This window comes from Rhamphochromis sp. 'chilingali' (genome assembly GCF_963969265.1).
Source record: "Rhamphochromis sp. 'chilingali' genome assembly, chromosome: 15".
Classification (NCBI taxonomy): Eukaryota; Metazoa; Chordata; class Actinopteri; order Cichliformes; family Cichlidae; genus Rhamphochromis; species Rhamphochromis sp. 'chilingali'.
In genome coordinates this window covers 9,268,582-9,339,450 of record NC_137942.1, presented here as the reverse complement: position 1 = coordinate 9,339,450, position 70,869 = coordinate 9,268,582, and the positions used below count along the sequence as shown (strand labels likewise).

At 39.0% G+C, this 70,869-nt stretch overlaps 4 protein-coding genes across 8 annotated transcripts; 2 read left to right on the top strand and 2 right to left on the bottom strand.

Annotated features, from left to right (window-relative positions):
• Positions 1–16,904: 16,904 nt before the first annotated feature.
• Positions 16,905–19,079, bottom strand: mrm2 (mitochondrial rRNA methyltransferase 2). 2 transcript variants are annotated; one of them, XM_080904644.1, is made up of 2 exons: positions 18,723–19,079; positions 16,905–18,004 (listed from the first exon to the last, which is right to left on the bottom strand). In XM_080904644.1, exons 1-2 carry the CDS (start codon positions 19,021–19,023, stop codon positions 17,574–17,576), a joined length of 732 nt encoding a protein of 243 aa, XP_080760770.1. In that variant the 5' UTR covers positions 19,024–19,079; the 3' UTR covers positions 16,905–17,573. The 2 variants fall into 2 exon arrangements, with proteins under 2 accessions (XP_080760770.1, XP_080760771.1); XM_080904645.1 differs by having other exon boundaries at positions 18,735–19,078.
• A 1,217-nt stretch (positions 19,080–20,296) lies between these two features.
• On the top strand, positions 20,297–26,436 carry nudt1 (nudix (nucleoside diphosphate linked moiety X)-type motif 1). Of its 2 annotated transcripts, XM_080904207.1 has the most exons (4): positions 20,299–20,502; positions 20,613–20,769; positions 23,541–23,686; positions 26,197–26,436. In XM_080904207.1, the coding sequence occupies exons 2-4, from the start codon at positions 20,618–20,620 to the stop codon at positions 26,367–26,369; spliced, it is 471 nt and encodes a 156-aa protein (XP_080760333.1). In that variant the 5' UTR covers positions 20,299–20,502; positions 20,613–20,617; the 3' UTR covers positions 26,370–26,436. The 2 variants fall into 2 exon arrangements, with proteins under 2 accessions (XP_080760334.1, XP_080760333.1); XM_080904208.1 differs by having other exon boundaries at positions 20,297–20,769.
• A 162-nt stretch (positions 26,437–26,598) lies between these two features.
• Positions 26,599–35,011, bottom strand: snx8a (sorting nexin 8a). 3 transcript variants are annotated; one of them, XM_080904204.1, is made up of 14 exons: positions 34,921–35,011; positions 34,739–34,805; positions 33,905–34,032; positions 32,987–33,116; positions 32,034–32,224; positions 31,804–31,924; positions 31,138–31,274; positions 30,918–30,998; positions 30,653–30,813; positions 30,335–30,464; positions 30,171–30,239; positions 29,613–29,762; positions 28,213–28,362; positions 26,599–27,902 (listed from the first exon to the last, which is right to left on the bottom strand). In XM_080904204.1, exons 2-14 carry the CDS (start codon positions 34,758–34,760, stop codon positions 27,822–27,824), a joined length of 1,551 nt encoding a protein of 516 aa, XP_080760330.1. In that variant the 5' UTR covers positions 34,761–34,805; positions 34,921–35,011; the 3' UTR covers positions 26,599–27,821. The 3 variants fall into 3 exon arrangements, with proteins under 3 accessions (XP_080760330.1, XP_080760332.1, XP_080760331.1); XM_080904206.1 differs by lacking the exons at positions 33,905–34,032; positions 34,921–35,011 and having other exon boundaries at positions 34,739–34,744; XM_080904205.1 differs by lacking the exons at positions 34,739–34,805; positions 34,921–35,011 and having other exon boundaries at positions 33,867–34,010.
• Positions 35,012–36,207: 1,196 nt separating this feature from the next.
• On the top strand, positions 36,208–60,522 carry ttyh3a (tweety family member 3a). The gene is made up of 15 exons (XM_080906210.1): positions 36,208–36,545; positions 36,917–37,139; positions 39,741–39,910; positions 42,487–42,598; positions 42,752–42,972; positions 45,388–45,483; positions 46,091–46,163; positions 47,002–47,077; positions 51,111–51,166; positions 51,792–51,884; positions 52,631–52,723; positions 53,431–53,567; positions 54,819–54,992; positions 55,420–55,495; positions 59,326–60,522. The coding sequence occupies exons 2-15, from the start codon at positions 37,014–37,016 to the stop codon at positions 59,395–59,397; spliced, it is 1,575 nt and encodes a 524-aa protein (XP_080762336.1). The 5' UTR covers positions 36,208–36,545; positions 36,917–37,013; the 3' UTR covers positions 59,398–60,522.
• Positions 60,523–70,869: the final 10,347 nt, after the last annotated feature.

Below are 70,869 nucleotides of genomic sequence, written 5' to 3'. Positions count from 1 at the left end.
GAAAAACACCATTGTCAAGCATTTCATTTTAGTCAGTCAATGAACAATTTATTGCAAAAGGAAGAATTAATGCAGAGCTATTTTAGTCATCTCTCTTCATTAAAAAGAAAGTCCACTACAATTCAGTATTGAAACATGCTATTCCCTTGACTTTCAGAGTGACCTAACTTCATAATGATCCAGTTCTTATGAGTGAGTTTGGATTACTCTTCTGTCTTACAGCTCAAGCAGCAGAGCCACGAATCTCATGAGGACTGTTAAGCTGCTGCATTGGTAGTGATTGTCAGTTAATGACTGTATCCTGAGAGGCTGATATGAAGCCTAGTGGTCAGAAACATTTTGTCATTTTCATACAACTAAAATATAAAAAAATATATATATATGTAATTTCCATGCATTGTATTGCTGCATCTAAAAGCATGCAAAGATTTAAAGATGAATTAGTATGCACACTTATTATAAGACTTATTTACCAGCAGAGCAAATGCATTAGACTTTTCAGCAATATTACAAGCTTAAATATCAGTGCTGAGGTCTCCAGCAGTGTGCCATCAAGTCTTTTGGAGCAAACTGACAATAAACCTGCACTGATCATTTATCCAGCCAGACAGACACAGGGGCTTTCTCAGCAGAGGTTAAAATTTTGCTTCATTAGTCATTCTTTTTTCATTAATTCACATTCAAATTGCATCTCCTGTTGAGAAAAACATCCAATTGTTCAACATCAACAAAATGCACCAATTTTTTTTGTCTTTTTGTATGACATAGTCGATTTAACACGAACATGTTTTAAAAGAAAAGCAACCAAAAATACTGCCTTGGTTTTCAACTAAGCTGCTGCATTTTGTATGGATTTTACTCAAACAACAGTGCCCAACAATACTGGTGGTGTTAGTATCTGAATATATTTTACTGCCTGATTCATAAGCTCTGAGTTGCTGATGTGCTGTAATGGATGAAAATTGATGCTTCATCCGGGATGCCTCCAGAAGAAAGACTAGCATGCTAGAATTGTATTGAGTCTTCTACCATGGTTCCCTCAGGTAAGGTCAGGAAGGGGTCGCCATCGATCATGTTTGCAGACTACATCTTTAGCGAAAGTAGAGAACATGTGGAAGATAGTCTGGAGTGGCGGGTGTGTGCACTGGAAACAATAGGAAGCAACACAGAATACACCGATCAGGTATAACATTTTGACCGACAAAAAGGAGTAAATAACATTGATTATCTTTTCATCATGGCACCTGTTAGAGGACAGTATAGAAAATTTTGCCCTCAAATGTTATGTGCTAGAAGCGAAAAATGGGACTGCATAGCCTCAGACCAGTCAGGGTGCCCACGCTGACCTCTGTCCAGTGCCAAAAGCACCAACAATTGATGCATCTGAACTTGACCAAGAAGCCATGGAAGAAAGTGGCCTGTCTGATGAGTCATATTTTCTTTTAGTCACATGTACACGTACCTTGCTAGTCACAAGCAAGGTACGTGTGTGTCAGTTACCTTAGGGACACCTCACATAAGAATCAAAATGTCAAGATGGAGATGGCAAACAACTTGAGGTTTTATAATGACTAATAACTAATAAGCTGACTAATTAACAGGTGATGCAATGGTGATTAGGTTTGTCATTTAGAATCTCTTGATTTGAAATAAACACCATGAGACTTTGGACACCCATGTTGCACACAGGAAAAAATTGCCTTCTATTGTATGATTAAAGTTGTGAAAGAGTGCAACTCTGGCCACTGTAATTTATGGCATTGCCAGCCCTCCATTATTATCTCCAACCAGAAAGTGACGGTGGCAAATAGTTGGTTTTCATATTTCATCTGGCAAAAAAGCAACAGCTTGTATTGATGCTAAAGGGGCAAAACAGTGCTGAGAAAATAAACTGTGGGTAATAACACAAAAGGTTCATTTATTTATTTATTTTTAGGTATTTTCTGATTAATAATAAGTCTAAAAAATACACTTAAAAGAGATTGTGGTGCATTCTTTTTATTGCAGCTTGCTGTGGAAACTTTCCAGTCAGCAATGCAACGAGGTTGATCGACTGACAAACTCATTTTGCCATCTCTAGAGCTTTGACAATTGGGTGGGAAAATATTTTCATCCAGCAGCAACAGTGTTTTCTTCAACTTATACAGGCTGTGTTTAATATTCAAAGATATGGCTGAGCACCTCATCCGAAAAAATATAAACTGATTATGAATATAATGCAGATATTCTGATGCAACACATGTAATGGCCACAGTATCACGGCAGGCCACTGATATGAATAATTAATCAGATCCCTCTCTTAAAAAGCAGTACATAAACTAAAACTCAAGAAAAGGCGGTGAGAGCAGAGCTCTACACCGACTGCACAGACCAGCCAAATAAAAGAACAGGAAATTGTATCAGAGAGAGTTTGTTGTTCATCATGCTTTCAGTCCAACTGAGAACATTTTCTGCAAGAGATAGGATACCTTCATCCAACCAAGGTTATTTATGAGATGGAAATCTACTTTGAAGGAAGTCCTGGCCAAACTGCAGCACAATTACATTATATAAAGCTAAGGAATCAGCACAATCATAAAGAATAATCACAACAAAAGCAACAAAATAACAAAAAACTATATATTAAGTCTCCATTTACAAATTGCTAAGACAGACAGACAGACAGACAGACAGACAGACAGACAGACAGATAGGCATGTATGTATATATGTGTGTGTACACACACGTAAATCCTATAAATGAATCACAATTGATAACACAAAAGGTTCTTGCATGTTTTGCTGCTGTGCGTCTGAGAGCCTCTGTTTATTTGGGAGGCAAAAGGATGGCAAAAAAGAGACAAGGACAAAGTGACCTGTGTGGTTATTATGTTGATGAGAGATCATATTATTTTGGCTGCTTTGACAATGGTGATTTTTCACTATTAGGTTCCATTAGTTTTAGTTTAAGACTTTATCAAGGAAATTACCCAGGATAATTTTCCATCACAGCACATGAGATATTGTAGTTTGGCAGTTACACAGCCTCCCCAACAAGAGTTGTTACAGATTTATGCAGTGGAAGAGCAAAAAAAAAGTCACATTAAGGGTGAAACACCTTTTATATTTCTGAGATAGAGGCTTGAGGTCAAATTTAACAATAAGCTTGGTAATAAATATGACAAAAAGACACCTATATTCATTTAAGAAGAAAACTCACATTTGTTTCGAATAGAAATATTTCTTTCAACATACAGGAACGGCTACTTAATGCTATTTTCCCAAATCTATAGCACTATTGTGAGGAAACAGAGGAGAGAGGACTAAAAAGCAGGATGCAGGCAACAGACTGAAAAAGTAAGATGAAATTATTTTATTCAGACTAAGAAGGTTGACAAACAAGTCCAAAAAATAGGTATCACCAAAAAAAGGAAAAAACAGGAGGAATCATAGAAAGCAGAAAATTGAGGAGCTCAACAGAAACGTTGACAATGCACAACACGAAGACTTCTACTACTTATACACAAAGGGCTGCTTAAACAACAGGAGACATGTGGGGAATGACAACAGCTGAACACAATTAACACAGGTGAGAACAATCAGGGAGTCAGGGGAGATAGAGACAGGAAGCAAAGCCAACAGGGGGCATGAAAGAAAACTAACCTTCAAAGTAAAATAGGAAGCGTCCCAAAAGACACATTTTAGATAATAAGACAAAAGTGAGAACAGATGAAGGCAACACTGGAGGAACAGATGGGGGAAAAGTAACAAACAAAGTAAAAAAAGTACAGAACGCAAAACCAAAGCTCATCACTGGAATAACCATAAACTAAAAAGCCGATTTGCCAGAAGAGAAGGCAATGGAATGTTTTGTGGGGTTTTTGTTCATGAAGACATCGGTGAAGAGTCCCAGATATTTAAACCTTAGTGGGGTTTTCCCCACAAAGGATCTGTGAAGGTGAAATGTCTTCACATGTGTGACTGGGTGAATAAAACAAGCCATTTGATTGCTCATGTTATGCTAAGTGATTAAGATGCAGACATAACTCAATATGTCTCTTAATGTTAACATGATTAACATGATTACCTTTTAAGAGTCATAAATATGTAGTTATAATAACTCTATTGTGGTGATGGAGGGCAGGCGATGTATCTTCCCTTGTTTTCTCCAGAGTTCAGAATTATACCTTACAAACCTCCAGTTCAGACAAATTAACATCATCTATCTTGTGCTGTACTAGTTCTTGGCAAACAACAGAAATATAGACAAAAAATACAAGCACAAAATTTGATTGAGTCACCCAATCAAATTTTGTTTTGAAAATGGGAAATAGGAGTTTATTGAAATATGTGCAAACGTGAATGGAAATAAAGTAATATAAGGCAAGAATGCAGTATGTACAATTATGATGAGCTTTGAAGATCCTAAGAAAGACTGGAGATCCACTGCTCAAGACCATTAAGAAAAAAAAGGAACACCTGGCTCCTTGGAAGCAAAATATAAAGACATTAGGAGTGATCTGAGACTTTCACACACTAAATATCTTTAAAACGATGAAGTTCGTAATGATAACATCTGATACATATTGCTTTAACTGTGTAGGAAGATTGAACAAATGACTCAGACTCCAGGTGTGCAATAAAGTATAACACAGGCAATGATGCATAAGGTTGTGCCCCAAAAATCCATACTGCATAATGACACTGAATCCCTACCACAGAAATAACAAAATAAAGAATATTCAAAAGAGACATCATGCCTACTAAATACAGTAGATTTGAGTGCAGTCGATACAGAATATTCTCCCACACAAAGCGAATGGAAGAGCTCCAACTGAAGAAGACATAAAACACTGTGGGTGGTGGTGAAACACCTCAAAAAGAAGTCGTGCAAAAACAAAAACAAAAAAGTAACTGAAGTTTTGTAGACAGTATTTTGATGTTTAATTCTCAGTTGCTTTGCAAAGTTGGCGTTTGAGTCACATTCAACATAGTTTGACAGTAAAAATGCTGAGAAGCACTGATATTTTGTTAAAGTGTGCAAAATCAGTCTCTACAATAACAGTGTCTACACTGTGAGGGAGCATAAAGTACAGGGAATAGAATTAGTATGAACTTGAAACTAAGCATCAGTCTTCTTAAACTCATGTGCACAGAAGCTAAAAAAAAAAAAAAAAAAAGTCACTCAGCTGCCCTTTCCCCATACTCTTCTTTTCCAGTTTAATCTTATTCCATTCCAACTCAACTCAGCAACCTAAGCCAAACCTAGTAAAACTACTATGATGCCCCCAGGAAAAGAGGCGCACAGCAACAAGCCCAAAACACCAGAGGGAGGTTTTTCTTTCTTTTTCCTGAACTCTTGCTCTTTCTTTCCTCTTTCATTTCTCCCAACCAAAGGACATAGCAAGAGAGGTTCATTCATTTACCAGCGAGCTGAGGAAAATGGATGATAGAGCAATTCTGAAACAAAATCAGAACAATAAAATGGGAAACAAAAGGATTGCTCATCCCGCAGGGGCAGGCGAGTCTTGTCACAATTGGAGAAGTTTTCGAAACGTCTCCTGCTGAGCCTCTCCTGCACCTGAAAAGAAATGAAAAGAGGAGGACGGCAGCAAAAGATTATTTTCATGAAATAAAGCCCATACAGCAAAAGATGAAGCCACCATATGGCGAAGCAGTGGGAATAGGTTGTAACTGTGCTGAAGGACGGGGACAGATATGGAGAGTTAATGGGACTCAGCTGCTGCTCGTTGCCTCATCAGGCCACCCCTCACCTCTCTCCGCCTCCTGACCAACAACCTGACGCGACCTTGGTTGCCACATGCATCCATCTTTTAGGGAACTTATTTCTTTGGTAGTTTTCATACCGATTGAATCAATGTAGTATTCTTGAATATTCATTTTTTCAAACATGTCAAATAGAGAAATAAGCTAACGTGAGACATCTTTCCCTTGTTGTTTCTCAAAGCACTCACATGGAGATGAGGGTTTCATTAGCAGCTTCCTATACAGTTCACTTCAAAGCCTTTTTTGCAAGTTCCTGTGGCATTAAGGCAAAACAAGAAACATCCCACAACATCCACTGTAAACACACAAAATTCCCTCTTAAATCCCAGCTGATTATTTTGGAGACAAACACTGGATTAAAATCTGTGGGATACTGCAGAAAAACATATGCACCAAATAATTAAAAAGAAAAGTGAGTAAAACATAAATAATAGCCTGGATTTTAGCTTCTGTATCCGTGTATCAGTGATGCAATGTTTATTCTCATAGCTTATTGTATCTCAACACTGATACTGATGCACTGTCCTGAAATTGGATAGTGCTTCAAGTTAACACAAGATCATTGCAAATTATATGAATATTTAAATTCACAGCTTGAATCAACCAAATGCAGTATCTATAACAACTATAATTCAGTCTTCTTGCATAACAATGAGGACATGTTTTTCCTCTACATTCATCAACCTCCTGCTGCTCTCCTCTCTGAGAGAATGTTAGATGCCTTGCCAAAAGTGTTATCTTCCTCTCCTGCTGATAGAATGACAACTCCCCCAATAGGTGAAGTTTTGCACCTTCCAGAAATGAGACAAGTCGACCATAACAACCAGTAGAGCACTGCTGGAGCTGGCAGACACCTCATCGGACCTGTTTTTCATTCTGCATGAGAAAAACAAAACCCAACACAGCGCCTCTGGTTGTACAACCAGCTCTCAGTACAGCGCTGACATGAACCCAAGGGGCGCTCACTGTACAACCACGTGAAGTCCTGCCTTCAGCATCTCTAGAAAAATTAATGAGCATGCCCACTCCAGAAGATCCCCTTGCTTCATCTCTCACTTACTAAGTAATCCAGTGGGCTTATAGTCATTACCTGAGTTGCTAAATGGATGAACTTTACTTCAAAGGCTCAGATTTGATAAACATTCTTCATTTATATAACTACCGCTAAGCAGACTTACATAAGCTTTAACACAATGGGAATGTTGCCCGATCTACTGAAACATTTTTCAGCATTAAATGAAACAATATTCACCAGCTGCGAGAAAATGTGTATCTGCAAGCAACAAAGCGTGGTGTAATAAATCTGTTCAAAGCAGCTCCTCTTATATTTCATAAGCTGGAATTAAAATAAATTAAGTGCCTCTGTCTGGTCACAGTTACATGAAGTAAGATGTCATACAATTTGCCATTGCACCATCTGTCTTTAACCCAGTCTTCAATCCCAGTTGTATTTTCTCATTTGTCTGCTCACCAGCAAGCAGACTGGCTACAAGATCCCCAGAAGATAGATCCGCACCTGTCCCATGGTAAGTTAATTAAATGGAAAAGAAAACAACATTTAAACTTGGATTTCATAATTCTGTTGTTTATGGAGAGTTGCTACTTACAATCTTAATTCCAAAAAGCTGTTATGCTGCCTGAGACATAGATTAAATGTGTTAATAATATGTTAAAATATGTTAATAAAATACGAATAAATTAACTAGCAACACAAGGGTGGAAAAGTAAGTGGCACTAAAAAGAAACAGCTCGAAGAACATTTTGCAACTAATTAGGTTAACTGGCAATTGGTTGGTAACATGACTGGGTATAAAAATAGCATCATAGAGAGGCAGAGGTTCACCGATCAGCAAAAAAAAACAAAACTGCGTCTATAGCTTGGAAAACAATTTCAGAACACAAAACAAGACTTTGAATATCTCATCATATATAGTAAACAATATCATAAAAAGATTCTGAGAATCCGGAGAAATCTCTGAGTGCAAGGGACAAGGCCAAAAATAAATATTAGATGCCTTCAGGTGGGACTGCATTAAAAACAGGCAAGGGCTGAGGAACATTTTAGGGAGAAAATATAAGTGCCACATTCTTCTGACAAAAGAGAAGAGGGACCATCTAGACTGTTATCGGTGCTGCATCTCTGTTGGTATAGGGGTGCATTAGTGCCTATTGGCAACCCCCGCATCTTGAAAGGCACTATCAGTATGTACTGGTCTTAGGGTAACGGATGCTTTCATCCAGATGAGATTTTTTCATCAAAGGCCTTGGGTATTTCACCAAGACAATGCTAAAATGCATACTGCATATATTACAACAGTGTAGCTTCATAGTAGAAGAGTCCAGGTTCTAAACTGGCCTGCGTGTAGGCTGGAAGCATTTGATACAGCATGAAATGAAAAATACAACAAAGAAGATCTAGGACTCTTTAGCTGCTAGACTCCTATATGAGATGAGAATGAGACAACGTTCTCCTCCCAAAAGCCCAGAAACAGATCTTTTCGGTTCTCGGGCATTTGTGGAGTGTTGTTAAAAGAAAAGAGGATGGTACTCTGTGGTAAAGATGGCACTGACCCAACTTTTTAAAGACATGTTCTTGCCATCAAATTCAAAATTAACTTATTGTTCTTTAAATGGTTCATTTTTTCAGTGTAAGCATTTGCATTTCATATGTTCAATGCTCAGTGCTCTATGTTCAATCAGATTTTGTTTACATTTTCACAGCAGCTTTTCTTTCTTTTGTTGCATATTCTAAAACAATGTTGATGCAGCATAAGGATTCTGCAGCAAAAATTATTTGTTTCTAAAATATCAAATTGGGGAATATGGAAAATTATGACATAAAAACAACATGTTAGTTAAAATAAAGTATATTTGTGTAGCCTGTGGTCCAATAATCATCGGTCCAACAACACTCAGAGTAGTAGACTGAGGATTTTATGACTATGTCCCCACATCAGATCTGGCCATATATATTTCCTGTGACATTTCTTCCAATTGAAAAAAAAAAAAAAACTAAAGTTGATATTTCTGTATAAATAATTACCCAAAACTACCTGAGTTTAACACATCCAATGAAATTAAAATAAAAGAACTCAACTGAACCAAAGAAAATATTGCACTTAGCCATATATTTGTTTAAGACATTAACTGTTTTTACACAGGGGAGAAGGAAAAAAAATATGTGGTTCCTGAGGATATGCAGTAAAACTGCAAGAGAAATAAGAATCCGGTGGTCTCAGTCAGTAGAATAACAATCAGTCATGAGTGTGTGCACTGGTTTTATGCAAAGAACCAGGATCTATGAAAGTCTTATCCTCACAATACATATTTGAAGTGAATTATTATCATGAACAAAAGAAGATTTATGAGTTCTTCAGGGGAAACAAACCACAATGTGCTGATCATGACTCAAATTCACAGTCAGACACACTGTGTGCAAATGATTGAGATTCAAAAACAGTATCAACCTCTACAGAACCAACAAAGATTGCTCCAAGAGCAAGACGTGTGATAGCCCTGAAAGTCAAAAAGGTAATTTCTAATAAATCCTATCTAACACTGGCCACTGTCCATGCTCACAAGTCCACCATCAGGAGAACACTGAACAACAATGGTGTCCTTGGCATGGCTGCAAGGAGAAATCGAGCACTCCTCAAAAAGAACACTGCTGCCTATCTACAGTTTGCTAATCACGAGGACAAGCCAGAAGGCTGCTGAAACAATGTTTGTGGGTGGATGAAGCCAAAATTAAAGTTTTATTTTTAAAATGAAAAGCACTGTGTTTGGATAAAGGAAAACACTGCATACCAGTGGTATTACTGTGTCGCAGCAATGAAACACGGTGGTGTGAGTATCATGGTTTCAGTGGTATTTTTGCATCTTATAACAGAAATAAGCTTAATTTTAAGTGAAAATGGATTATGCAGCATGACAAAAAGCACACATTGTACCAAATACTTGCCAAAGAAGAATGAAGTCGTTTTGGATTTTTCTCCAACATTGGTCTGGAAATCCACCAACATTCCCAATATCATAATAAATTTACTCCTGAAAAAATCATATTCGCTTGACTACATTTCAAGGATCTGGGCAGAATGCTGATTTAAAACTGATTTAAGACTAGGATCATTCAGGAAAAGACATTTGTTCAATATTAAATAAATCACAATTACTATTTAAAAGAGCAATGATTGATATTGTTTTTCAGTTAAATTAATATTAACACTGCCAAGAGATGTGAGATATTTCTTGGGTTTGAGTATACCAGAGATGTTCTACAGTGGGATTTGGAGATCAGGGAAGAAAGAGAGGATTTACAGTCTAATGCAACATTCTGAGTCATATTTCAACTGTGTGACCTTTAGTCAACAGATATTCCAGCGATGTACCTGATCGAACTAGTCTGGTCTTTGATGTTTGTTATTTTGACTTTTCATGCCAGAGTTAAAAGTCCTATTTTTTTTTTTTTATAATTTAATATGTGTTAAATATATATTGTATATGTTATTTTTAGAACCATTATTAACCTCCTATTTTAGCAAAGCTGAAAGGTTTTAAATGATACAAAGCGATTAGACACGGAGGAGGGCTTCACAAAGAAAAACCGAAGGAAATCAAATCACGTGTACTCTTTAGCTGATTCATGGGGAACTTGGTGTTAAGATCTAACCATTTCAAATGCTTGAAGTGTTTGCAAAGACTGATAAGTGGTGTTCAGTCTTCAAAAGATAGCTGACGGTAATAATGAAGCATTATTATTCCAGAGCTCCAGTGGGTTTAAATCTAAACGTCAAAGGGCGTATTTTTTTAAGAGCAGCCATTTTTTAACATAATGTTTCATCAGCTCAGACCTCTTAGAGTAAATGTTGCAGTTATCAGTTTACAGAGTGCTGCCTATAAAAAGCAGTAAGTGCAACAGTAGTGCAGACATTATGTTACTGGAAGATGTGGACATTATGTAATATTCAAAGCATAAACACAATTGGCATATTGTAGTAATAATGTTGATCAAGCACAGACAAACAACCAAGACAGAATAGTAGGTACGAAAAGGCACTTTGATAACTATTAGGGGGGGGGGGGGAATAAACGCATAAAAGGTACAAAGCATATAAAGAGCCAAATGAAGACATGAAAGCTGAAAGTGAGAATCCTAACAAGGAAGCTGACAACAGAACAGACACAGACTAATGAAGAAAAGGTAATCAGACACAACAAGGGTGGAAAAAAGTTGGGAAGTAAAAACAAAGAAGCCAAATGAGGGACTAATCTTCAAAGTAAAACAAGAAGTAAACTGAAAGGGAGACCAAGGGTGCAGTCAGATGATTAAATTTGCAGAGGGACACTACTAACCGAGTGAAGTGACCTGGAAAAATCTCTCTGACAGCCATAATTGTTTGATTTCTCTAAATAATAAGGAAGGATCCCTCATTGGAACAGATTAAAGGTTAACTACAAACAATACAGTGCTGTGAAGAAATCTGCTTCTTATCAAGAAATGATCTTGCATTATAGAAGCTCTCTAAATCAATATTATGAGCTACATTAACTGATCAAAGTGGTTTTGCATTTTGCTATAGTTCAGTTGGCATTAGTCATGTCCATTCCTGTATTTTCAGTCTCTAGGATTATCATAAAGTGAACTTTGGGTCATCTTGGATAGGCGGTGAAGGGGAGCAGGGAATTTTATTTTGTGGACAGAAATCTTCAACAAAAAGGTGGAAAGGGGTTACCCTGGATCAGTCTCCAGCACAAAATATTTCATTTCAAAAATGAATATATTTTATTTTTTTAGGCAATACTTTACTTTTTCTGCAATTTGCAATTTCATTTTTTGTAAGTTCATCTTCTGGACATTCTAGTTTCAAAAGGACAGACATTCATCATCACATTGTTAAGAAGTCTAGTGCAAGTGCAGTCAGATTGTCCACATACTTCACATTTCCTAAGCTCTTATAAATTCAGTTTCCCACCTTTTCATGACATTTTCCACTGAGGTCAAGGAAAAGTGATTAGGAGAAGGATTTAGGAGGTCAGTTTTCTGGACCATATGTCTGTACTCCATCATTAAATTCACCTACAAAACCAGAAAGACAAAGACAGTGGGAACATAAAAATGGCAAACACCCTCAAATACACAAGGAAATAAGAAGAAAAAAGATAAGAATTGAAAACACAAACAACAGCTTATTAATAGGACCGTGACAACAATATTTGATCACCATCTTCTTCTTCTCTGCACTCTTTTATCACACATTAGTTTACTAACCCAGTGTGACAAATCACCAGAAAACATCCACACTTGCAAAAATCTTAACACAAAGTTAGTTCAAAGTTTTTATCTCTCGGTTTCCCTTTTCCGCTCTGCCCCGTAAATGTCAGTAGATATGGGGTTACAAATGTACACCGTGCTTTGTTTATCCTCAGTGTCTTTAACCCTCGTACCACATCCAACCTTCACCCCGTTTGCAATAATGTTCCTGACATTTTTCTGCAGGGCTGCTGCAGCCCCCGATGAGCAAAGATCAAGATTGTTCACTGATATGTGTCCTTTTGTATAACAATGCCAGGGAAAAAGACACAAAATACCTGTAAGTTTTTGTGTTTTGTTTTGTTTTTTTACAGTTGTCTGAGAGGCAATGAGGCACTATAAAAATGATGTCTGAAGAGAATATTTTCCCTCCCACGTATTCTTAGAAACACGCTTGTTTACCAGAAAATTTCCATTATATTAAATGGCTTGCCATCATGAACTAAAAGAGTTTCCAGTAAAAAAAAAAAAAAGAGTTGCGGTCTTCATACAGCCCTAAGATTTCAGATTCTTTTTTTCCCCCTGTGAAGATGGTATGAAATTATCATCATAATAGTATTCATTACTTTACGTCAGTGAATGCCTGCTTGGCTCAGTCTGCTAACATTCAGGGACAGGCACTGGGAATGATGAATGTTGTCAGACGAGCAATTCATTTTGGCAACTCAGGTCAGCCAAGGGAATGAAAGGCACGATGGTTAGAAAAGATATTTCCATTTCTTTAATTTCCTGCCAATTTGAGAGTTCCACTGTGTTAATATTAGAGGCAATGTTTGTTTTTATTAGTGGGACAGAGAAAAATTCAAAAAGGAGGTCTTTTTTCCAGAAAGATTCAGAGTTTTTTTTTTTTAAACCGTTTTTCCAAAAAAATCTGTTTGGTAAGAGATCAATTCTCTTTTCAAATCATTTGAGGGCTTTTCTAATTGGCGGTCCTCTGCATTCTTTTGCCACCAGAGTGAATAACATCAGATTACATAGGCTTAAATGTATTTATTATTCATGTGAACACATTTTTATTTATAATGTAAGAAAGGTAAGAAATTTCAAATTAATTCCTGATTAGGATGACACTGAATAGCTGTTAATTATATTCTTCTGCCTTTTCAACAAAATCTCAGCAACTTGTCAGTAGTACTTTTACTTCTTGTCTTACAGTCAAGGTAAAAAGCATAAATTATAAGGTTTACATATCAAGACATAATAAAAGAAATATCTGGTCTTTAGTAGGTCTTAAATACAACCTGAGATTAAAAATAAAACATGTATTATACAGATTCATTATTTAATAAAAACTAAACCAAAACACAGAAGAAGTATGTAAAAAAAAAACTTAGTAGACCCTTATTGCTTCCGTGGGAATTAACAGGGTTAGTAGCAGCCAGGTGGTAATTATAAAATGAAGTTGATTAATTGATCATGAGCAAGTGTCTGTAAATCAGACGTTTTGCCAGTTTGCTGGTCTGGACTATTCAGGTGTGTATTATTACAATACCAAGGAGGAAATACATCAGCGCTGATCTGAAAGAAGCGCTTGTTGCATCCTGTCAATCTGGGAAGGGTTATAAGGCCATTTCCAAACAATTTGAAGCCTATTGCTTCTACAGTGAGAAAGATTATTCACAGGTGCAAAACATTCCAGACAGATGCTAATCTTTCCAGGAGTGGACACCCAAGCAAATTCACCCCAAGGTCAGAACGTGCAATTCTTAAAGAAATTACAAAAAACCTTGAGCTACATCTAAGACTCTACAAGCCTCAGATAGCATGCTAAATGTTAGAGTCCATGACAGTACAATTAGAAAGACTTGGCAAGTGTTTCTTGTTTGCCAGGAGAAACCCACTTCTATCTAAAAAGAACATGGCAACATGACAAAGGTTTGCAAAGTTGCATCTAAACAAACCACAAGACTACTTGAACAATGTCCTTTGGACAGATGAGACCAACATGAAGATATATGGACCTAATGCACAGCATCACATTTAGATAAAAACCAAACACAAAGCATAGGCAAAAAAAATAAAAATAAAAATACTTTGTGCCACCTGTCAAGCACAGTGGTCAAGGGATGATGATTTAGGCTTGTTTTGCAGCCATATGAACTAGGCACATTGTACTCACTGAGCTGACCATGAACTCCTCTGTATACTAAAGTAAACAGGATAATAATCCCAATCACACCAGAAATCTACAATAGATGCTGCTAAAGGACGTTGGAATGTACTTAGAGTTGTAGTTTTTCACACATTCTGCATTTTGGCTTTGTTTTTGTTAAATAATATGTCATGTTTTGGAGTTCATCTGAGATTAAATGATCCAGATTTTGAGACCTGCTAAGGATAGAATACTTTTTATGAAAAGTAAAGTTCATATAATCCTTTGCAGCAATAACAAACCAAAGAAGTTAAAACTGGTGTTACGTGGCAGACTGTAAAGGTAATTACCACATCTCAGCAGACAGATCTGAATATCAAAATTTGTGGCTTTCTGTTTTCCTCTCTTCATTTACTATTATTTACAACGATACCTGCAGCTGTCCAGGGAAGAATGAATTAGCCTGTGAATGAATCATCATTTATCCTGAGCCGAAACACTCGAGTCCAATGGAATTTACATAAATCCCACAGTAATTCTGAAATAATTTAAATCTAAATAGCAAAGGGTTGAATAATCAACAAGTAATGAGAAGTAAAATTGGTCATCTGTTCACATCTTGCACGATCAGCTTCATCAACAGGCATGGCTGCTCCTGTTCATTCTAAGCAATCATCTTTAGGGGTCAGTCTCCCTTCTATGCAGTTAATTTTACCAAGAGGCATGAATGTTTCAGTTCACACTGTATTACTCATCACTCCTGAGACAGAGAGGCCAGATAGCAGCCATATTAATTTATTCATGTGAGCAATCTCTTTCTTTGCTGCATGAATGCAAATTTGAGCTCGATTAGGATTTTAATTTTCTTTTTATGGCAGGATCAGACTTTGAAAAAAAAAACAATTTAGGACTAAACTGATTTCAAAACAAGAACAGCTTGTGAGTCATTTATTATATTGTATTTTCATAAGGAATAAAATATTTTCAGTTACCGTTTGTGACATAGATATATTCAGATATACATTCAGCATTAAACACATTTGGGGAAAAAAGGCAAAAATGAAATTTAACAGAATATTCATATTCAGTAAAATTACATTCAGACTTGAGCCACGCCTCTTTCTTTTTTTTCCTCCAGGGAAGCTATTCTTTTTTTGTGTGTTTTCATTGAAGTAGTTTTGTTTCTGCATCAGTTCTTCTTTCTTTCTGAAGGTCTTTAAGGCCTTTTAGTTTTCTTTCTTTGGACATTGGCTGGTTTCTTCACTCATTCTCAGTTCCGTCTTTGCACCTCACCAGGTTTCTTTTGTCTTGTTTTGTTTGTTTGTTAAGCCAAAGCACTGACCTATAAATCATTTAAGCACCAAAGAAACCAAAATCAGTGGATGAACCAGTGTTGTGCATACACATAACAGTAAGCAAATAATCCATTTGAAAATGTATCTTTGGGTAATTTGTTACCAACAACCTGTCAACAAAACATAATTGGTTCCCATTTCTTGCCAAAGATAAAACAGTTTGAAAAAAAAAAAATACTATTTTCTGACCATCAAGGCGATTCCCAAAAAACTATTAGCTAAAAATGTCACATCTTGGCAGGGTGTGTGTTATGTTCTTTTAAAAAAAAATTGGAAACTGGACAAGTAGAGGACAAAAGAAGTGTCAGGCCTAAAAAGCAAACTACAGCAGATTGCACATGGTCCTTCATTTGATCCATCTACTGTTCGCTGAATCTTCATCACAAATGGTCTTGGTGGAAGGGTGACTGATGTGAATTCCTTCTTAAGAAAGAAAAATAGGGAGAAAAGACTGAGGTATGCCAAAGTAGAAAAGAACTTGACCAGACACACCAGGAAAAAATAAATAAAAAATAAAAATCAGGAAAAAAATAAATCATTGCCCCCATTTGAGATTTTTCTAGCAAAACATTAGGAAATATGAGGTGGCTCAACATTTTTGCACAAATTTAAAATCTAAAAAGCAACATGCACATCCTCTAAATGTTATGCATATTTGACCTCATTACTCAACTGTTGTAAATTACTAACTTCCAAACATTTCTACCCAAAACCATAAGAGAGCCTCTTTAGGCTGTTTATCTCTCTAGAAACTGGATTCGCTTTGACTGCAGTACTAAGGATTACTATACCTTTAAAAGCAAATTTAAAGAACTTTATTTTTATGGTAGACTTGTTACAAATCCACCCACAAATTAATCAGAATTCAAAAGAAAAATACTTATTTTACTTGAGATCAAGCTATCGTCTGGCTTGACCTAAGAACCAAATGTTTGCCAACACAGATGTTAATCTTTTATACTGATTTATTTAACCATGAAAGACATACGAGCTGTAGAAGTATTCAGCAAATTGCATCTCTGTTTATAAAATGAATGGAGATTTTTCCTTTTAGAACCAGGGGTGCCTGAAATAACTCCTTCTCCTTTGAACCTCTGCGCTTGGTTGCATTTCATTGTTATTCACTCATTTGTACATGACAGAGCCCTTTTGGCCAAAGGGTAAAGCAACATCCCAAGTACGTGTCCAGCTGGAGACCTTTGTGGCAAGTCATTCCCAATCTATTTCTGTCACTGGACTAAAAGCATAAAATGCCCTCCAAAAATGATAGTTGCTTGTACATGAAAACGAATGCACTAAGACGGGAAGAGAAGATAAAGACATCGTATATGCATCTGGCTCTGGTGAATGGCGCTTCAAGTCAGGACAAGACTGTGACACTATACGACTACAAAATGTGCTTTTATTTCATGACCAGTTGTACTAAAAAATAAAAACAAATGAAAGTGTTCACCTCAGTGATTTAAAGGGAGATCTGTGAAAATATGAAAGAAAGAAAAAAAAGAAAAACTGAAATGACTGTGCTTATCACATTTTCACAGGAAATGGACATGTTTTCACTGTCAGAACCCAATAACACTTGAGTAGCATCCCACTTCCAGTTAGTCATACTGTGTTTGACTCTTATGTATTAGTTTTCCCTCTCTGTGAGCTCTCAGTGAGAGAATTATTACATATTTCTACATGGCTGGCAGTGCAAATTATTAGCATAAGCACCACTGGTAGATGACTTTCTGTAACAAAGCAAATACCAGTCTGAGTGTGTAGAACAAACACTTGGGGCAAACAATAACTTCAGAGAAGCACTGCATTGGGCTCTTGAGGAATATCAAACTGATTCTTGCATAGGTTTACATATTACTGATTCACTGCTGCTGTGTTAAGTTTGCAGGGCTTAAAAGCCAGCATCACAGTGTTTAATGTGTTTGCTTCTGTGCCTGGAGCAGTCAGCCTTACCGATGCCTCAACAGTGCCATCTTTTGATGACAGCCACTAAGAGAGCCCCTTCGTCATGCTCAGACTGAACGGAGCACACACTCCATAATTAAACATCACTTTATTGGCCTTCTGTACATTCTAGCAAGGAAATATCGTTCAGCTGAGTCTTTTCTGCTGGAATCTGGCTTTAAAGTCCGAACACTACTGAACACACTTGAGAGCGTTTCCTGCAGTTTATGAGCAAGGATCCCGTCCCAGTATTTACAAAGAAGAGAACCCTGGGGCTGTAAAATTTTCTCAGCCAAGTCTATCAAAGACAAACACATTGTGATGAGTTTCTCGTGGTCCATCTCTCTGAAACCGCTGGCATTGGGTGCCATGTCGCTCAGGATGACATGAGCCTTGCCGTAGGGAAGAAGCTCCAACAGCTTGGCATGTGTGGCAGGGTCTGTGACATCGCAATTGGACAGGAAGTGAGCACCATCCAGAGGCGGTATGTTCAGCAAATCAATGCCAACAACCATACCACGAGGCAACTCTGGATCTAAGGTAATAGGAAAGATAGTGACTTTAATTTACAAGCTTATTTTTTCTGTTATTTAAGGCTGAGCTACAAGAAAGACAAGTCTGGATATAAAAGCCAGTCTATTTCCTTGCACGATCAACTAGAGAAGCAAGACAACTCATTTGATAATTATAATAACACATAATTATATCAAATTATAATAGCACATGTTCTATATTATCATCAATACACGTTTCTTTTGTGAATTTTCTGCTTTTATTAATGCATCTGCCATAGGCTTCAATAACTTTCAGCTTGGTAATACATCACAGTCTATCACATCTGCTTCTGTTTTTTGCAGAGCACTGCTTTTTGTTTGTGTGGTAAATGTAGTGCAGACTCTTCCCATCAATCTGCATCACTAGGAATAAACGCCGACATGATGGATATTAAGAGCAGCTTCGGTTTCTGAATGCTAATATTCAAACCACACTGCAGATATTTAAAAACGAAATCAATCAATATGACATTTTATGATGCCTATATAATCTTATTAGGAAAATTAGGCATGAGCCACAATACTTTACGCTTGGAAAACTACAGAACCGCTACGCAATAGGGAAAAATCGGACAAAATATTGTAAGGTTGGGCTCAAAGTCGTCCCTGACATACAGTCTTAGCAAAAGCACAAACTCTAGGTTAAACGTCGTAACAATCATATCATGGCGCCCCTCCCACAAACCTGTGTGATCTCACCTGTCCTCTCACCTGTCACACCTGAATTGACCCTCTGGACTGCCACCTGGCTCCAGGCTCCAGGAGCAGCTCCGCAGTCCACCACAGTGTATCCAGGTTGTAAGAGCCTGAACTTGTCATCTATCTCTAGAAGCTTGAAGGCGCTCCTGCATCGAAAGTTTTGGACCTGGGAAGCTTTGACATACGGGTCTTTAAGCTGCCGTCGGAGCCAGCGCTGCTCCGCTGGCGTCTTACCCTTCAGTTTCTTCATCAAACACAACGAGAAGTGCAGATATCTCCTCTGCAAGGAAAACATCCACATTGTTATTACATTGCGCAGTCACGTGTACCGCATGCTGAACTGCGCTTGCGTCGAAATACACGAGCCCCCCCTCCTCATTGGTTAAGGGCAAAATCGTTAGGTGCGTGCCTATATACGTCCCCTTACTGCAAAACATGTACACAACAAGTGTTCCTATCTGGGACAGATTGAAGCTAATGTGCCTAATTTATTTTTCCATTTGTTTTAAGTTTATACAATACTGAGAAATCCTAGGTCACATTTCTTTATTTATTTTTTTACTGTGTACAAAATCTTTTAATGTGTGGAAAACAGGCAGGCTATATTAAGCCAGACTCTTATTACAGTGCTGTAATATGTGCAGAAGGTGTGACACTGTCAAAGACAGACGAGGCCTCCCCTAATGGAATAGATTGCAGCATATGTAAAGCACAAATGCTTTCCAAAACGCTTTGGAGAGTTTGATTGGCGAATAACACATTGGCTCACCAAGGTCACCAATTCGATTCCACTCTCTTTGGGGGTTCTGTCAGGAAGAGCATCTGATGTAAAACTTTACCAAATCAAAACATATGGAGCTACCAGCTGAGGCAAGTACCATGACATCCAAGTACTCCAAGTACAGGAGACGAAGTGGCATTTCTTCATTTCCCCTGCAGTGATTTCACATTATGGAATGTTGTATGCTGTTAAATGTAGATTCAGTTGAGGGCCGGGAGACTGTCAGTAATGATCTTTACATGCAGATAGTTCTCCAGATTCTCTATAGTTCAGCCATTCATCCATTTTCCTTTATTTATTCAGTTGTTTATCTGGTTGGGTTTCTCTATAAACTTGTAATAATAATATGGGCCACAAAGATGATTTGTTGCAATTTTAGATTGGAAAATGTTCTTCAGTTTTTGAATGGTAAACTGAACCTTAAATTTTACAGATTTCAGATGGAATCTTTTTTTGTAAGGCATGACTAAAGTGCATTTAAGTATTATTGCTTTTCTTATTATTACTAATAGTCTATAGACTATTAGTAATAATAAGAAATGAAAGCAAGTAAATACGCTTCTAAGGCCTGGATGACTGAGAACCATCAGAGACATAACGAAGCTTTTAGAAGCAGTTTTTGTTATATTAACAAAATAAAAATAATCAATCAATAAATTACTGATAACCTCCATTTGTTGTTGGGTTATCGTGAGATAACACGTGCTGTAACTGCAGCATTAACCAGCTGCAGTTTCTAGTCGAACACATTTCATGGTAACCACGGTTAACCGATCTAGCAAGAAAGCGATGGACCCGGTGAGCTGAGTTTACGTCAATCGTACTCATCCACGCTCTTACGTATCAGCACATCACGTGACAACCGATCTGCAGCTGCACGCGGGAGTTGTTGAACTCAAAGTATACTGTTTTTATAAGCAGTTTTTCGTCTTTTTTCTTTCGGCCACCGCTGAGAAAAAATTCCTTTTTTCAATACGCTAGCACAGTTTTACTTAGCAGGTAACCATGTTAGCACACAGCGGAGTGTGCAGCTGATTACGCTTACTGTGCAGCACAGTGGAGATGCATTGCGTTAGTTTAACATCAGATTTCTTTACCTCCACACTCAGGCGAGATGTTGAGCTCCAAGCTGCTGACCCTTGTGCTCATTGTCCAGCCGGGCAGAGTGCTACTGGGTATGAAGAAGAGGGGCTTTGGTGCTGGAAAGTGGAACGGGTTTGGGGGCAAAGTTCAGCCTGGAGAAACCATTGAGGACGCTGCTAGGAGGCAAGTTTAGTTGCGTTCGACATTTTTTATATTAAAAAAATAATAATTATAATAAAAATAGACTCACGATTTAATTGATTTTGAAATGAAGTGGTCTTAAGTGTGACGAAACTAATTGGGAAGCTACGTTTCTCATGGGGACCAAAATTGGACAATAGAAGACTGGAAAAATGTCAAATGGTCTGAGTCTCAATTTTGACTGTGACACTCAGATCATGGGGTCAGAATTTGTTGTAAACTACAGGAAAGCATGGACCCATTCTGCCTTGTATCAGGGCAGTATTGGTTTAATGTGTGGGGATATTTTTTTGGCACACTTAGGGCACCTTAGTACCAGCTGAACATCATCTAAATCATAGGTGTCAAACTCTGGCCCGCGGGCCAAATTTGGCCCGCAGCCTAATTACATTTGGCCCGCGAAGCCATACCAAATTACTATTAGAGCTGGCCTACTGGTATTATACAGCTAATATATATATATATTGTTTAGTATTAAGCTTTGCTTGTTCCACATTCAGTTTTTCAGCAAAACTTGTTTGAGTCCATAAGAAAAGATTCATTCTTATATCTGGAGGAATAAATATATTTCAATAAATATTAACGTTAGCCCGCGACTTTGTTCCAGTTTTGAATTTTGGCCCACTGTGTATTTGAGTTTGACACCCCTGATCTAAATGCTAATCATCTAAATGCTACCAGCCTACCTGAATATTGTTGATGTCCATGTCCATCCATTTATGCACCACGGTGTGCTCATGTTCTAATGACTCCGTCCATCAGGATAATATGCTTCATCCCAAAGCTTAAATCATCTCAAACTATTTTCTTGAATCCCCACCACAGCACGTTTGGATGTGCAACTATGTTTTTTTTTTGTTTGTTTGTTTTTCTAGTTGGGTTTTTGTTTTTTTGGGGGGGGGGGCACAAATTTCTGCAAACACAAAGCATCTTTTAGGGTTTTACAGGTGTAATTTTTATAGCCCTTGTGGTTTTATCTAAAGTAGTTCTAAATCTAGTTTAATCAGTTTCGCAGTCCATATTATCACATCAATATCCACTTTGATATCTGCCAGGGTATCAATACACTTATAGCTTTAACATGAACCATTAAAAACATATGACAAAACATAACACTGGGTTTGGGATTTTAAGACGAAACTCTGTTTGTATGCAACAGCAAAGTACCAATGTTGTGCAAGGGTTAAGAAAACGACTGAAAAAGAGGGAGTTTGATATGTTTTGAGTACTCTGTAAGTGTGTGGGGGGAAACACATTAATGTGAAGTCTGGACAATCTGTGATCAATCATCTGCAGGAAATTTGTTTCAAAGCAAAGGAAGGAAACCCCCAAAAAGCTATCGGGCGAGTTCTCAAGCCGTTTTTCCTTAAACACGTAGTGAGACCAGCTTTGTGTTTAGGATATTTGGATGCAATGGGTAACAAGACTGAGTTAGAAACACTTAGTTCTTCATGTAATGGTCAGGTAAGGGCAATACTGAAAATCATCTTAACCCACTTCTCAATCCTAGCTTCACTCCTTCCATTTAATAAGTCCTGGTCAGTGAATAGGCCAACACCAATCAAAACATTTCTTTTAGTGAAGGGAACTTAAGGTTGTGTTTGGCTTGAGTACTGGGGACTAAAAAGCTAAAATGAGGACCCTTAGATAACGTGCTGTGACTGAGAATATTGCTAGACAAAAGAGCTTCTTTTAAAAAGTGTGATTGATTAAAGAAAAAGAGGAAAACTGCAGTTTGTAATTAATAGTCCTAATCATATAAATTAGTGTCTGTTAATATGTTGAGTGTAATGTATAATAATATTCTGTGAAAGGAACGTTAAAATTCACTTGCTGCTGGCATCTACCAGCAGCTTTTAATGTGGAGTGTTTTCTTGGATGCTGCTAATGCATAATTTTTGCAGTTGTTGGTTTTTTTTTTATGATTGGGATGAATCCCCTGAAAATAAAACAAAAAGAGCTACTGCATCGTTCCAGAAAATCTGAATTTTTTTTCAGTCTTTTAAAAGTCGTCATCCCTGCCCCTAACAGTTCTTATCTCTGAAGCTCTTGTGATGAGTAAGATATGTATCAAGTGTACCTTTACCAAGATTTAACATTCTGTAAATGAATGATGACACACACGGCTGCAGCTTTCCAGCCACCAGCCAAGCACATCACCAAAACAGGAACTGACAGGACCCAGTACAGACTCTTTATGCCGGCGAGGCGTGATTGCGGATGCCGCTCAGGTGCGTCCGCCTCCTCTGCAGCGGCACCGCAGACCACGCCCTGCCACACCTTCATAGAAAGCGACAAAGCTCTTATATTAATTTCTTCTCTGACGACACATTTTTATTAGAAAGCACGTCACATATTAGTGTATTAATGGTAAGTTCATGGTTAGTTACTTTTTAAATAAAGATGGGAGAGAATAAAAGTACTACAAATTTGACATTCAGTCAACCTGAACATGCTATTTTGGCATATTTTACTACCCTCTGCAGTTTGCAACAACACTTTGACCCCGATCTCAATGTTCAGCCCACAAGCTCTTATCCAGACCTTTCACTCTCATACTAATTTTTTTTAATAATCTTAAAATGTTTTGTGTAGAGGGTAAAGCAAATGCCACAAATAGATTGTGTCCTAGAACCACCGATATCATTACTTTGCCATTTTTAGTTGCTTTTAGTGCCCGTGTGACGTCTACGGTGAGCTTATTTTTAAGACCCACGTAATTAATCATTTATTTGATGTTTTTTTCCTTTCAGAGAGCTGGAAGAAGAAAGTGGTCTCACGGTGGATGCACTCGACAAGATCGGAAATATCAAATTTGAATTTGTGGGAGAAACGCAGCTACTTGATGTCCATGTTTTCAGAGCCGACACATATAATGGAGAACCGACAGAATCCGATGGTATCACATCCGCTGCACCACACTGAAAAATGAAGAAATCCAGTGGTATCATAGTTTGAAAGTGGTTGAAATGAGAGGAAGGAGAGAGCTTGGGGTGGTGAATTTTAGTTCACTGTTGCCTATACGTTTCAGATAATGGTGTCCTATGAGAGGAGATGCAAAGATTGTTTGTTGCACAGTGCCTAACAGTTTGGCACGAAAATATTTTATATTTTAATATATTTATAATAAATATAATTGAGTCCTAATAACGTGATATAAACCATTTTTTGTAACTTACTGTTAAAGTGATGTTTGACCCAAACTTATATCAACAGTTCGTTTTTCATATCTGTCACATTTCTTATTGAAAATAATATTTTAAAGGTTTTATAAAATCAAATTTGTTGAATATGCAAATCCATCCACTTTGGTGACCCCTTAATAATAAGTGAGCAGCCGAAAGAAGCTTTTTAAATGGAGTTGAGTAGAAATGTTAAGTAGCAAGGAAAACTATAATATAGCTAATAATTGCGCAGTACTGGAGCAGATGTTCATAGTTAAGAGTTCTATGAAGTCTGTGAAAAGCATTTGACCTCCTCCTGACATCTTCAGGGGGCTTTGTTTTGCAGGCTCTTCTAGTTTTATATTTTTCCAGCAAAATTAAAAGTGAAACAAGCAGTCTGAGCAAAGCAATTGAAGCCAAATTCTTCTAATAACTAGAGTCAGGCGTCACTGGGGGGGTTTCATGGCGTTTGCGTTCCATGCAAGGTTTATGATAGCAAGAATAGGAATAGGCGTGATGTGCAAGCACTTTGTGGTTTTTGATTTGCACTACTCGGTCCTCCCTGAGTAGTGCAAATCAAAGGTAAGGTACAATAACTTACAGCAGACAGAAGATTGGAGTGTGTGTTCAAAGCAGAAGGTTACAATAAAGGTTTGATTTTAGTGATGTTTCTTATTTGAAAGAAATGAGTACATGAGGCTAGAGAGCTGAGGTTCAAAATTCAAATGCTGGTCAAAATAACTGCAAAACTCCTCACAGATTATTTGATGTTGCAGGGCTAATGACCGATCTCCTTAAAGAAGCTGTCAGGCCTGAACACATGGGCCTCAGTTTTGAGATACTTAAAGACACTCAGTCGGTAATGACAGTGAAAACTGGTTGATAGGTGTAATAGGAAAGTATAGCTACATATTATCAGATGAGCAGCAGTAAGAAATATGAGATCTCTAAAACATGAAATATGTAATGAAAGCAGAAATGGTACAAGGGTGGAGCTTTGAGAGATGTCACATGGGAAAAGAGAAGATAAAGACAAAGTTATTATGAATTTTGAAGTCTCTGTCAAATAACTATTATTAAATTTGAGAGCAGTGCCAGAAATACCAGATCAATAATATGTTTGTTGGTTTGGTCTGGTCACTGGTATACTTTTTTTAAGTACAATGTCCCTCAACCAGCTGAAAAAGCTGGTAAGCTGGTAAGCAGTAGTTTTGCGAGTTATTTTAGAAATTAGTAGAAGTCTGGAAACGGGTCTGCAATTGTCTAAACCAGTCGTATCCTGTGTTGGATTTTGTTTGACTATTTGACTGTTTTGTGTGAGATACACAGAAGTAGGAGCGTGTGTAGTATATTTGTGAAGTGGAAAGAAAAATCTATAATTGTGCTCTCAGTGGTAAAGATTGTAAATAAACAAAGAAGAGTTGATGCCCTTAGCAGGAAGAACTTGCAAGGATGTCTTTCCAGGCAATTTAGCCAAGGTCAGCAAGGTGAAGTCTGGAGGCGCTCGGCAAACCTCAGCTCCTCGAGCGTTCAGGCATTAGCAGTGAACCAAAGAGTCTGGAGGGTAAAAGAAGTCAAACAGTCAGGAGGTGAAGTGATAAGTAGAGGGAAAAAAGCTTAACTGAAATGTGGTGAAGTTAAGGGAAATTGTGTAATGTGGTTTTAACACTGATTTAACAAGACAGAAATTAAAGTTGGAAAATACTAATAACCAATTGGGGGATTAAGTATGAGGTTTGTTTAGTCAAGAATAGTCTAGTCAAGCCATTAAATTAAAAAAATAAATAAAGATCCAACCATTTCTATCATCTTCTTAAGGTTAAGAAAGAATGAATGAATATGGTGGAGTTTTTTCTCTCTAATCTTTGACTAGAAAAATTCTAAAAAGAGTAATTTTAGTGACAATAATTATTTCAGCACACTTATGAGCGTTTTAAGGCACATCAAATAACATTAAGTGTTTGATTTTAACAGCTTATCATATAAAAGTTTTGTTTTGTATAAAACAGATAAGATAAGGCAGGAAATGAGTGCAAGTGTTATCTGCACTACTGTAATACAGATGTCTGTTGTCTACTTAGGATTGAGGTCCTAAAGCAACTTGAATTGATTTAATAATAATTCTCTCCATTCTCTGGACAGTAACTAAGAAATGACAGTGAAAAGGCAGATGATATCTGAAGGCAGATGATAAAATGCTATTTCATTCTCCGGAGGTCTAATTATTTTTTCTTTTGTTTTCTAGAAATGAGGCCCCAGTGGTTCGAACGTGACAAAATTCCTTTCAGTCAGATGTGGGCCGATGATATACTGTGGTTCCCTCTGATGCTGCAGAAGAAGAAATTTGTTGGATACTTCAAGTTTCAGGGTCACGATGTGATTCTCAGCCACACGCTGGAAGAAGTGGAGGAGCTCTGAAGGGAAATAATCGAGCTGTTACTGGTGGCATTTACATCAGGGACCAATATAAAACCTGTGAGAAATACCAGGAATAATCCAACGGCTGTTTTGTGTCATTATGCGGAGGAAACGAAGATATCCTGTGGAGGGTTTACATGTTACGCAGCTGTAACACAATTAGAAACCTTTTTATTTCTTTACAGGGATTTTTCCCCATGAAAATCAAAGCAGCACTACACTGAAAGAAAACATCCATACTCTCATTTTATTTTTAGAGTATCTGATTCAACACAATTCAGGAAGCACCTCTTTAGTGGAATATTTACAGTATATACAGTTCTGAATTCATTAGGTTTCATATTCTGTGCAGCACGTTTCCAAAATTAAGGCGATTACTAAAATAATTGTTTCATACTGTATGGGAGTTTCTTCATAAAATACATGTTTAAACCAGTTCATTTGCAATTTGGAACATAGCTTCTTTAACATGAACCCCAAATTGCACCTTTGTTACATATATTTGAGTAAAGTATATTCTCTGTTATATGTGTGTACAAAAAACCAAAAATGTACATAATTTTAGAAAAGTACAAAGTCAGACAGTGAATGAGAAGAAAATCCAGCAAAATTCAGACATTTTTGTCCGGATAATAATACATCTGTTGGCTGATGTGCGCAAAAATCTTCTTAAAAAAAATTAAAAGTGATGATTGTTAAAATGGGGTGATGCAGGAGTCCTGCTTTTATGTACAGCAAAGGAGTGTATTTAGGCAGCTTTGTCTTTGGTAGTAAATCAATAGCTTATAGTGTTATTATTGACATTATGTCACTAGTGCCAGACATTATCCTTTCATAGATCTCACCTCTGCCCTTCATATTATCCTACAGTTTAAGGTCAGATGTTTGAAATAGCTTATAAAATAAAAACTGGGACGCTTGCAAATACTTCAGGCAGCGAAAACTCTTGTTGTAAAAAAAACAAAAAGCAGGAAAAGTATGCCAATACACATCCCTACGAACTAACATTTATAAAATAAAATAATATACTGGTTCAATGTTATTAAGCAAGAACATTAAGGTTTTTAATAGTCCCACCCTTTAATAAAGTCAGCCTTTCTGTCCTTTACTACTTATTTCATCTTAGTGTGGAAAATTTAAATATCACATACAGGTGCTTTAACTAAAGCAGAAATTAATGCACCAGCCTTGTATCCGTTGTAAAATAACACTTCATAGGATTTTCCTGACATGTTCAAATAATTATAAAAAGTTAATGGTGAACTGGACTTTACGCAGAAGCAGAGCATAAAGTGTTTTACGAGCCAGCTGTTCCATGCAGGTGATATGGCCAATGATCAGACAAAACAAAACTGAATGAAAAAGCTCTGCTCCCCCCCTTTAGCATTATTTTGTAGTTTGTAATCCTCAGTGGCTGTGTTTTTCCTTTTTCATCTCATGTACATTTAGGTTTCAGATGGAGTGTTTCAGTCCATTGTTACCGCTGAAGAGACACCCAAGCTTTGGCTGCAATTCACTCCACACCTCCCCCATCTAAAAAGAAAGGGAAAACAATAGTGTATTTTACTGCACAGAATATATTGCTCAATAGTTTCCAGCTTTAAAAAAAAAAAAAGAAGCATTCAAGTACTTGAACCACAGAAACTGAAAACCAGCGATCAGAAGGAAGTACATAACCATTACTGCTTTGCTTGGTTTCTAATCCCAGATGAAAAAGTTCGGTCTGTTCAGCTGTACCATCCATCAGTTTCAGTAGCCAATTTAAAACTTATTTGACCTTCCTGGAGTGGTGTCGCCATAAAGGCGGATCTGTAGAAAAGTTATTTTCAAAAAACTTTCTCACCTCTCGGTGTCCTTGGACCTGGGAGTTAACAAAAGATCCGAGAATGTGCGAGGTAATCGGAAGGTAAGTGAAGATAAGCTGTGTTTCTTGATGAAGGCAGAATAGGGAGAAGTAGTTACGCAGCTCCATGGTCTGGATGGCATTTTCTTGCTGTTATTAGAATAAACATACAGTAAGATGTCTTTACCGTTTATTAAAGGATGGGAATGATTAGAAATAAAACACTTTATATAGAGTAAGCATTGTCTATTTTCATATGTACAAGTGTTGGTACTAAATAAGGAAAAAAAATAAAACATGATGAAGCTCTACTCTCATTGCCAAAACAAGAAGCACACAAATTATTCAATTACATTTAATAAAAGATTCTATAGGATTTAAAATTTTCCATTTTGTGTTGTCACATCAACACTGCAATTACCTTTCATCATTCATTTATGACTGTTGTACATAATAATACATATCTCACATATCAGTCAACTAATAATCTCTGTTTTTAGAGAGCATTATATGCATTGATGGGACACTTTATGTATATTTTGTCTGCATAACCATCTCCAGGGTTTACAGAGAATGGCTTGAAAATGCTTTGTTAATGACAGAGGTCAGAGTGGAATGGCCAGGCTGCTTCGATCTGATAGGAAAGCAACAGAAAAATAAATAAAAAGTAGCAAAAGAGCGTCTCTGAATGCACAACACATCTAACCTTGAAGCAGAAGGGCTACAACAGTCAAAGACCACACTAGATACCATTTCTGTCAGCTAAGAACAAGAAGCCGAGTCTACAAATTCACACAGATTCACCAAAACTGGACAACTGGAAACTGATGAGTCTTGATGTCTGCTGTGAGATTCAGATTGTAAGGTCAGAATTTGGTGTAAACATCATGAAGGCATGGATCCACCCTGTTTCGTTCAGGCTGGTGATAGTGATGTAGAAACACGGGGATATTTTCTTTGCATACTTCAGGTGCTTTAGTACCAGTTAAGTGTTTAAACAGTCTATTGAGGAGTATGCCTGTCCCTTTATGACCACATTGTCCCCATCTTCTGATGGCCATTTTCAGCAGGTTAACATGACAATGTGTTCACTGTACTCGAATGGCCTTCATAGTCAATACATCTCAATCTAATAGAGCACCATTGGGATGTAGTGGAACAGGATAATGTGCAGCTGACAAATTTCTCTCATCCCAACATTTATTTTTTATTTTTTTTAATGGCTCACAAGGCTATAGCTCCATTCATATGCAAACCCACACAATTATACGGTCAGTGTGTGTGTTTTCAGGGCACATGTTACTTTTATATGAACTTCAGTCACTGTAGAATTTTACTTTTAAAGCAATAAAGAAGTTCACACTCTAAAGGCTCACAAAAAGAGAAGATGAAATGATCACCTGAACAATTCGCGATTCCAGCTGCTCCACAGATGCCTGCTCTTTGTGCTGCACAGTGGCACTCATCATCTGCCTCTTCATCACACTGTACTTGTGCAATGCTTTCTGGTGCTCATGGAGGACGCCCTTCTCATGCCGCTCACAGAGATCCTTGAGAAACAAAGTACTTCTTTATTTGACTACAAATTGTAGGGAAACACGCTGTGCTGCACATAGCAACCAGGGGTAATGGAAGAACTTTATGCATGTTGTTTTTTGGTTAATAGATTTGATAGACGCTGTGGAAAATGATTTCTTGTTAACCCACCAGCTGCTTTGCAAAATCAAAAAAATTCCACCCACGAATAAAAACAGCAATTTCAATGGAGTGAGGTTAAAACAGTCCATTACATAATAGTCTGACTTTGGTTACTAAATGCACTTCAATTTAAATTTACAAATATTTATTGTGCTTCTATCAGAAAACAGCAGGCAGAACAAAAGTAACTGCCACACAAAAGGTTGAGGATCCCCTGGAGGTGGAGTGAAAGGCGAGAACCAAAAGTGAAACTCACTCACCCTGTACGACTGCAGCAAATCCAGGAAAAGATTCAATTTTTCCACAACATCATCTTCTTCTCGCCGGCCCTGAGGACATTAACAAAACAACATTTATTACCCAGTGCCAGTTTTGGACAAACACAGCAGAGCAGGTGGTGAAGATGAAAGACTGAGGGCTGTACCTGCTGAGCAGCTTTGTCAGACAGCACAGCAAACTCCACAGAAAGGCTCTTCAGCGACTGGCGCAGGGTCCCCCAGGTGCTTTGTGAAGAGGCCAAGGAGGGAAGAGGCGAGGCATCTGAGCCCAGTGTACTGCAGAAAATACAATATTACAGAGGGAGAAAGTAATATTGTGGTGTGCTAGCTGCCAAACTCATTTCAAGTTAACAACCAGGAACAGAATCACAGATAACACTGAGGATTTGAACCTTATTACCAAAAACTCCAATACCTGCGGATACTACAGAAAGATTAAGTTTATACCCGTAATAATAAAATACCTGAGCTCTTTGCCAAACATGAGGAGATCAGATGCATTGTCCTTAGAGCGCTCCACCATTTTCTCAGCTCTGTCCCGCAGCCTCTGGAAGCTGTTGTGGATATTTCTAATCATCTCTCTGCTTGTCGAAAACTGAGCCTGAATGTCAGCTGGGAGATATTCCTGTAACGCAAGCGAGGCAAAGCTCTTTTGTGCCGTCTGAATCTTTAAAAGCAGGCGATTCTTTATGAGAAAAGTACAACTGGAGTCATCAGCCATGTGCAAACCTTTGCCTGAGTTGCGATTCTGTTAATCATGAACTCGTCACCCGTTTTCTTACAAGTGTCACGCAGCCTAGACTGAACATCCTGTGTGGGAAGAGGAGGGTGAGGAGGTCAGAGTTTGGGGGGGGGGGGGGGGGGACGACACAGATTAGCTAAAACAGGATGCTTACTGTGCAACAGCCAGCACAAAAGAAACAGGGAGTAAGTTAAAGAAACGACATACAGAGCCACTGAAAGTGAGGAAGGTCTTGACCAGCTCATCCTCTGAGAAGAAAGGATGTCGAGCCACCAAGTTAAGAAATCTGCCGAGGCCACGTCTCCTCCCCTCAATGAACTCCCGCTCGGAGAGCGAGGTCAGGACTGTGGACAGACGCAGCAGAGAGCAAACACGATGAGCAGTTTGACCAGGAGTGTTAGCACTGACAGAGAGGGGTGTTCGGGGTATAAAAGGGGGCAAACTTTAGCTTAAACTTGAAGTCCATGTCAATTTACTCAAAAACCATAAATGGAGAACTCTTCCGATGTTATGCATCAAAAAGCACCAATGGTGGAAAGGTTGATTTGCATATGATGATGCATTTTTTTAAAATATTCTACAGTTGATTAAGACGTAAGGGAGTCTGTGTCTAACCAAGCGTGTTTGTGAGGATTCATCAGTGCATAAGAATCTACATAAAGAGGAAACAGCTGGATTTTTACACATCACTAGTTTCTTTATTCTTATTATTTATTCTTTACCCGCCAAACTGCTTGGCTACGTGTTTGTCAACCATTCTGTCGAGAGTATACACCCAAATAATCTCCAAACAAATCTGAAGTAACAGACATGTTCAGCTAAAAAAAATAAACTGTAAAATGATTCGATGCAGAAACAAAGACCCTGACCTACCTCCTTTTAACATCCTTTTAGGTGGCAAAGCTGGCACGACTCTGTAGGCAAATCTCTGAAGCAAAACCTCGTGGAAGACATCAAAGTCGCTATAACGCCGGTAAACTGATATCTTATAACGCTGAATAAAACAAAAAGACAAGAAAATTTAAGAGAAAGAGTAATAGTGTAGTAGTTCACATAGTGTTCTAGACCATTGTAACACACATATTTAATGTATCAGGTTTTACCTGGCTGGTGACCTGGTACTCCACATGTTTGAGGAACAGGCCTTTCTTCTCAGGAATGAGCTCCACCTGGACCGTGTCTTTCCCCAGAAGCTCGTCCAGCGTCTGCGACAATGTCAGCACGTCGTCCTGAGCCGGCTGCATCCTCAGCGTGCTCAGGTCCCTCGGCTCCCCGAGCTGAGGTTTCGGTAACTCTGACAACCACACAGCAACAACCAAGATCCAATATTTGTTTTCCGTGATTGAATCAATGAATCTAGAGAGAAGTGAATTTCCCAACTGCGAGGAATGCCGATGTTAAAACCAAGACTACGTGTTTCCCTCTGTTTGTCTCCTGCTAGCCCAGTATTGTGTGTAGCATTCATGTGATCTGCTTTTCATTTCTTCTAGGACATTCCAGGAAGAACGTGAATTGAATGTAATGTACTCCCACAAATGCATAAGACTCATTCTGGAGCTGACAAGGAAGTGGCATGCAGCAAGCTGCCACACTGGCCACACCTGAAATAACAGAGAGAGCCTTAAATAATCACAGAAGGTCGGGGATGGATCTAACTCAAGCCAGCATAATGGCTACCTCAATGAAAACCATAAAAACCTCTCCCCCTGTCATCTTCCCTCTGTGGGGCTAGTGAAAGAATGCAACACTTAAATATAGCAAAGTCTTCCCTACCAAAATAAAATAAAACTAAATGAAGCCACGTGAGGCAAGTGAAATGAATATTTTATGCAGTTGGTACTTTTCAGTTTAGAGCTGTCATTTTAAAAAAAACAACTTCTATTTAAAAGTGAAACCTTACATCTACATGGTCAATAAAAAGAGCGACATTTGTATCTTTGCAAATGATTTATCCTGACAGCAGAGGAAATGCTGGCGTTGCCGTTTTACACACTGAAGACTTTCCAAACTACTCATTAAGTAAAACATTTACTACACTGCTGTCACTGTCCCCTACCTAGTATGCAGTTCTCCAAGAGTTTGGGACTCGGTTGCTTGCCCTGCTGAGCGAGAGCAATCAAAGCGAGTGCTTTATAGAGTGATAATTTGCTCAGGAATCCATCGGAGGAGTCAAGATGCTCAGCAATCTGAAGAGAACAAAGACAATATGGCCTCAGGGTCACAATCTTACAGTCTGACAACCAAATTCAAATGTGGTTTGCATTCCTTTTGCGAAAAGTGCGCAGTATACACAAAGGCAATGATATGCAATGAGGTCAGGGAAGGGGAAATGGGAAACCTGCAGACATTGTAACTTCAGAGGAATTTCATATTGTGGATGTGTTGTACATCTCAGCATTAATGCAAACAAAAACCACGGGGCTACACCGCTATGTATTCAATGCCTACAAGCCAACAATACTTCCTGCTGATAAGATATTCATCCCACTATCATTTGTCTCAACCACTCCTCCAACTCAGGGTGACAGGGGCACTGGAGCCTATCTCACAGTGGCGACCTGATAAAATATTATGTCTTTATCTACTCTGTCTGCATTTGCTAACACTAACTCACAAAGCATCCCTTATCAAAATTAAAGTGAACAGTTGAGCAAAAATGTGGCATAGCAGCCCATTTAATTTATTAAATTGTCTCTTTGACTAAAGGCTTCAATTCACCAGTCTGTAATCCTTTTCTATGCCAGCCTCATGTCACTATAAAACTGTGAGTGCATGTGTCACATTGGTAATATGCAAAAAATAGGGATGAGTCAATGGGATATTCCTCTATTATTTCGGTTCAGTGTGGGCTGTATAGTCCATTACAGTAGGCTGCTTTGGGCCAGTGCCGGTTAATAAGTAAAAGTTACAGTTTTAGATAACAATGCAGTCTCTACCTGTCGCAGCATGAATGCTTTAAATGTGGACCCCGCACCTGGTTTAAGACCACCTTGGAGAGATCGGTCCTTTGGAGCAGCCGCTGAAAAACCTCAACCTGCACTCTCTCATCTGTCCTACAGCGGATGGCCTCATGCACTTCCCTGTAATAGGCAGGAACTGAGCCTAAAAGAGGAACAACACCTACATAGCATCACAACTGCCCAAATATGAGAAATATGCCATCATTATAATGAAGTGGTAACCAGTGCAGGGGTCACGAGAAACTAATTTTATGAAACTACAGGATTTATTTCCTATCTCGTGGTTTTATATTACCCCTCATAGAAATTACAGGCTACTGTGTTGCCTTGGATCTTTTAAGGCATCCAAAAAACAGACAAAAAAACAAACAAACAAGAAAGAAAGAAAAAACATCGGGAATTATTATATTAACAACTTCAGTTTTAGAGCAGTGCGGACTAGATAAGATTAATACAGCTCAGATAAGATCACTACGGGGTTTTTAGGTATTTCAGTGGACAAGGGAAAGTTTTCCAAATGGAAGTAAAACAGCTCCCAAACTAAGTAGCACTGTTCACCGCTTACATAACCTTTACCGGGAAAAATCACCAAGACTGTAGCTTTACTGGTATCAAGAAAGCATCAACTGGTGAGATAAAACGCGCACATGACGGCTTTTCAAAAGAAGATTGATTCCGATCGTAATGTTGCCTACTCAGAAATTCTCATAGCGATTTTAGTTCGCAGGAATATTCACACTTTAAACTTTTCCGACATCGCAACGTCGAGAAAAATAAATAAATCCAATGTGGAAATCATTTGGCGATACTGTCATAAAAAGGACTTTTAAGAAGTTTTGGCACTCTACCTTCACTGATCTCTCCTGCCATGGTTCAGTCTGTCATGTGAGCACGGGAGCACCTCCATGTGATTTCCTGAAGAAAAGAAAAAAAACATGCAATTTATTTCTTAAAGTTGTAGCGATCGCTGGCGCAAGTCCGAGCCCAGAGATGAATAATCCACATGAATTAAGTGCAGTAATTTACTTACAGCCACAGTTAATCACCAATTGTGCCTTTAAACTGCATTAATCCGAACCAAGAAACGGATCTGGGGTGTGAAGAAGCGATTTATGAAGCTCCCAACTCTGTGAGACCGAGGTTTATCAGACTTGCAATGGGGGAAAATGTCTCGAAGGGGGATATTTATTTCATGGTTTCACTTGGGAGGTTTAATTTTAGTTTATTCTCTGTTCCTCATTCTTTAAACTTGTCTGCATGAGCAATGGTGCCTTCACGTGCTCCTTCTATATTTTAGCTTGAGGGATAACAAGATCCACAGGCAGAGAGTTTAATTGACGTGATCGTTGTTGCTGTACACATAACCGCACTGTTTTTAGCTGTATTATCTTTACGTGTTGTTGTTGTTTTGTCGTAGATATCAACAATAAAGCAGAAAGAGAATAGAAACATGAAACAAAATAAACAGAAAACACTCTCAGATTATCAATACACATTATTTTCAGGAATAATGTGCAAAAGGCTTGAGCCACACTTATTTCATTATATTTTGTTAGAAATATGAAATACAAATTGTAACCGTGCTTGCCGAATACTATAAGCTTGAAAGTCAGTGTTTTTGGCACGACTACCTTCATTATTTAATACAGCCTGAAGTCTCTTATGGTTAGACTTTACTGTAATTTTTTTATTGTAAAAGCATTTTTCAAGAATACTTCTCCAGGCTTCTTAAAGGATATTCAAAGCTCTTCTCTGGATGTTGGCTGCCTGTTGTTTCTTTCTTTGTCAGTAATGTTGGATCCAAGCTCTGGGGAGGCTAATCCATGACTAATAGTGTCCCACTGTGGGTTTGGGAGTCTTTTTTCTGTCCAAGTATGCTTTTACTCCCGTGGCATCATGTTTGGGTTCATCGGCATCATGACAATTTAAGCTGTTATCAGTCAGATGATTTTTTTAGATAGCACCACATGCAATCTGGTGGGTGTTGGAGGTTGTTCTGATTTCATAATTCCATCAAGGTTCTGGTGTAATTTTGTGTAATTTGGCATTTTCCCTCTGTTCTCCTTCCTTAATATTTTTTAGATAAGTTTATTGCATTACTTTTACAAGACTTTTAATTTTTCTTCCCGCTGTTCAAAAAAAATAATTAACTATCTTAAACCCCTTAGTGGAGACAATTTTCTTAGCTATGACTCAATAGACAGCTAGTCATACTTTTTCCGACATTACCTGAACCTCCCAATAGCCCTACGCTGCGGCTCCTCTGGGTGGCGCTGTTGGGTCATGTTTTATTTTTTAAAACATATCGACGGTGTTGGGCTACTTTTTGCGGGCCGGGGCTGGGTTGGCTGCCAGCTGGGTGAGTGTCGTGAACAGTCGCCGAGTTGGGTTGGCTCCAGCCTCCCGCACGAACGATAACTGGTTGGAGATCTCGCTCGGTAGTTTGAGTCGTTGCGGTGGGATAAGACTGCGAGAGATGAAATGAGGAACTATCAAATGAGCAAGGCAGGATGCAATAAACCGCAGAGGAGAATGCCAAGTGAAACAAAAGAGACTGGTTCTTCTGATTCCTCCTCGACTCTCAGCGGACTCAACTAACTAGCAGCTAAACCGGCTAACGTTAGCAGACTTAACGCTGGCTAACCTACTTTACGGGTATAAGTAGCTCTTAAAAAACGAAGATTTTATGTGATTTTAAATGGACTTCTGTGCTTGAGAGATTACAGCTAACATTAGAGCAAAGTTCCAACTGTCACACAACGCCAGAGATAGTTAAGTTGACAGAAAGTAACTAGCATGACTGAGGTTTACATCGAGTAGTTAAGGTTAGCTAAGTGCTAGCTGCATCAGTGTTTGTGAAGTTAGCGAGCTGTTGTTTTGTCCGGGCTCGTATTAATATGTAATGAAAGCATTTAGGATTTTATATGTAGGTAAAAAATAAATGAATGCAATGTTTATGATTGTCAGAGTGAAGAAAACACTTAAACATTACTGCATGTGGTTTTTGTCATCCACCCCGGCTACAGATTGACTGTATGAGGTGGATTCCCCTCCGTGTTTACACTTTGAAGCGTCCCCTCTCTCCAGTCCGTTGTCCGTGGATCTCATTGACATTTGCTCCCCATGGCAGCGGTGGTTAGCTACACTCCACCATGGTGGGTGAACCTGCTGCACAGACTTCCACATTTCAACTTAAGGTTCGAGCAAACGAGCAGTGACTTCAGACCAGAAGACTGGACGTATCAACAGGTAAAATAATACCCTACAAGTTCCTAGACTCACACTTGGGGCTGTGATATTATCAAGTGCTTGTTTCGGTATCAGTTTGATAAAATCCCAAACCTCCATTTCGCAATTGTAGCATGTTTGGGCATGCTGGGCTACAGTCTGTTTTTTTTTTCTTTCCTGTAAGGTTGTCATTTAATATTATTAGTTGTATTGGTGGCAGCTGATCGTTCTCTCCACCTTTTGATCCCTGACACCATCTGTGTGTGTAGCTTTCCAGACACTAACCAGCTGGCAATGTATAGTGTAATCCAGGCCACATAAGCTGACCTAAGCAACCACTTCCTTATGTCTTATTTTCCCTGTAATCTTATCATGGTCAGTATTTGTTACACCACATGGGGGGCATTAAGACTCTGGAGTACCCAAGGAAAAATATATTTATTCCAACAGACTCACATCGGGGAGGTTAAACTGAGAGCAGGGGTTAAGGAGGATTCTGCACAGTCTAATGAGTAGTTTAGACTCTGGGGGGAAGGGAAAGCAGGGTGTTTGTTCATGTGATTAATATTAAATAGAATCTTCTAAATTTAGGTCACATAAAGTGAGAGTTTTGGAGAGTCTCTGCAACTTGTTATGTTCATTATAGGTACCCAGCTCTAGGTGGTTATTCCCTTCTTCAGACCCATTAGTTCTATTGTCCTTTAATCAATAAATACCTTTGAATTGCCATGAACAATGCATTACTTTCTTTTTGAATTTATGTTCAACAAAGATGGTGTTTATCATCTGTGAAAGCCATGTTGTTAGATCCAGGTAACACTTTGCGGTCCTTAATTGTGTGGAAACTGGTACAGCTAGTCTGATAAGTAATTGTTTTTATTTAGGTTTTAATAAAGAGAGATCTGCAAAAAGGTTTGATAATAATTATAATTATGACGACAGACTTAAATTCCTCTTTTTATCTATGTTCTTTATGCTGTTGGTGTTAGAAAGTGCGTCATTACCAAATCCTGAGTACTTTTGTGGTTTTTAATAAAGCTCTGGGTCAGTGATTACTAAGAGCAGGCAGACTAATGTAGAGGAGCATTTTGAAAACAAGTGTAAAAATCTACAGACATGAGTTAACTTTAAGAGATGCATCAAGATCTAACCCCGTTTCCCTTTTACCAAGGAAGAAGATTCAGAAAATCGAGAAGTGAATCACGATTCCTCTGAAACGAGGAAGGCGTGTTCCAGACATGCGTCTGCAATTCACGGTCATGGTCCAGATCTTATACAGTTAAAAGGATGTTTACACTTTCACTTCTGATTATTTCCCTGTTCGAACTAAAATGTTACCTGCTGTCAAATTCCTTTAGTTAAACATTGATTTTAATGGTGCGATTAGATTTTAGTTTGGAGCAAGTGAGCATTTTAAGGAGTATAAAGTTCACAGCTTTTCACAGCAGCTATCCTGGTAGGATATGATGGATATAACAAAAGAATAACAGCTCTCAAAAACCATATTTCACTTCATGCCACAACTTGAGAAAAAAAGAATTCCTTTGGTCCCAGTTTGCGAAATGTTACACCCCTACTGGATAACAGCTGTTCAGGAAGTTCAGTGTGAACAATATCTCTTTAAAAGCAACAGATCCCTGTTGCTTTTAACAAGACTATTAAAAGGGTAATCCAGCTGTTATCTGCTATATGTTCCTTTTCTCAGTTTTCTCATGACAAGTGCTGCACATAAAAGGTGTTATCATTGGGACAGCTTACAAACCATAATTATTGACTGACTTTAATTACAGGCTGCTAATTATTGCCAGTGCAATGCTCCCTCTCAAGCTTCAGGGACATTCTTGACTCATCCAGATGGCTGAGACATTAATGGGGCTCAGGCTGCATCTAGGTGATTCAACCTTTGAGTATGTCATTCTTACATCTTGCCCAGATGGTAAAGATGTGATGCACCAAAATTAATCCTTATTATGATCACAGTCTTTCCTCCTGGTTGAAGTATGCAGAGCAGCATGGATGAGGCATGGCATTATTTGTGTATGTCACTGGGAACACGGGGAGTAGTCAAATGCTGGCTGTGTTCACTCGCTGCTTTGCACAGGTCACTAGGGCGTGTCATTCACTGCGATGCTTTGTTGGGGAAACTGAACGAGTAGAACAACACTGGGTTTTTCACAAAAACAAAAGTGGATGGAAATCTGCCCCAGCAATGAATCCTCAGGAGCATGCAGTGAACACATAGGCCCTCTGTCTGACCTACATACGAAGAGCTACAGTTAGTGGAGAGAGGTTTGACTATCACATTGTACATCATTATACATTCTTGTGGTTTTTGCTGCTCTTTGCAGTTGTGTCTGAGATCAAGTTCTCAGTTAAGTCTTTCAGTTTGCAAATCAGTCAACAGACTATTTTGTCTTCATGTTTCTGTTTAACATTGAAGCACACACCACTGTTTAGACTGGGTGTAAAATAGCACTCAGATAAGATAGCAACATACTTGAAGTCGTGTGCATTTCTATTGTGGGACACTTTAAAAGCATTTTATCCCAGTTGTTGTTGTTGTTGAGGAGAAACCAGTAACAGCTATGACGTTTTCCATAACTCCATTCTTCTTTTTACCAGTCAATCCTGTTACTGGGAGGTGTGGCGCTTGCCTGTCTGGCTCTGGACCTCCTCTTCCTGCTCTTCTATTCCATTTGGCTGTGCTGCCGGCGGAAAAAAAACGAGGAGCAGCCCAACGCCGACTGTTGCTGCACAGCTTGGTGTGTCATTATTGCAACGCTTGTCTGTAGGTGAGTATTAACATGGGACTGCAGTGGTGATAAACAGTGTTGGTGATAACATATTACTCTTGAACAATACAGACAGCCTAAACACTGGCAATGGTTCAGTCCATGATGTCAGATCCCCAAACACAGAAGTTGGCAAAGGATGCATCTATTGAAATGACTCCAAAAAAATCCAGAAATGTTTTGGTTTTTCTGATTATGTTATAATGAAATGGATGTTTGATCATTTTGGTGTTTATGAATTTCCTTCTTTGTTTCTAAAGCTTGGAAAACATGGCAAGTGTGACTGTTTATTTAGCGCTTGTAACTCATGGCGCTACTCTTGTTCTTCTTGTTTTGTAATAGTGTTTTGTAAACCAATTTTGGTTGAACAAATTGTTATACGGAGTTATGAGGAGCCCAATGATAAAATGAAATAATTCAGTCAATGATAGCGTTTTCAGATAACACATGGTTTATGATTTGATTTTGTTTTAGAGTATGATTAACAGTATGAAGTGTTATAGAAGTTTGCTTGGAGCAAATCATAATGGAGGTACTGCACTCGGCATTAAGATTTGTCTTTTTGTTGTTTTGGTTTTTTTTGGGTACTGGTTGCTTTGCATTTGCATAGCCAGAGATAAAGCCTTTGAAGCATTGGTAAAGGGCAGTAAACCAATCTAAAGCCATTATTAGCTGAATATGCAAATAATGTGGTCAGCTGCTACAGATTCAGAGTGGGTTGAGCCGTGCTGAAACAAGCAGTCCTTTGTGACATAGTTCATAGGGATGAATTCAATAAATACCTAAATTTGTGCAGTTTTATAGTTTATTGGTTCACTGTGGTATTATCATATTAAGTTTGCAAAATTGGATGAAAGTGCTTACGATGTTGGAAAATAACCACATCGAAATAAAGCCCAGACTTTGTATCTGATGGTTATTAATTAGTGGAAATGTCAGGGTCTGTCTGCATAGGTAACTCTCTAATGTATTTACAACCTGATCTAATGTCAATCAGCAGTATCCTTTCCTCAAGTTGATAGTCCCATCAATTGCTTGTCACAGAGTTGATGAAAGTCTAATTACTGGCCTGCCTACTTTGCAGTACTAACAGCTGTTTCGCTTTTGTTGCTACAAGTCACCTAGTTTTCATTCAGTGGTTTCTGTATTGTTGCTAATGTCTTCCTGAACCATCTAAGGCAGTACATCACTCACACCCACACTGAAAGCCTCCACATACCATTGTATACAGAATAATTTAAAAACTGTTGCATTCCTGTGTATGTTGGATTGTTGCCACCACAACTGTGCTGATGGGAATAAACAGTGTGACAGGAATTTGCGAAGAGGAGGATGTACAGTATATGAGCATTATGTACTTTTAGGTTTTACATTATTATTTTTTTAAGTGCATAGTGTAAGAATTGTACCATCTGGACACAGTTTTTGTCCTTGGAAACTGAATTTGTTTCCTGTTTTCCTCCTCCTGTTGATGGGCCGCAAGAGAGCCATCACATTTGATTCACAGTAGCACATAGAGCTTGGGGACCTGATGAGTACAAGAACTGCATTACAATCACCGTATCTGTGTGCGCGCTTTTACCCGCGCATAAATGCTGAGCAGGGGGGAAAAAAAGTTGGAGAGATCTGACATTTCTGTTTTGCTTTGCTTTTGTTCGTTGACAGTGGGTCCACGCTCAGCATCACAGTATCATTGCACAAGAAACTGCATCACTTAAAAATAAAGGGATTATCTTCTCACTTTTTTTTTCTTTTTATGAATAGTATAGAGTTTCCACAGGGTCACATCTCACCAGGGAGTTTAGTTTGTTTTGTACTGTGAAGCTGCTCCTATTTACCTTTATCACACTGCAGAGTGTGAGAGGAAGAGATTAGCAGCACTCCAGGAAAACGGAAAACCTTCTGATCTACTGAGTGCTGTTGGCTGAACACTTTTAACCCACAATGGTTCATTCATAATCATTTCATCTGATACAATCTGTTTATAGGATGAATGTCATAGCATAAGTGCTTCCAAAATGTCCACATCTGCAATGCAGGAACTGATGTCAGAGCTAAATCTTTATTATTGTGCAGAATTGGAGTTGATATTTTATCACTGAAATATTAGAATATATCAAACAGTTTTATTGTAAATATAGTTAATTCTGTATGTTTTCAATGATATTAGGATTTTAATAAATGTGAAACTGTTTTTGCCATCGATGTGCTTTCGGAAACTGTTGCTCATGCATTAGAGAGAGCTGTTTTTCTGCAGCTTGAGGCCTGCCTGTGCTAATGGGAGCAGACCTCCTGCCTCAGTACAGCCTTTGTCAGTCATAGTGTGGGGCTTGGGGCATAGCTGGTCCATTCCTCTGTGTTTCCATGGTTCTGTATGGAGTCTTTCTGCAGAAGCTCAAAGGAGCCTGTTGACTGGGGTCTGAACCGACAGGGTTAATGTAGAGTTCACACGCCTCGCTCCCTGGCTAGCTGTCCCCCTGGCTTGCTCTCTTCTCTGTCTCCTCTCTGTGTCTTTTTTAGCTAATCCCTCCTCCTCACCACCCTGTGTCCCCTCCCTTCCTTTTGTCTCCCTTCAGCGCTGGTATTGCCGTCGGTTTCTATGGGAACGGCGAGACTTGTGATGGAGTGAATCGAATGACGTATTCTCTCCGCCATGCTAACCGCACGATCACTGGAGTGCAGAAGTTGGTAAGACACAGTGCACAAATTATACCAAGAGGTTTAATAATTAATCGCTTTGCTGCCACAAGCAACCCCAGTTTCATTAGAGCTGTGTAGTGAGCCCCGCTTTTCTTGTCTGAACTCTTATCATGGCCTTGTTTGGCCCTGTTTTGGCTCTAGGTCTATGACAGTACTTCCTCACTGAACCAGACAGTTGATGACAATCTGCAACAGCTTGAGGGGCAGTATGCACAGCATGCAGACTACCTGTCCATCATCCAAAAGCTGCAGGGCCAGCTGGATGAGCTGGTCAGACGGATGGTGGAGATTCCCTTCTGGGAAAACTCCAACATCTCCCTGGATGAGTTTGCTGGCAAGATTGAGCTTTTTGACTGGTACAGGTAAGACTGGGACAGTGGAGCCAAAGCACCACTTTTTGCAGTGGTATAACAGCAGGCTAATTATCTCATGCTACATCTATTTTATTAAAATGATGCAGAAAAAAATTGAACTGTTTTACTGGTGCTTATTACAGCATTTATATTTCATTGAAATTTAGTTAGTTTTTTCCTAGTTAGACAGTGCTGCTGTGTTGGATGTATTTCTGTATTAAAATGTCTTAAGTGATTCAAGTTAGCAGGATGCAATGGTAGGTGCAAGCAAGCAGGAATTTCTTTAAGTTATTCAGCGCATAATTAGGTAGCTGACGTGCTTAAAAATTGCAAGCCTGGACTACATTTCTCTGCTAGAAAATTAAAGCAGTGTTTAATTTTCTCATGCATAAAATATATCTTTGTTTATCACATGGTCAGAAAAGCCAGCTGAATGTACAGATTTCTGTCAAATAAGGTTACAGAGACTCCTTGCCTTTACTATATGTGGATCAGTTATGCTGATATCTGCAGCACCCCCAAAGGACAACTGTGAGTGTGAGAGGAAAAATACCCTGGAATTGTGGTGTCAGTTAAATATACCAATTATATCCTTGAAGAATAGGTTCACAGTCTGTTAACAATAAACCCTTTCCCATAATACTTGCTCTTACATGCATTCGAAAGATGTGATTTAATAGTTACAGGGAAGAAAAGGAATGCTACCACCTAGCTACAAGCATATATTTTTGTTTAAATTGTGCTCTTTTAGTATCTTATTTTATCCAAGTTGCAGGGACAGCAGCCTAAAAAGGCTTATTAGCCTCGCTCTTCCCAGCCACATCTTTCAGTTTAAACAGGTGGACACGGTTTCCAATCTTGGGTCTTGCCTGGGGCTTAATCAAATTCCCAAACCACTTCATTTGTGGAGGAGTAGTGGCTCTACTCTGAGTCACACCCAAATGACCAAGCTACTCGCCTTATCTCTAAGGGAGAGCCAAGCCACCCTTTTGTATATGCAAGCAGAAGTCCCGTCCTCAGTCAGCCAATCCACAGGCACTGCTGCAGACCTCTAATCAGTATTGCAGAAAACATTGTGGAAAGCTGTTGTGGACAGCCCCATAATATCCAGAGTTTTAAGAAATGCAGGGCAAACCTCATTCGCCTAGCCACCCAGAAGATGTTTAACTACAGTGACCTCCTCTCCTGCGAGAGATTAGTCACCCCCGGACTCTGCTTCTACTATGGAAGGCATGTCAGCGGTATTAAGGAAATCCTCCCCAATCCCCATTGCATTTAGAGCAATGGGCCAATTTAGAGTAGAGCACCACTTCCTCCTATGACTTGTTCCATAGTCTCATTGAACTCCTTGGACGTGAGCTATTGCTTCAGCTACTGCCAGAGCTGCACTTTGCTTGAGCTACCAATATCTCTCAGCTGTCTCTGGAGTCAAACAGGATAACCAAGTCCAACAGGACTCTTCCAACAGCTCCCTTCAACTCTGATGTCTGTGCCAGCACCACAGCTCAGCTCCTTTCTACACCCAAGTGTCCAAGTTATACGGCTGCATCTGATCATTTGATAATCAAACTTTGAAACACTTAAAAACACTTATGCTTGTAGATGGTGTTCATTGTGCACTAACTGTAGTTGGCACAGAAGTCTAAAAACAGAACACTACACAAGTTCACAGAGATTACAAATATACCCACTCCTGCCCACCACCACTCACCTAGACAACTCCTGAGTGGACCTGATGGAAGTTCATCCCCCACTCCAGGAAACTGGTTTCGTAGCCTGAGCTGTCCATTAAGCTCGGGATATCTAATGCAATTATCCCACTCACCACCTCAGACTCCTTCTCCACCAGAAATGTGACATTCAGTGGTACCAAAAGCCAGTTTTTGAAAGCCAGAGGTGAAACCGCTAGGGCTTCTGCACCTGACTACCATCAAGTCCTTAAGGCTTTGAACCCACAGGCGAGTTGACCCCGGCTGCTCTGCCCAGCCACCAGATGCATGGTGAACTGGTCCCTTGATATTTATTTATTCATTTATTTTGGGGGTCCTCAGAGGGCTTTCCTAATTCGCTCTTCCATCTGGCCCCTAACCCTCCTTTGACATCCTTTTCAGTAAATGAGTATAAATATTCGCTGGTAACTTTAATTCTCACACACCAGGGTTGCCCTCTAGGTTACTTATGACATGTCACTTACAAGTTGCCCCAAGACAAGTATGACTTAACCTCAGTTATTTTCAGGTTCTCATTTCTTTATTTTTTTTAGGTTTCATGTTCAAGTGTAACAAACCTTTCAGGAGGCATACCTATAATACACAGGATAAGCTGAAATCATTGCGACTGATGTTAAGAGAATTACTTCTTTACTGAGAGATGGTTAGCTGTGCTGCTTTGACCATTTGTTGTTAATGACATGTGTCTTCACAGGTGGCTGGGCTACATAACCCTGCTTCTGTTCGATGTCCTCATCTGCCTTCTGGTGCTGTTTGGCCTCATTCGCAACTCCAAAGGAACACTCATAGCGTGAGTCTCACAAGATTCAAGGGGAAACTCTTGTGACCTGGGAAATGATTTAGCTGAGTGGTGGTTACCATACATGAAACCACTTCTTCATTACTGTTCAGTTCATACAAAAAAGTTTGTTTGAAATTTCAGCCCTTTTAAAACTAATTTCACGGGAGCATCACATCATGATCAGATCAGTATTTTTGATAACTACTCTTGACACAAGTGACATTTTTGGCCTGACAGGTTTGCATTTATTTTGTTATGTACTATCTTTGCACATAATAACACAGACTCTCAGTATCACTTCTTGATATTGGATATCCTGTGTTCTTTTTGGATCACTCAATATTGTTCAATATTGTTGTTTAGCTGCATCTGATTTTAGTTGCTTATGTAATCTATCCATGTATGTATGTTGGTGATTTCCTTTGCTTTCCTCTTCTATCCTTCTGCCTTTGCAGCTGATGCTATTCTTTAAGATTGATCTGCACATCTTTGTGTGTTGAATAAATTGTCAAATTTTCTATCTTAAATATCTTTCTTTCTGCAGTGGATTAAGTTGTTTTTGCACATGAAAGCTGCTGCTGGTTAAATATACTTCTCACTTCCTTTCTCTCCCCAGGGTGTGCCTATTTGGTGTAGTGGCTCTGGTAATCAGCTGGGTCTCCCTGGGGCTGGAGTTCGCTGTCTCTGCTGTAAGTTTCTGCATCACTGCATGATCCTGTTGGGAAAACAGTTTTTGTGGGCAGCCTGTGGCTGCAGAGCAGAGTTTTATTTCATTTAACTAGTAGAGTTCATGAGTCAAGATATAAGGAGTAATACACTGAATAGTCATGAAAATAGCAGTGCCTATGAGAAGGACTATGCTACACAGGACCTGTTTATTTCTATTGAAACTGCTTTTACTAAGTTATAACAATTTACAGGTGATTTATTTTTCTAGGTACTTATTACAGAAATCCTTAAGACTAATGATATTGATTAAGATGTGTGATTAGAAGCAAAATAACTGGTTATTATGCACTATGGGGGTAATATTGCAATTTGTGCTCCCAGAAGCAGAAAGTGGTAAAACTGGCTGCTTCACTCAGGTTAAAAAATAAATCCATATATTTTGTTTATATTGTTTTGTAGTACATAATTTAAAGAGGCATTTTAAATGAATTTTCCAGGAGGTTGAAAAATGTTGATGAACATTAATCTTTATTTATGCAAATTAAATATCCCTGTGGAGGATTTCCTCCCCTGCAGATGAATCAAGCTGTTCACACCTAAATGTGCTTATTTTTTATTTATTTAATTTATTTAATTTATTTTGTTTGATTGCTCTCAGCAGAGATTGAGGGAGCCAGCGACATGAAGTGTTTATTTTTTGGTTTGTTTATTGTTTTGTTTTTTAAAGCTGCAATCAGTTCATCAAAGATGATGATTCATTTGCAATCATGCCTGTGATGGCGTTTGACTGCATTTGAATGCAAATGTCACCAACTGAGTCCTCTTCATTTATAAGTCTAATTTGTGTTGTTTTTCTAGACCACCAGTGACTTTTGTGCATCTCCTGATACGTATGTCACTGAAGTGACAAAGCAGTATCAAGTCATCAATAAAGGTATGAGCTCCTCTTATAAAGATCATTATGTGGTAAAGATTCAGTAAGTTCTTCAAAATAACTGAATTTTGAAAGGGCAGAGAACAGGATCTGAATGCTTTGTTGTGCTGCACTGAGGTCTCATTGTTCTGAAGGGTCATCCTTGCTCTTCTCCATAGACCATAGCAGGTTCCAAGTACTACTACCACATCTGCATTGGGGGCAGAAGGACAATGGGCTGCTTTTTAAAAAACCACTACAGACAGCTCTCAAACTGTCTGATTTTAGTAATTGCCCTATCTGTCTCATGATGGGACACATGTAAGAGGGAAAATAGTGCCTTGGATTTGCATGAGGAAGATAAGAACCAAGGAGCACAGTATCCAGGGCGCAGTATATTTCCTGCATCCTCCTTCAGTCCTTGGAAGGGGGGAAAAAGATAATGTGTCTCTGAAATAAGACCCATAATCACACGTTATAAGCGCCACCAAGGATTTTGGTGCTCCTATTTCTGCTTAAAATCCCTTATTTGACATCAGCTTAACAAAATATATCTTCTTCTAATCTCTTAAACATGGAGATTGCCATGCTTTGGGCAGAAACCAGGACATTAGCTTTAAATGCTCCGTTGTATGGTTAATCTGAACAATGAGCACTGGCTCACTATGCACTGAACTGTATAATGCTGCAGCTTTAACGCTTTATTTTACCCTAGGGCTAATTTATGCAGTGTGGGGGTTTTCAGTTTTGCTTTTTTTCTCTTAAACACATGCTAACTATTTAGCAGAAAAAAGGAACTCACTTATTATTACTGTGATGAGGCAGTAAGTATATTGCTATTACAGTATTAACACAAAGTGGGGGGAAAAAACTGCTGTAAGTCCAGACTCGGTTCTTGTGTTTGTCTTTTTCTCCCTTACAGCTTTTGCCTTCATGAAATTGGACTAGACAAATCTCTGGATACCACAAAGTGTTATTACAGCACTGGATTTATTGCTTTTCTCCCCTCAGTGGTTGTGGTAGCATCATTTCAACAACACTCAATGTTATTTTTCATGCGTGTGCTTTCTCATTGTGTGGTTGTTAGGCATTTTATCAGAGAGAAATTTAGGCTGCATTTTGTTCTGCTGCAGCCGGTTTTTCTCTATTATTATGATGGTTTGTTTTCAACACAAATGGTGGCAACAGTGACAAAGATGAGCTGCGACTCTGAGCAGGCTTGAACTCCAGAAACTCCATAAATGCTCAAAACGGCTACATTTGTGCGTTTGATCCCTCTGTGTTTGGAGGAAGTTGGTTCCTTGTGAACATTTGCTTATTTAGTCTATATGACATCTGGTTTTCAACACATCCTTGTGTTTGGGAATACTCACAGTGCAACTCATTCATTTGTTCTGACTACTAAAAATCTAACCTAGTGCAGTGACTGGATGCCAAAGCTATCTTGATGGCATGGCTCACTGGCTCTAATCATAATACCGAACAATACGTGTTTGTTGTCCTTTCTTTTGAGGGTTCCTCACAGAGTTATGAGCAAAACAAATTCTTCTACACGGGGAAATGGCATAATACTGTGAAAATTATATAAACCCACTTCCTGTCCGTTATATTTATTTGATCATGAAAGCCATAACTGAGTCATCATTTAACTATGTTCTGATACCAAGTGACACAAAAACTGATCCCAACCCCATGATGAGGCATCCGTAGTTCATCCACAGACTTCAGGAAATCTGCTCCTCCTGATATAAATGTGTGGGTGTAGTTGTGAGAGCTGGACCAACAGAAGCTTGCTGATATGTACTTTTAAATGCCGGAAATTCGCTTCTCATGCTCAGCTGTGTGGGAAAAGGCTCCTGACACAGCAGTGAGTTTGGACGTCACTAACACCATGTGTCAGGTTGGTGGTGTTCTTACTGCCTCTATCCGTGGACGTTTCTGTATTCCACCGCTTCTGAGTCACGCTCTCACGCAAAAGCATTTCTCATCCACTCCTTCTCAGTTCTGTGATTTTTAACCTAACTGAAGTGGCTGGTAATAGCAAGCGAAAGTCTGAAAAATTAATTAGTCTTCTTTGGCTCATCGTGTACTGCAAGCAGTTGCAAGTATGGTCATGTTGTAATTTAACAATGACTCTAGAGGTGTTGTTTTCCTGAAGCTGTTTGCAGTAAAGGCTTAATCCTAAGTCTCTCTTTGGCTGTGTAGTGCTGATTGTTCAAGTGTTGCTGCGTTAGGAGAAAAACACATTTCCATTTAACCTCAAAGCTCATGATTAACTTGTTCATAGTTACAGTAGCCATCAGTGTCTTACAAGGCAGCATTCAATAACTCAAAACTAGACAGTAACATAGTATATTTTGGCCTTGAATCTTAATGTCTGAACCAGTGACTCTGTGAAGACGAAGCACAGTGATGCAAGAATGAGAAATATAGAAAAAAGCCATAGCTGTCTTGTCCTGCAGTAGTTATAATCAGTACTTTTTGACAGTATCTCATGTTTTGAAAGTGGTAACTTGTACTGATAATCATGCAGAGAATCTGATGCCCACCTTTACACAGCCCTCTCTTTTTTCTTTTTCTTTTTTTTTTCTTTTAGTATTTAACATTGTAGGATCTTTAGGCTTGGTAAAGCCTTGAGGCCATTGTTGCAAATTGAAATTGCATAAATAAAATTTGATTGTTGAACTCTGGGGTTCACAATAAACATTCAGAAACCTGCTGCATTGCCTGGCTAGTGCTAAAAGGCCGACACACAAAGTTAGCAGCTGAATACCTCTGTGTACTTAATGTTCCTGGACTCCGACTTGTACTAGTAGTAAGTTGACTTTTTATGTTAGTAATTTGTTGTTGTTGTTGTATGTTTCCCAATGAAAAAGTAGATTCTCAAACATGGCTATGTTTTTAAGACCGAAGGTCAAATTTGCACAAATAAACTCATGAGTCAAAAGCTCAGGCTTCATGCTGCTCTAATTGTGCTGTTTCTAGCACTTGTCTATTTTCGGCTTGACGTCAAAGGGGAGGGATATCCTTAACATGGTCATTGCAAGCAGTCGGCACAAGTTGTGAGCACAGAAGTTTTACAGATCTGTTGTGCAAGAAAGCTAAACACAAAAAACCTTTAAAGGGGCAGGAGCTTTAATAACTACTTTCACACAATGGATGAACTGAGATAACGCACTAAGGCCCAGTATTGCATAAATGCACATTTGTTTTTGAACTGTAAATCATGCAGAGCTATATTACTAGACTACAAGAATAATATATGGTCCTTGACATTAGCTTACTAGTTCCCCTTTAAGGTCAGCTTATTGTGATGTGCAAGACATTTGGACCATGTTACAAAATCTGACAGTGATATAGCAGTTTTTTAGCTGCTGCTAGAGGATTAATCAGCTACAAATCTATTTGATGGTAGGGTTTTTTTTAAGCGTCTTAATTTGTCTCAACCTATGAAAGCAAGGATTTCCTTTCATAGGTTATGTGCAGGTTGTTTGTGAATATATTTTGCTCTAATTTTTAGTGCATTTTGAGTTAAGTGGAATGTGTTGTCATATCTGTTTTTATAAAAAAGTGTTTATCAAACAGTGAAGCTAACGGTGCCTGTAATTAATTACGTTGCAGGCTAGATATTCATTGTATAAAAGACAAAGAAGAATAATGAATATAACAGTAATGCAATCAGGATAAAAAGAATAATATTAATACATAATAAGCAACATGCATGTCTGTTTTCATACATGAGCAAACTGAACAAGTGCACATGAAAGATTCCTGGTTCAAACGCATATCCCTGGAACAGTTGCGTCAGGAAGGGCATCTGGCCTTAAGGGAGCAGCTGAAAAAGCTGCCACATTTGCCATATGATAAGCTAACAAATGTTGTTAACCTCTTTGCAGTTGAATAGAACAAACATCCTGAGGAAACTTAAAAGTTCACATATTTGGCAGTTAAAACCGCTTTCAAGTTATGTCGTCATAAAGACTAGCCGCAGCCCTACATGTAACTTCTTGTGCCTCTGCCAACATGTTCATATGTGTTCTGTTTTTTCTTGCAGAAACCCTTCAGTACTACCTTAGTTGCAGTTTGGAGCAGAGCAATCCCTTCCAGCAGGTTTGTTACATGTGTTATTAGATCCATCTTTGTGCATGTTAAACCAAACCATTTCAGGCTCATAATGCTAAAATCTCAACAGACATATTTTCTGCATGATGTATGACCTTGTTATTAGGAGGAATGCAAGTAGGCACCATGGGCCACTCGCACTGCCTCAAAGCAATTTTTTCCATGTATTCCATTCCAATACAATACATTTCATTATGCCAGCAGGAAAGCTGATGCAGAGCAGCACTTCCTGTACGTCCATGGTGATAGTGTGGGGCTGCTTCAAAGGGTGTTGGGCATGAGAGATGTTGTACAGAAGTTACAGTTACTGTGAAACTGCGGTTTTCTTTAATGGAGTCCCTACATTTAATTTCTCAAGCTCCATGAATAAATTAGAAGTTTTGAGTGCAGCTAAAGCTAGGCATCTATTGTTAGTCCTTGTGTATAGAGAACGAAGCGCTATATATGCATTATATAAGCCTTGAAGCTCTATAAACTCAGCGTGATTTCACAAGACATCAGCTTGACTACAAAAGGAGACAGCCACTGAAAGCCTCTGGCACTGATTTAAAAAATGGAAATACTTTTGAAATATGCTGGACTGCTACAATATTCAGTCTTTTTTTCTTTTCAGAGGCTTTCCGGGAGCCACAAAGCATTAGTGGAAATGCAGGATGATGTGTTTGAACTGCTTCGATCTGCCACCAGAGAGTATATACAAACCAAGGTATGTTTCCTACACCAATAAATTACCCTTTACTTGTAGTCCCACATTACATGGTATCTCTAACGGTTTGTGATGACACAACATACAAGTGAATGGGGCCTGTGCGGCCTGCAGAGAAGTGAAGTGCACCTGTCCACATAAAGGCCTGCTGACAGCCCACCTGGGACCTGCATTATGTGCATTAGGCTTTCACTGGCCCTTGTCAATACAACACTATGCTATTGTCCAGGGATGGTCCTTACTCTGTGTTGACAGAGGCCTAAAGGAGAGCTGACATAGGGAACAGAGGGAGGCATATTTCACTTCACATACCCACACAGTGAAATTTGCTGAGGTGACGGAAACACTTGTTTTTTTTTATCTGGCAATCAGACATTTTCTGCCAGATCTTAAAAAAAAAAAAAAAGAACTAGAGGGAAAAAGGGAACTGTCCATTAAAATGTATCATACATTATAATCTGCTTTTTCAGCTCTGGCTCCTTTGTACTGCTGTATAGTGAAGCGAGACAAATCCCTCATAAATGTGCATTGAATAATCACATTATCTCATTCTCCATTGTCAAGTGTTTAAACTATTAACAGACAGGATGAGGAAACTTACTGTGTAGTGTGTTTTCAGGTAAACAATGAGAACTGCTCTGATTTTTACTTTGTTCCACTTTTTTTTTGTTTTCTTTTTGTGGTTTCAAGCCATTGAGCCATTTTTCAACAGTGCACATTTTGAGTTTCCCATCGCTAATTTACAGGGACGCTTGGAAGAGATCCAGAGGATACTGAACACCACAGAGATCAGCCTACATCAGCTCACTGCATTGGTGGACTGTCGCAGCCTGCACATGGTGAGTAGAAGAGTTACAAACTGAGACACTGTTAACTGTGGGGTTGCTCGTTGTCTGATTGAAAAAGGGCCAGCGGACTTGATTTGTACTGACATCCTTGTAGTGCAGCTTAGTTGTATAAAGCAGCCCGTCTTTTATGCCTGTGCAGTTGACTACACCTGCCATCATAAATACTGTTTCCTTTCCTGTATGCAAGTTCTTGTCCAACTGATGCTGGCTGTGTACCATTTATGAAGCTGGCTGAATGACAAGTACTTGGCTATGTCTGTGCTTTGGAAGATTGTCCCTCAGTGGCTTCCAAATTCCAAGTGCACATGTGCAAGTGAAGCACTTTTCTCGGTGCTATCTGCTCTCGTCTCTCTCAAAGAGTTCCTTGGCTAGCAACACAATTATTTTATGTAAAGAGAGAGACTTTAGCAGAATACTTTTTTTTTTTTTTCCTGCAGTGCATATAGTCAAAAATTTTCAGTCACGATGAAAAGATGAAAACCTACTCTGCTCCTCTCTAGTTTGCCAACTGTGATCTCATTTGTTTGACCTAGTTTAAACAAGAAGTCAAAGCAGATGCATGTTAAAGACCCCTTTTTAACTTCTTCCCTTCTATTTTGCCCTTTTCCCCTTATGTTTATCAAAATATAAATAAACAAAACAGTTTGAACCTATTTAAATCTTCCAAAAACTAAAATGAACACCTGTGCTTGTTACAGGACTACGTCCAGGCCATGACGGGACTTTGTTATGATGGACTTGAGGGTCTCATCTACCTCGTGCTCTTCTCCTTCGTCACTGCTCTCATGTTCAGCTCCATTGTGTGCAGTGTGCCGCACACCTGGAGAGGCAAGCGGTACGACTTTCATTGACCTCATACAGTTTGCACAGTCCTCATCAGAAAGACCTTGTAAAGTGGTGCAAAAGCTTTTAAGCTAGGTTTATATTGAGGACTTTATATACAGTGAGAAATAATTCAAGAGGAAAAGCCCATTAATTAATCATGAATTTGTTGCATGTCTTTGTAGCCACTTGTTTTTACATTACAAAGAAATTACATGGGCAGAGAAACATGATTGTTTTTCTGTAAGACTTGCGTTTGTCTGTGCTTGATAGACTGGTTTTTGTTCACTGCTGGTACAGGTCCAGGAGGCTCTAGCTGCATCCTCAAATAGATTACTTCCTGTTAAACCCCCATCAAATGTGCTATCTCACTACGTTTTTTGGTCTTTTGCAGGGGTGGGGTGAAATCATTCTGATTTCTCTCTTATTAACAGCAGATATGGTTTGCTAATAGGAATGTGGTTTCTCAGGCTCAGCTCAGCTGCTCCATATAATTAACTTATCATTGGGGGGGCATGTTCATCAGTTTGATCTCAGCTAGAGCTTCCTGTTATAAAGCAAGGGATTACATGCTACCAGTCTGTTTTTCTCAGTTTCCCTGCCAAGCTTGTTTTATTTTATTGCTGTAATAATGCAGCTAATTACTTAACAGCTTGAAATGGCAGGTCATTATCAAGATGTGCTTTTAGTATCGAAGTTTAGCATTTCCAGTGCATTAGTGTTGTCAGTAAGTTATTAGCACAGTTTTCCTGACCATGTAGAATCAAGTGATTGTATTGTGAAGTGCTCTGAATGAGATTCCATGATGTCATGGATTAAAAATGCATGAAATCAGCCTGTGGGAACACTAGAGGGAGACAGGCTCCATGTTGCCAGCGTTATTGTTGCTCTGTTTTGACAGGCCATGTTTAATCAGTTAATGTTATCTCATACACTACTGAGCTTCCATGTTTGAAAAGAACCAAATAGAATCCCATTGTTCTTGCAGAAGTAATTTTTTTTTCTTGGTCTGTTAAAAATCACATGCAAAAGTAGGGCTCTTTGAAGGAGCAGGGCCAATTAATTGAGTCATCTTCTTTGCTTCAAAAAGCAGAGACCTTATCTTATTGTCTCCTCCCGAAGCAGAGATGAAATTGAATCAGAATGTGACTCAGACTAATGAAAAACGTGACCACGTGGCGTCTTTATGTTCTTTTGTTATCAGTGAGATGGGACACGGGGTCCCCCTGGTGGTGGTTTTATATTGTTGTGTGGTGTTTTGCAGGAGCGAGGAGGACAGTGAGGACGAGTCTCTGAGCCATGGAGGGAGGCAGAACCATGATAATTTGTACCGGGTTCACATGCCGAGCCTGTACAGCTGTGGTAGCAGCTATGGTAGCGAGACCTCCATCCCTGCTGCAGCCCACACCGTCAGCAACGCACCCGTCACAGAGTACATGTAAGACATTACTGTTGAAATTTAAAGGGAAAACCACATTAAAGGCAAGAGGGGTGGATGATATATTTTTACAAGACAGCCCAGATTATGCACAGTGAGGCTGACATTAGATTCCTTGTGTATTCAGGAGCAAATTTATCTGTCCCCAGACAGAGCTCTACTCCTATAGCAAGCCATGTTATGTGCAGCAGATGCAGCTGGTGTTCTCCAGCTGTGATGCCTGTGAAAATCAAAGCCGTCTGCCTCCTGAATAATGCACACATTTTGGGAAACTTGAGGAGGGAATGATGATTTTTATCGCTATAATTTACTTGGAGATTTTCATGCTTATAGTGTATGGTTTCAAATCTACAAATCTGTTTGTGAGTACTGACACTGTAGTTGTGTGGTCACTGAGTTTGATCCAATCGTGTTTTTTCCCCTTCAGGGCTCAGAATGCCAACTTCCCTAATTCTCGCTGTGAAAACACACCACTGATAGGACGAGAGTCTCCTCCACCTTCGGTAAGTGTTGTTTTTCCTGTCAAAGCACCTCATAAAAGTATTCAGTCTGCACCTTTACACCAGAGGAAAAACTGAAGAACTAAACTAGAAACTGTTAACTTTATTTTTAAGAGACATGTTGAATGAAGCTAACTAGACAGGTGGTGTCTATATACTGCCGTGTGACTTTGATGCTTCCTTGGAGTTTAATTAATTAATGGTAAGCGGACATAAAAAGGTGGAAGGAGAGACAGAGAACTTCAGAGCATCTGTCTCCACTGCACATGATGCACTGACTGTTTGATGGATGTTTATCTTTGCTTAACGGCATTGGCACCATGAAACTATCGGGAGATTGTTCGCTTTCTCTGCTTAACTCGCTTTCCTTTCTCGTTATCACCCCCTGCCTCTGCCCTTAGGTTGTTTACACACATTTTTCTTTTAATGTATTTGAACAGAGAACCTATTCAAATTTCTTGTTATAAGAAAAAGTACCCATATCTTTAGTTTTACTACATAAAAGCTCTAATCACTTCTTTGTTTTGTGAATCGTTGAAGAAGCTGTGGTTTCCGTGTTAGTCGTGGAAAACCCCAGTAAATTCACCAGAACCCGCCAGATTTAGTTCCTGACTTCCTTAAAAGATTTTTGGAAACTTTATGCTGTGACAGTTGCCGTGCCAAAAAACAAAAGCTCATTTGTTAGTATAAGCCTTATAGAGATGAGTCTCTGGGAACTGTTTTGTTTTTTTGATTTGGGTTTTTGTTTTTTTTTTGTTTTTGTTTTTTTAAGGATCCACCCTTCTGAGTCTTAATCAGTCTCTCCCAGCTTTAGCAGTGCTGTGCTGTACTTGATCTTGTTAAAAGAAGGGGCGACAGAACTCTTGCTTTCTCCTTCTTGAAGCTCCAGCTTTCTCCCACAATTTAAAAATCCAAAAGGTGACTTAATAGGGAACTTTAAATTTCCCACAGATGTGGATGTGTGCATGAATGTTTCTCTGCCTCTCTGAAGTTTCGAACCCGTCCAGGGTATAGTTTCTTCATAACCCTTAAAAGAAAAGCTACCACAGCTAATGGAAGTGCCATGCTGTCACCAGTGTTTTCTGTGTGTCACTTGAACAGTTACAGAGAGGAGAAAAATCCTGCATACTGTCCATAGTGCGTTGCTTTTATTGGTGATCAGAAGTTCATTGAGTAAACATAATGTAAACAAATGGCATAACACAATGCTATAAATCCCTGTGCATGTGTTTTGATGCCGAAGAGTTATTAAAATGGTGTTGGTTTGTATCACGAGGCAACCTCGTCTTTCCCTTCTGCGTATACCTGGCCTGAACATCACCAGATTTCCTGCTCTCCCCGGTGTCTGTGTGTCTGTCTGGACCTCGACACTGCTTTGTGTATCTTCTCTATATACTCTCTTCTTGTCGTTTTTGTTTTTGCTTCTGCGGATCCATACAGTTGTATTTGACTGCTGCGGACAGTAACAGCGGTCACTGCTGGCAGTTAAAGCCTTCGGAGAGTTCAAGATCGTTTTGGTAACCTCATCTGCTATGCTAACAGGTACTAAACATGCCCGCTTCCTCCCCCTGCTGGCCTGTTCCTCCCCTGTACCACTTCCCAAGCTCCCAGCTCTACTCACCCTTTATTTAGGACCCACCAGATCTAATGGACCCCTCACCCTCACTCCCCCTCTCTCCCGACTCTTGCTAAATGTCCTACCTGGTGTCTCACCTGATGTTTGTTTCCTGTGGCCCCAGGCTGCATGTCCATTTACCCCCTGCAACTCTGATATATTGGGAGGAAGCTGTAACTCTGCCTTAAGGCACACCATGATCTATGAGTCAACAACAGTCAACATTAAATTAAAAGTCCATTAAACCATTTCAGTGATAATGTGGATGTGCTTTGTCTTGATTCTTGGCTTCGAGGGTGATCTCATGGGAGTTACAAGTAGACATTTTAAAGTATTTTAGGATTGTTTACTGGCGTGTAAAGCAGGGACATATCACTTAAAGGTACTGACTTTGGTATGACCTTTAGTGTCTTTCTATTTTCTAACATTTTCCTCACTGACACTACATTTGATGATAAAAACAAATTCATCCATCATTTCTTTACATTCTCAAGCACCACCATTATCACTACAGTGGTTACTGAGTATGTAAACGAATAGTTAACACCTGTGCTTGTTAGTCTCTGTAAGTATTTATGACAATGTGGATGAGAAAGTAATGACGGTGTTCTGAACTGAATCCAGCATTGCCTGAATTCTTGCATTGAGAAGAAATGCATCGTGGGGGAAAAATATGAAAATACTGATATTTGTTTTTAATTTATTTATTTTTATTTTGTTTCTGGACTCGAAACATTGAGACAAACTAGTAAGAAAAATGCAGGGTGCTGACAATGTTTACAGACAGTTCAGCCTTAATAACTTTCCCCAGCCTAGAAGATTTTAAACTGTTCAGTAAAACTGGAAAGATTAAATTACATTTCATAACTTATTTTCAGAATTCTAATCCTTTTTGCAAAAAAATAAAACAAAAAAACAATGAAATTGTAAACTTAACCTAAATTATTATTGCCATGGTGATTGACACTGTTCCCTAACAGCAAGAAGGTCCTGGGTTTGAATCCCACCATCTGACCTGTCCAGAGTGTATCCTGCCTTTAGCCCTGTTGTAGCTGGGATAGGCTCCATCCCCACCAGCCCCCTGAATTGGATAAGTGGAAGAGAATGGATGGACAGACAATTACAGCCATAGAATGCGTATAAAACCTGCAGATAGCTTTAAAGTCTTAAAAGTGAGCCCAGTGCACAAGTGTTTAAACCCCGCATTCTTTCTAATAGCCAGAAGGGGGCAGTTACTTTACCCGAAAAAAGTCTGGAGCCAAGAGCAAATGTCGGAGTCCAGCAGTATAGAAGTCCTTAGTAAAACTGACCTCGTCTCCTTTTTGATCTGTGACTCATATCCTGATGAATTAATTATCTCAGACACTTTTTAAGTCTTACGTTGTGTAAATTATAATCACCATTATAGGCAAAAGAAAGAATCCAGCATTGCATGTTTCAGGGCGTGGCTACCTATTAATTAATAAATCACTGCTGCATGGGGGTGTAAGGTGTGGTATCTGTCAGTTACACAGTCACATCTGTCCCTTTTATCACATCTAGTTTAAAAAAAGAACAGTGAAAATGCTCAGCTAAGCTTTATAGCAGGACTTAAATAACTGATGGCACATCAGTAACGGCACAGCGGCTTTGTCCCTCTTTAACATATAGCCTATGGTTACAGCCCTTCTAATGTTGAATATTTTACTTAAACGTGCATGGTAAGTGTTGATGTTTCAGCCCATATTGTTGGAAATACTTGGCTTTCATATCAGCAGGCTGTCTGGACGGCTCTGAGGGTTGATCTCAAAATCTGACAAAGTGCCAACCAAGTGTTTCGACAGGAGTGTGAAATGCAGCCTTTGTGTTTGCATCACCTGTATTCAAAGAACGCATGGCTGTATCCTAAATCTATATGAATGTTTGGCCCTGCAAGCGAGCACGAAGTCTGGCAGGATAAGAGGGTCAAAATGATCCTAAATTGCGTCCAGCTCTTTCTAGTCTGATGTCTGTGTACTCTGTAGCTGTTGTACATGTATGTATTTTGTATGTCTGTTTGTTTTTCTGCTGCTGCTTACCTTTTCTTTTTATTTATTTCTTTTTTTTGTAAGGGTAAAAATCTGCCTTTTGAATCCTACACAGAATGTGGTTTCAAGTATTTTTGAGGAGTGGTACCTGGAAAAAAGTGAAACCATGATGTGAATTGTCTTTTTCTTTTTTTCTTTGTTTTTCTTCACAGTACACCTCCAGCATGCGGGCAAAGTACCTCGCCAACAGTCGACCAGATCCCAACAACACTCCAGCGCATTAGACCCCGACAGGCTCATCTGGTCTGCAGCACTGATGCCACTGAAGTCACTCAGAAAGCCCCTCCATCATCTTTTTTTTCCCCCCATAGATAATTTTTCTCTCAGTCTCTTGCTTCTTGCTGCCTGACTTGACTTAATATATGAAACCAAATGTGCTTTCGCTGGCTGGTTGAAGCAGAGCTTTGGGACATCCATCAAATCTCATCTCATGAGTTATGAGTGCAGGAACTTGTCTACATCTCCTCGGCTTACGTTTACTACTGCACGAATCATCATTGGTGCTGGGAAATTAACTCTGACATGATGGTGCCAGGGCTGACTTTGAATCTTTCTTTTCTTTTTTTGTCTTTATGAATGCACCATGACACGTACCAGTCACATCTAACAAGCATTGCTGTGTCAAGGACTCTGGAAATGCTCATAGACTAACATTGATTACTACTGGTTGTTTTGATTTGTAAAGTACTGTACCATACTCAGAGAGGAATACATTGCACATTCATACAAACTTTTTTTTTTTAAGTTCATGTATTTTTTTTTTGTCTCCTCTAAAGCATAACATACAGGAAAAAAGAAAACTTTTTTTTTTCTCAGTTCCTCAGCACTGCTTTCTGCTTACTGGCTTAAAAGTACAAGGTATTGTTATTTTTAATGTCTACACGTGACACATGCACCACACACTTGGATTTCTCTGGCACTGGCATGCTGTTGCATTTTTGTCTTAAACCTGATTTCTGGAAACCGCTTTCCTGCAGTATTGCACGTCTTATAGTCCTTTGAAAGAGAACTTTATTTTCTTTTTCCTTTCGAGACCCTGTTATTTCCTGTGGAGTGTGCATGTTTTATTTTTTGTTTGTTTTCAGACTGTGTTGAGCCCCTGTTACACAGCCAGGACTGTGTGAAGCTGTGATTGTAGCTCATAATTTGGATTGGACAAAGATGAACTGTGTTGTAGGGAAGCAGCACTTAGTGAGATGATTAATTTTTCTTTTATATACTACTGGAAGCAGTAAAAAAGCAGACACTTTTAACTATCTATATATATATAGAGAGAGAGAGAGAGAGAGAGAGATGGTGAAGCAGGGGAGTGTGTGAGATTTCTTTTTATATTCCTTTTTATTTTCTTTCCCCTTACACACTTCAGGATAGTATGCATTAACCATGTTCCTGTTAAATAAAATCATGTGCTCCCTTAGCAAAACTGGGACTTGTCCACACACATCTATATCCGATGATACCCTTCCCTGCAAAATGAAACCGCTTCCTCCTCCCAGTGACTAACTCTCTTAATCCAAATGTGTATATAAAAAGAAAATATGCATATCTCAACAGAAATTTCAGGAGAAGCTTCATGCATAGGCAGTGCAGTGTTTCTCAAATGTGTTTTAGCATTTATAATCAAAAACTGTTACGGGTGAGTGGATGCTGTGAAGGGATTGCAACAACTGTGCTCTCTGTACAATCTGAAAATTCTTTGCTACGTTTCCTGTTGAAGCATGACAAACTTTGCAACGTGCAGTGAGATGTTTGTACTTCTGCTTCCTCAGCTCGCTTCTTAGATGTGCTTCGTGATCAGTACAAGAGGTGATGTTGAGACTGTGCCAACAAGTTAAGCACAACCCTTACTGTTTTGTTTTGTTTTTTTAATCTCTTTACTTAAAGTCTGTTGAGAAAATGAGCCTGACTGGTTCGAACCACCTATATTCTGTTAAATGTTATTACACTGATGCAGTTTTTCTCCTTTAGATAGTCATACTCTTTGTTGTTTTGTAATGCAATGCTATTATACTGGTTATAAACTATTACAAAATGAAGAAAAAATTGTGAAATTGGCATTTTAATTTCTACATTTTTAAACAACTTTTTTTTTCTATTGGGTTTGCTAGTTTATTGTTTTTAGTTTAGATTTGTAGAAGCACCGTGTGTTACTTCATTAATGTGAATATGGTAAATAGACTTAAATTTTTCATTAAAATTTTTGTGGAGGAAAAAAAAATCACTGTAGATGTAACTTTTTTGTAAACACTGTGGTCGTCTTGAGCTTGAATGCTGTGTTTCAAAATTAAAGAAACCTTAAATGTAGTGCAGTAGGTCATCGCACTTCTTTGTGCTGTTGAGACAGAAAATCCCTCCTGACATCCAGTAGGTAGCAGCAAAACTTCACTGTAGTTCTTATAGACAACTGTTCAACTGCTCAAATATTTAATCAGCCAGTTACATGGCAGCGACTCACTGCATTTAGGCACGCAGATACGGTCAAGACGATCTGCTGAAGTACAAACCAAGCTTCAGAATGGGGAAGAACGGTGACTTAACAGACTGTTGCATGGTCTGATAATCTTATAGATTAACATACAAGATTTTCTCACACGACCATCTCTAACGTTTAGAGAGAATAGTTTGAAACTGAGAAAATATCCAGTGAACAGCAGTTCACCAAATTCCTTCTTGATGCCAGAGATCAGAGAAGAAAAGTCAGACTACTTAAAGCTGATAGGAGGCAACAGTAACTTATTACAACTAAGGTTGAGAGTGCAACTGAGTTATGCACTCTCTGAACACTCAACATATGTAACCTTGAAGCAGAAGATTACAGCAGCAGAGGATCACACCAGGTAGGAAACTGAGCCTACAATTTGCACAAGCTCACCAAACTTGAACAATAAAAGACTGGAAAATATTGCTGGTCTGATGAGTCTTTTATTTCTTCTGTGACATTTGGATGGCAGGGTCAGAAATTGGAGTAAACAACAAAGTATGGATCCATCCAGCCTTGTATCAACAGTTCAGGCTGGTGGTGGTGTAATGATTTGGGTGATACTTCTTTGTGTACTTTGGGCTCCTTAACATCAGTTGAGAACTGCTTAACCTGAGTATTGTTGCTGGTCGTGACTATGCCTGCATCACGACAGTGCACCCATCTTCCAGTAGGATATCACGCCATACCTCAAGCTCAAAGTCCCTTGTACAAGACTAAAGACTAGGAAGGACAGAGCCTTTCGGTCTGTGCCACTAAGGCTATGGAAAAGCTGACCCCTCCAGCTCCATTTAGCTGACTCTGCAGAGTCTCCTGCTACTTTGTTATGTTATGTTTTAATGTGTGTGTGTGGGTGGGTTTGTTTTATTTGTTTTTTTTGGGGGGGGGGGATGTTTTAAGTCACAAAACACTGTTCAAGAATTATGTCTGTGAAAAGCACTATAAAAGTAAAGTTTTACATACTTACAAAGTTCAAATCATTGCAAATGGATTTCTTGAAAATGACAAGTTTGATGGACTAACAGTCACCAGATCCTGATCCAATAGAGCACCTTTAGAATATGGTGGAATAGAGGTTTGAAATTATGGATGTGGAGCCAACCAATCCACAGCGACTGTGTGATGTCATCACGTCAATATGGCCTAAAGTGTTCGAGGAATGTTTCCAGCACCTTGCTGAGTCTATACTGTGATGAATGAAGTTAGTTTTGAAGGAAGGAGTCCAACTCTGTACAAGCAAAGCGTACCTAATAGAGTGGCTGGTGAGAGCATACATCTAAATTGATGCTGTTTAGAAATTATGTTTTATGTTCACTTTGGTCTGTTTATGTTTTTGTTTTGTTTTTTTGGTAATTCTCTTTAAGCATCAAGTGCTCTCCGATGTCACTACATTTAATGTAAACATACAGCACAAACAAAACAGGATATGAGCTTGACTATTTTAAACAGCTAAGTTTCTCAGAAAATGTCAAGGCGATACTTTCATTTTCAGCCCCCACATGCTGCTGTTTTCAGAGACAGAGCTCTAAAATTACAGTACGCTGTTGGTGAACTTCGTGCAGCATTTAGCAGCTAAAATGGCGGGAATCCTTTGCAGTCACTGATGCAAAAATGACTCCAAATAACTGAAAATGTTTAAAATGTTTCACGCTCTTTAAAATGTGCTGATAAATCAGCTGGTTTAAGAGCTTTTTGGACCCTGAGGGGACATTTGTGAGAGCTCAAACTCCAGAAATTCATTTTAAAATGTGCTCCTCAAACTTCAAGTCTTCAAATCGACTGAAGTCAGCATTGAAGAGGAAGTGTCCTACTCAAAGAAATCTTTGGCAGGCAAAGTAAAACTCATGCAAACATGGATTCACCTCTGTTTGCACCATTTTGTTATGAGCTGTTGCATCTGTGGATGCCAAAAAGAAAGTCTTCATAGCAGTGACTGGATACTGACCTGATGCTAACTGTCTCCTGCATGTACCACATGTAGTATAGATAAAGCTATAGAATTTAAATTTACCAAGCCAATTATCAAAACTGGTAATAGTTCCATGAACCTTTGAGCAAGGCATATTACATGGTAGATACTATTGGAAACACTTCGAAAAAGCATAAACGGCACAAATAGAGTGGAAATCATCCAGAACAAAGGTTTTTTTAACAAGGCTGTAAACATGTTTATTTCTGCTGCTGAGTTGTTGTAATTTGACATTTTAATTACTTTTGAGACAAACAAGATAAAAGATAAATCTTTGCACTTTAGATATTTTGGTAATGTCATTTTTATGGGTAATGTGTTATAACAGTCTGATTCACTCACTGACTAACTCTGTCTCCTAAAAATCATCAATTCAGTTCAATTCAACAGTATTTACATACAAATGAGCTGGACTGAACTGAATTAAAGGGGGGAAACCCCCAACAATCCCTTACGAGGAAGCACTTGGTGACAGTGGTGAGGAAAAACTCCCTTTGAAAAGGAAACCTCCAGCAAAACCAGGTCCAGGGAGGGGCATCTGCCTCTGGATTGGGGGGTAACGCTGGCCTCATTTTCTTCTTTTTCTTGCAGATTCTCCTGGAGTGTCTCATTTTGGGTCTGAGAATGATCTGGTTTGGAAATGTTGGACTCAAAGGCTGCCGCAGTACAATCTTCTCTTCTTCTGTTTGCTGGAGTTTGTTTTTGATGTTTGTGTTGTCCTGGTTTTACTTCTCTGCAATTTCCAGGTAGAAAATTTTTTTCCAGTTCTTGTTTTAAGTTTTGTGCCTTCAAATAATTTTTTTCACTAAGGGTCTCAATAGTGCAGAGTTTGACTCTGAGCTCTGTGATCTCACAGCGGACTTTCTCTTCCTGTTCTCTGCGTTTTGCAATTTTCTCTTCAAGATTTTTGAAGAGCTGATCGCAGAGTCGATTTCATCCTGCTGTTTCTTACATCGGCTCTCCAACTCAGCTTCTCTTCTGCATTTTCTCTACTCCACTTTAGCTGCAGGCAAATCCAGTCATTCTGGGATTTGTTCTTGGTACCTTTGTGGTTTCCAGCTACCAATTTGTAGTGATTTGTTTGCTGCCCGTGCAGATAAACCTTCAGTTGGAATCTCAGCACAGGAATCTCATCTCTTATATTACATGGAGGTCTGTCATCATTGGGTAGAAAGTGAGCATTGGGCCAATGTTTGTGTTTCGTTGCATACTTTTCACGTGCCTCATCTTTATTCTAAAAGCTCACTGTAAGTCTGAAAGGGAAGGTTTACTAGATAGTAGTGAGGCATCCTATGAAGTACAGTTGGGAGATAGTAGCACTGATAAAAAGACAAGAGGTCAAGCTGAAGATCCCAGAATCAACAAGAAGATGATGGTAATTCACATCTTTCTGGTTTGCATTATAAATTTTAATTTCCAGAGTTATTTCAGTTACTGTAGAGAAAACATATGAGCAGGTTTGCCTCCTCCGAGGAATTTACAAAAATTATATTAAAAGGAATTGGCAGGAAAAATTTGTATTACCATTTAAAAAAAAGGCTGAGAGGGGTTTCCAGTTGCCTCATAAGTTACGGTGTAGATTTCCCTCAAAGCATAATTCAAGCATAAAAGCATCTGTTTCTTCAGCTAAAACGGGGGCGGCATGTCCAGCTAATGTGTAAAAATTACATGTGCCAACATTTTGAATGAAATGTAGAGGAGAAAATTTGAAGGTTTTGGGGTCATTGTTGCCTTCCTTTTGCAGAAGAGTCTGATTTTTTTTTTTTTTTTTGTCTCAGGTTTATTTCTGTCGCTATGCAGTAACATACGACAGTGTGGTTGTAGTTCAATGTGAGCTGAGGAGAATAGGCAGCCTTGTGTTTGTGACATCTCTGGGCAGACAGCAGGCGAGAGGTCAGTGTCAGCACCGGGCCACTAGTCTGGTTTTGTCAACTTCCTTCATACCGCCAACCAGCTGCTGTTACCCCGTTTGATACTGCAACTGATCATTCAAGAACAGACAAACAGACTTTTGTATTTTAAAAATACCCCTTTTTTATCTTAAAACTAGCTACTTTATTTTAATTCTTTAACTATGTGTCACATTTGTCTATCAAAAATGTCTCTTCTTAGTTTAGCCTACTGAAAAACAGTTGTAATATTCAGATTCACTTTTTCCCCGAATGATAAATGCCAAGATTACATCATCTCCCGGGCTCCTGCTGTTTTTTGTGCGGGCTGAGCAGTAAACAAACAAAGCACGATGGAGGCAGGGAGGTTTTCACAGCCCGTCTAACACAGAGACCCAATTGAAATTTCACACAGCCTCACTGTCGAGGAAATTGAATTACACTGCTTGTTGCTGGACTGGAGGAATGCATTACTAATGCTTTGAGGTGACGAGCTGAATGGAGAAGGGGAAGGAGGAGGGTGAGACTGCACCCTCTGACCCCGCCCCCCCAAAACCCTCAGACAGACACTTCCTGAGTCTGCTTGGGCTCTCTTCCAGATGGTCGGACCATGGCTTTCCTTCTTCTCTGCCTTCTCAGTGCCAAGCAGCTGCATGACTGACGGCCAGGAGACACACAAGAGTTGAACCTCACAAGGCAATTAAGACCTCCATTTAAAAGTGCACCAGTGTAATCAGCCTAAACCTCAGGGCTGATATTGCCCCTCTGAAATCTTTCTGGCGCATCCTAATTCAGCTCTTATATCAAACAGCAGGCATTGAAAAAAAAAATAAGAGGATAAGCAATTTTAGCAAAAAAACCCCAAAAAAACCCCAAACAGAACTTTATTTGAATTTATTTTTTCTTGACTTTCTGGAAGCATCAAGTTTCCATTTGGCAAGTGAAGTTGATGATAGTTACACACAAAATACCTCTATCAGGGTCAAGTTGGGCTCCGTCTGTCGGCTTTAAATGTTGACCGCCATTCACTCTCTTACATACACCATAAAAAAGAAGGTCCACCCTCTTTCAATTCAAAGGTTTTATGCATTAAGATATAAACTTTTAGAAATGCAATATTACAAAGTTTCTTAAGTTCATTGAGGCTTGCAGGCATTAATTTTTGCACAGATTTCTTAAGACCCTGCTAGCATTGTGGTACATTGAGGTCTGGCCATTGCTACACTCTGTTATACATTTGCTGTTGTGCTTGGGATCATTGTCCTGTTGCATGAGCCCGTTTGAGCCAAGCTTACCTTGAATACGTTGGTATACCAAAAAGTTCACGATCGACTCAGGTGCCCCGCTCCCGTGGCTGCAATCATCACTGCTACATCTTATTGTCTGACAGTATGATTTGTTTGTGCTGTGTTTGGTGTTCTGTAAATGTGGTGCTGTGCATTATGGACAAACATCTCCACTTTGTTCTCGTTTCTCCAAACGCCGTGATTCCAGAAGTCTCGTTGTTTAATTAGAAGCTACAAGTCAAGTTTCAAGTCAAGGTTTTGAACTCAGAACAGCTGCTTTTATTCAAAGTAATGCAATAAGAGCAGTGAGAGTGAAGCAAGAATAAAAAAATATGTGTGCTGACTAACTAAATGAGGAGCAACTGCTTACTAAGTTCAGTAAAATAAAGGCCTCCTCACGTTTGTCACAGCAATACAGTCATGTCACTTTTGTGGGTTGTTTTCTGTGATTGACTCAAGGAATGAATCTCAAGGAAGCTGACTTTTTGTGATGAAAGACACTCATCGGAGTAGAAAGTTGAAAAATGTTGTTGGTATATTTGAATATTTGAAAAATACACACAACGGGGTTAATGATCATCATTGTTGATATGCAGGCTAATTAAAATAAAATAGTAGAATCTTTTCAGAAGGTTTGAGAGATGATTAATGAAAGACTAAAGTTCCACACACTTTTCTATTGACTGTGATTTTAGTGAAATCACTTTTATTTTACAATTAGATGGCGTCAATTATGCTGCCTTTGTGGTCACAAACCTAAAAGATGATGACCCACTGGTGTTATTTTAAAATGTGTTGTACATCCTAAGATTATCATAGCTTTTGTATTTAAACTACAGCTGTTAGTGGCATAAAATGGAAAAGTTCCATGTAATTATGAATGGTTCTCACGCTTTGCCATTTCTCATCTTGTCATCACAGTATAGTTGAGGCAAACTCTACACGTGAGCACCTCCGTGTCCTGTCACTGCTTTGTTGCTCAGCGGGAGTGGAGGAAACCGGGCGTCTAGCTTGTCCCTTTTGTGGCAAAGCTCCGAGGGAGGCTGCTGCGTCCTGAGAGTCAGCACTCACATCATTCACACCTCACCTCCTCCTTTGTGCACATCACCCCAAGCAGTCAGTGGGAGCACGTAGCCGAAGAAAGATTTATGGAGCAGGCCATTTATCCATGTCCTTGCTTTTTCCCCCCCTTTTTTCTGAGCCCTGCTCACTGAGATGCTTCACGACTTTCTCAAAGTTTCCTTCCTGTTCTTCTGTGTGAAGAATTTGTCATGATCCAGTGGTTCACCACCAACTCCAAAGAAAAAGCCCACATAAGACATTTAACCACATGATCTCATCTAGCAGCCAGGACATTAAAGTTTTCTTATTACCAAGGTTACGAGAAACATTCAAAAACACCGTCTAAATGAGGAGAGAGTCACAGTTTTTGCATTCAGACACATCTAAAAGGTCTTTTAGTGGCTTTGGTCAAATATTATGAGCATAATGTAAAACCTTTGGTTGCTTGGTGAGAGTGTTCCACCAGCTGTCCTCCACATAAAAGTCTGGTGCATATCAAACCAAAAATATCCTTAACAGTTGGTTACCAGAGTGTTGCATTGTTATGTGGAGATGAGTTATCAGTGCCTGAGGTCATACACCAGCGTTTGCACCCTCATTTGCATTTATGCAAAACCTCTTTAACCTTTCATGCAAATGACCTTCAAACAATAAATTTACATAGCAGTACCAAATAATTAAAAACCCAGCTCGCCCGTGATAGACTCGAGACCTGTCCAGGGCTTACTCTGCCTTTCGCCCTCTGACAGCTGGGATAGGCTCCAGCCTCCCTGCGGCCCTGAACTGGACAAATGGTTGAGACAATGAATGTGTAGATGGATGGATTAAATCACCATGCAGAAATGTAATGTTAGCCATGTTATTTTAATGCAGAGTTACTGAAATCAGTCTTTTAAGCCATGTATATACACGTTGGGTCACTGTGTGAAATGTAAATTTAAAGACAATGAGTGGTACTAAAAAAGAAACAGGAGGAGGAACATTTTAGAGTAAACTGACAACAGGTCATAACATAACATGGAAATCATTGCATAGGTTTAGGAACACTTCCAGAAAGCTTACCGTGCCATCAACAAATGCATGTTTAAGCTAAAGAACAAGCTATGTGTGAACATGGTACAGAAACGCTGCAGTCTTCTCTGGGCCAAAGCTCATTTAAAACAGAATGAGACAAGGTGGGAAACTTTTCTGCGGTCAGACGAATGAAAGTTTCAGATTCATTTTGGAAAACATGGACACCGCATCCTCCGGGCTAAAAAGGAGCGAGACCACCATGCTTGTTAACGGGACTCGGTTCAAAAGCCTGCAATTCTGATTGGATGGGGTGTGTTAGTGCCTGTGGAATTGAAAGCTTGGACATCTGGAAAGTCAGTGCTAAAAGGTATATACATATTTAATGTTCCTGATGTTTATGAACTGTTGCTTAAAAAAAGAAAAAGAGAGAGAGGATGCTAAACAGTGGTAAATCAAATTCAAACAAGCTTGTGTTTTTCTTGATATGATAATAAAATATGGTATACGCAAATCCTCACATTCTGTTTTTGTTTCCATTTTTCTAAAAATTCCAACATTTTGGGAATTTGAGTAGTATGTAAATCCAGTATCTTTTTAGATGTCATCATCTTATCCATGTTTGTAAAGCTGATAACTCCTGATCAGCTGTGCAGCCGAATGAGAAAATGAGCATGGCACTTACAAACCATCTATGCTCTGTTGAACATTTCCAAAACATCATTACACTGATGCAGTTTTCTTGTTTGGGGGAGCTGTCATATTCTCGTTGCTATGTGTTACCCAAGGCATATACAAAGTGATGGGTTTTAACCTCGTCATTTTGTATTTTTAATCTTATTAAAGTCAGTCTTTCTAACACTTTTAGTACTTTAAAAATCATCATGTTGAAAAATGTGACCTTTTTCTCCCACGAGCAGCACAGTAACACGGAGAATATACTCATTTTAATTGTTCATTATGACTGTTTTACTTGTCTGTCTAACTTTTATAAACTATTTACATGTCTCATGCAGTATAATCTAACTGTATTGATTACTGCATGTCAAACACTTTAGCTGCTTCAATAAAGGATCAGAAACTAAATCCTGCGCAAACAACCAGGGGGCCACAAGCCAGTGTACTCCTAGTGCTGGTCCCAAGCCCAGAATAATGGGGAGGAGGGTTGTATCAGATCTTAGCCAAATCAAATATGAAGAAATGAGCGTTCCATACTGGATCGGTTGATGCCTGAGCTAACAACAACCAGCACTGGTGTTGGTGCTGATCAGCAGGCTCCCATTGGAAACGGTTCTATTGTTGGACGGAGTTTGGACTGTGACTTGTATAGGAGAGAGCTGGCTGATATGATGAAGACCGGGAATGTAGATGTATAAATTATACGTACAGAAGACCAGGTGGAAGAGAACGAAAGGCTAGAAGCATCCAAACGGTTCGACCATGATGGAAGTAGGGGTGTGGACAGGATTAGGAAAGAGGATGTCAGAGGGACACTTCAGGTTGAGTGGATTAGACATGGAGGAGGGAGAGTGGACACAGTAGACAAAGGATGCTGAAGATTTAGCTGCTGAGTAAGAGCACCACAGAGGAGGTTTATGGATGTAGAGAAGAAGCACATGCAGAGAGTTGGTGTGACTGAAGAGAATAAAACAGAGGCACTATGGTGACCTCTAAAGGAAACAAATTAAAGAAGAAGATGGCAGAGTACAGTAGAGTATAAAGCCCAGATACTGATGACAAAATTCCAACTAAAATAAAGAAATATAATTACAATTTTGTAAAAATGTCAATGCTTAAATTAAACAAGATTTCTGTTGGAAATCAATCAGGACGATTATGTGACTTTTTTAAACATGAGAGCTGAGATAAGATTTCTCTACAAGCTGGTTTTCCTCAACATTCCTCAAGCCCTCCACTCGAGTGCTGCTTAGTAAGTTCAAGTCGTTCCATTGCCAGGATATGTGATACCTGGATTATGGTAAACTCCCAATTTAGGATGG

Bases quoted from the DNA above. Each gene is read 5' to 3' on its own strand.
- snx8a (XM_080904204.1), bottom strand. From the start codon at position 34,760: ATGGCAGGAGAGATCAGTGAAG. The intron at 33,117-33,904 runs GTGCGGGGTCCA...TGTTCTCTTCAG, and splicing joins CCAAGGTGGTCTTAAACCAG to ATTGCTGAGCATCTTGACTC. The intron at 30,240-30,334 runs GTACAGCCCTCA...TAATGTCCTCAG, and splicing joins CTGACAAAGCTGCTCAGCAG to GGCCGGCGAGAAGAAGATGA.
- mrm2 (XM_080904644.1), bottom strand. From the start codon at position 19,023: ATGTGGATGTTTTCCTTGCAGAGGAGATATCTGCACTTCTCGTTGTGT. The intron at 18,005-18,722 runs GTGAGATCACAC...CTATTACCTTAG, and splicing joins TGTGACAGGTGAGAGGACAG to ATCCAGAGTTGCCTCGTGGT.
- nudt1 (XM_080904208.1), top strand. From the start codon at position 20,618: ATGTTGAGCTCCAAGCTGCTGACCCTTGTGCTCATTGTCCAGCCGGGC. The intron at 20,770-23,540 runs GCAAGTTTAGTT...TTTTCCTTTCAG, and splicing joins ATTGAGGACGCTGCTAGGAG to AGAGCTGGAAGAAGAAAGTG. The intron at 23,687-26,196 runs GTATCACATCCG...TTTGTTTTCTAG, and splicing joins AGAACCGACAGAATCCGATG to AAATGAGGCCCCAGTGGTTC.
- ttyh3a (XM_080906210.1), top strand. From the start codon at position 37,014: ATGGCAGCGGTGGTTAGCTACACTCCACCATGGTGGGTGAACCTGCTG. The intron at 45,484-46,090 runs GTGAGTCTCACA...TTCTCTCCCCAG, and splicing joins TCCAAAGGAACACTCATAGC to GGTGTGCCTATTTGGTGTAG. The intron at 51,167-51,791 runs GTTTGTTACATG...TTTTCTTTTCAG, and splicing joins AGAGCAATCCCTTCCAGCAG to AGGCTTTCCGGGAGCCACAA.